This window comes from Dendrobates tinctorius, unplaced genomic scaffold (assembly GCF_039654945.1).
Source record: "Dendrobates tinctorius isolate UK_male_01 unplaced genomic scaffold, ASM3965494v1 ptg000086l, whole genome shotgun sequence".
Classification (NCBI taxonomy): Eukaryota; Metazoa; Chordata; class Amphibia; order Anura; family Dendrobatidae; genus Dendrobates; species Dendrobates tinctorius.
The window spans coordinates 43,336,659-43,408,747 of record NW_027361754.1 but is presented as its reverse complement, the minus strand read 5'-3'; the positions used below and the strand labels follow the sequence as shown (position 1 = coordinate 43,408,747).

The following is a 72,089-nucleotide window of genomic DNA, read 5'->3' as shown; positions in this document are numbered from 1 at the left end:
ACTGTGTCTCTATAGGATGGATAAGGAGGATAATCATTAGTGATGGGTGAACATGTTTGGATAAGGTGTTATCTGAGCATGCTCGAGTGCTAACCGAGTGTCTTTGGCGTGCTCAATTAATATGTTCCAGTCCCCGCGGCTGCACGTCTCGCGGCTGTTTGACAGACTCAACACATTCATGGATTGCCTGTTTGTTTGAGACATGTAGCTGCGGGGACTCAAACATAGTTTTTGAGTACACCGAAGCCACTCTGTTACCTTACCCGAACTTGTTCGCAGATCACTAATAGTCATCCTAATAAGGGTATGTGCACACGGTGCGGATTCTGCTGCAGTTCCGCAGCGTTTCTGCAGCTGCAGGTCCGCAGCAGATTTTGCTGCGTTGTACAGTACCTTTATTTCCTATGGAAATAAAAAAAAGCTGTGCACATGCTGTGTTTTTTTCCACGCGGTTTTGCTGCGGTTTACAAACCGCAGCATGTCAATTGTTTGGTGCAGAAACGCTGCAGTTGTACACCTCATCCATTATGAGGTGTAAAACCGCAGGCAAAACCGCAGATAAACCGCAGGACTTTTGTCCTGCGGATTTACCTGCGGTTTTCTCTACAAAATCCGCACACTCAAAAAAACTACGTGTGCACATAGCCTAACTTTTTCACAGATGAGATTTGGCTACATTGACAGTGTTCGGCTATTACATTTATTTCATAGAATCCTAGAATGTTAGAGTTGGAAGGGACCTTCAGGGTCATCGTGTCCAACCCCTGCTCAATGCAGGATTCACTAAACCATCTCGGACAGATGTCTGTCCAACCTCTATTTGAAGACTTCTATTGAAGGAGAACTCACCACCTCTCGTGGCAGCCTGTTCCACTCATTGATCACCCTCACTGTCTAAAAGTTTTTTCTAATATCTAACCTGTATCTTCACCCTTTCAGTTTCATTCCATTACTTCTTGTGTTTCCATGTACAAATGAGAATAAGGATGATCAATCTACACTGTGACAGCCCTCCAGATATTTGTAGACAGCTATTAAGCCTTCTTTTTTTTCAAGCTAAACATTCCCAGATCCTATAATCGTTCCTTGTAGGACATGCTTTGCAGTCCGCTCACCATCCTGGTCGCTCTTCTCTGAACTTGCTCCAATTTTTCAATATCTTTTTTTAAAATGTGGTGGCCAGAACTGGACACAGTATTCCAGATGAGGCCTGACCGAGGAGTATTTGGTGTACAGGAGTCTATGTACTATCCCAAGTATATGAGACTTAAAGGGCTATTCTTGAAAAATCAAGTAAGTGAATAACTTGCTGACTGCTGGGAGCCCCATTCTGAATGAATCAAAGTTGTGAATGCGCAACCTCCATTCCATTCATTTTCTATGGGACTGCCGCATACAGCTCTTCACCTCGCCCCCTTATCTATCGGAGTCCCACAAGGTTCAGTCCTAGGACCCCTGCTCTTCTCCATTTACACCTTTGGCCTGGGACAGCTCATAGAATCTCATGGCTTTCAGTATCATCTCTATGCTGATGACACACAGATCTACATCTCTGGACCAGATATCACCTCCCTACTAACCAGAATCCCTCAATGTCTGTCCACTATTTCATCCTTCTTCTCCGCTAGATTTCTGAAACTTAACATGGACAAAACAGAATTTATCATCTTTCCCCCATCTCATGTGACCCCCCCAACGAACCTATCCATTACAGTAAATGGCTGCCCACTCTCCCCAGTCCCACAAGCTCGCTGCCTCGGGGTAATCCTTGACGCTGATCTCTCATTCAAACCACATATCCAAGCCCTTTACACTTCCTGCCGACTTCAACTCAAAAATATTTCACAAATCCGTTCATTCCTCAACCAAAAATCTGCAAAAACCCTAGTCCATGCCCTCATCATCTCTCGCCTTGACTACTGCAACCTCCTGCTCAGTGGCCTCCCCTCGAACACTCTCGCACCCCTCCAATCTATTCTAAACTCTGCTGCCCGACTAATCCACCTGTCCCCCCGCTATTCCCCAGCTTCTCCCCTCTGTCAATCCCTTCACTGGCTCCCCATTGCCCAGAGACTCCAGTACAAAACCCTAACCATGACATACAAAGCAATCCACAACCTGTCTCCTCCATACATCTGTGACCTCGTCTCCCGGTACTTCTCTGCACGCAACCTCCGATCCTCACAAGATCTCCTTCTCTACTCCCCTCTTATCTCCTCTTCCCACAATCGCATACAAGATTTCTCTCGCGCATCACCCCTACTCTGGAACTCTCTACCACAACATATCAGACTCTCACCTACTATTGAAACCTTCAAAAAGAGCCTGAAGACCCACCTCTTACGACAAGCCTATAACCTGCAGTAACCACCGATCGACCAAACCGCTGCATGACCAGCTCTACCCTCGCCTACTGTATTCTCACCCATCCCTTGTAGATTGTGAGCCTTCACGGGCAGGGTCCTCTCTCCTCCTGTACCAGTTATGACTTGTATTGTTTAACATTATTGTACTTGTTTTTATTATGTATACCCCTCCTTACATGTAAAGCGCCATGGAATAAATGGCGCTATAACAATAAATAATAATAATACAGCTTTATCTAGCAATCCTCTAGATTAATAATTTGGGATTTATTGAAGTCACTTTTCTTATTTATCTTTTGGTTCTCACATGTGATTGGTGAATTTAGTCGCAAATGTTGTAGGTAGTTTGTCTAAAAAAGGCTTCAGGGTAATGGCTTTCTTGGGGATCTTTATCAAACAGATGCAGAATATGGTGCTAAAAAAAATCTATAGAACCATGTGCCTTTTTACAGAATTCACAGGGAAAAAGAAAAATCTTCAAACCGTGTTTCACGGATGTCTAAATTCGGTGTAAGGGTGCAGTCATACGGCAGTAGAAATCAGAGCGAGATTGGAATGCAATGATCGGGCTGGCTGATGACTTTCCCAACCCAAGCTTGACAGTTGCACAGAAATGCATGAAGCTGTCATGTTCAGGTCAGGAGAGCCGCCGGCCAGTCCAAGAATTGTGATCCAATTTATACGGCCGTCTGACTGTGCCCTAACCAAGGATCTGGCAGACCTGGTCCATCCATATAATGGGGCAAAAGTAAAATGTAAAAAGGTTAGATAACAAGTTTGAACACTGTGAGATAGAGAGCAGGAGGTCTCGAAGTCCCCTGCTTGAATGGAGCAGTAATGAGCATGTGCGACCACCTCTCCCATAGACAGTGATTGGAGCAGCGGTTGCACATGCTCTCTGATACTCCTTTCCCACAGGGGATTTTGGAAGCCCTGCTATGATTTGGGGGGGATCTAGGAGTCACGTTTAAATATTTATCACCTATTCTGTGGATATTATGCGATAAGCCTTTAAGGTAAACTGCAATTTTATCCAGATGATAAAAGCAGACTGGTGAATTTACAGTAAAATGTTCATTTACACTCATTGTATGATCACAATCCTTTTCCAGTCGTCCCATCTATTAGCTACATCTATCCAAAAAAATAAGGGTTTTCAGAAAGCAGCTAACCATTTGTCAAGCTATGATGGTCTGTGATAAGGAAGGGGGGCCTCAATCTGTCCCTGGAACTGGGATCCTAACTATCCCAGTCATGGAGGTACTCTTGAAGGTAGAGAGGCCCAAGTCGCGGACTCTACTATGCTTCTCTTATCCCCTGATCTGTTCCCTCCCCCATAACAGGAGGCATGGTACAGAAATATAGGGTAAGCAAGACACAAAGAATAGACAGGGATAACAGAAAGCAACAAACATACAAACACCAAAGGTAAAGAGGTACCGTATTTTTCGGACTATAAGACGCACTGGACCATAAGACGCACCCCTATTTTCAGAAGGAAAATAGGGAAAAAAATAATAATGTGTCAAATGGGGGTCCGTCTTACAGTCCGAATTCATCTTACCTGGGAAGGGATCCGACACACGTGGAGAAGTAGTCACAGGGGTCATTCAGTGGTCCAGGCTCGTGCGGTGGTGGCGGCTCTGTGCTGGGGCAGCTGCGCTGGGGCGGGTGGGCTGTGCTGGGGCAGCTGTGCTGGGGTAGGGGCAGCTGTGCTGGGGCAGCTGTGCTGGGGCAGGGGCAGCTGTGCTGGGGCAGGGGCAGCTGGAGCAGGGGCAGCTGTACTGGGGCAGGTGGGCTGGGGCAGGGGCAGCTGGGCAGGGGCAGCTGTGCTGGGGCAGGGGCATCTGTGCTGGGGCAGGTGTGCTGGGGCAGGGGCAGCTGTGCTGGGGCAGGGGCAGCTGGGGCAGGGGCAGCTGGGCTGGGGCAGGTGGGCTGGGGCAGGGGCAGCTGTGGCAGGGGCAGCTGTGCTGGGGCAGGTGGGCTCTGCGGTGGCGGCAGCGGGCGGCGCTCTGCGGTGCGGTGGTGGCAGCGGGCTGTGCTCCGGTGCAGGGGCGGCGGCTCCGCCGGCGTTTCTTCACAGCCCGGAGGCCTCCGCACACCCCTTGCTGGGCACCGCCACGTTGCGGTGGCCTACAGGAGCATGGACGCCGGCAAGATGGCCGTCGGTCCGGGGACGGCGCATGCGCAGCTTCAGATCTCGTCCCGAGATCTCGGGGGACGAGATCTCGTTGCCGAGATTTGAATCTCATCCCCCGTGATCTCGGCACGAGATCTGAAGCTGCGCATGCGCCGTCCCCGGACCGGCGGCCATCTTGCCGGCGTCCATGCTCCCGGAGGCCACTGCAACATGGCGGCGCCCAGCAAGGGGTGTGCGGGGGCCTCCGGGCTGCGAAGAAACGCCGGCGGAGCCGCCGCCCCTGCACCGGAGCACAGCCCACTGCCACCACCGCACCGCAGAGCCTCGCCCGCTGCCACCAGCGCACCAGGTACCGTGCATTGCGACCATAAGACGCACCCCCCACTTTCCCCAAAAAATTTTGGGGAAAAAAGTGCGTCTTATGGTCCGAAAAATACGGTATATAGGGAAGGATAGGAAAATATCAACCAAAATGTAATAGGGAGCAGGAGATATATACACACATACAACAGCAAACAGGTCACTACTACAATAACTCCACTCCAGCCACTTAGCTTTAGCACTCAGCACAGAAAAACAAATCTCCAGTAGCAACAGTGAACAATGATTCAGCACAGTGTCTCCAAGAAGCAAGGAAGCAGAGCTTTCACTGGCACAGCAAAGAGGGTCTGACCAGGTTTTATAGGGAGGAGTAATGACCAGATCAGAAGCAGATGAAAATGGAGCTGCAAGTTTCTGACCAACAGAGAAAGGGTCATTAACCTCTTCAGTACCAAAGGAAACCAAATCCATTTAATATGGGGCACAGGCTAAATGAAAGATCTGCGATTCACAATACGTAGTGATCTTCTACCCCCTGATCTCCCAGGAGGACACTTGATAACCCTTTAACCCCATTCCGACATTGGGCATAATAGTACGTCGATGTCGGACTCCCTCCCTTTGATGTGGGCTCCAGCTGTGAGCCCACATCTTTCCCGGGACATGTCAGCTGTTTTTTTTTTAATTTTGACCATTTTTCTTTGTCAGAAAAAAACACAAAATTTATTGCTTGGAAATTCAGAGACATGTTGTCAGAAGTTTATAGAATAAAAGAGCAATTTACATTTTGCTCAAAAATATACCCATAAAGAGAAAAATCAGGCAAACTGAACATTTGAAAGTGGTCTCTTAATTTTTGCCAGAACTGTAACTGTAGACAGATGAGCCAATGATCCAGCATATGACGCAAGGCTATACGTCATTTTTCTGAGGTGTTATTATGATTATTCAAAGAATACAGAACGCGAGATGATAGCCGCTGGAGGAAAAAATAAATAAAAAACCCCAGACATGACGCCTTTTTATTCAATTGCCCATTAAAATGAACTGATGGCACAATGTAGGGCATCTGCCATACTCCAAACATGGAGCCGGCTGTAAAATTTCAGGAAAACGAATTTTACAAGGGACATTGACGTAAGCGTATTGCGGAGGAAGCCACTGTTTAAAGCTATCAGCCGGAGATAAGGAAGACGTTATACAAGCTGAAATAATGGATCTCAAGTGCTTTGGCACAGACCGACACATAGCTCACTTTTATTGGCAAGCCTTTATTAGCGTCTTGGTGCCATCCCTGTATTGTAACTACAGTATGTACTATGTACTATCCTCCCAATGAGGACAAACGGGAAAGAAAGCAGAAAACTCGTGATCGGAAAACGCAAGTCACCTCCTTCCTTTTAATATGCAATTATCAATTAAAGGGCTTTTCTGTTTTGTTTTGTTTTTTTAAAGTTAATTATACTATTGATATGGCATACTCATTAATAAAAGGCCAACTATTGGCAGTGTTTAACGATGACTCTTATTAATTTGAATAGGAGGCGGATATGCAGTACCCAGCTGCGGCCCCTACCGTAAGACTGAGTAGCTCCACCACTGAGCATTTCCAACTGACCAGGAACAACTGTTCGGCAGAGGTGCCGGGTGTCTGTCCCCGACCGATCAGACATCGATGACCTATCTTAAGGTTAGGTCCATCAATGATAAAGTAGTGGACAACCTCTTTAAAGCCCAAGACCAATTGCTGTAAATTTATGGTGCTTGGTTGTTACTAGTTTGAACTCAATCAACTAAATGGGATGGATTAGATGTAAAAGGCCAGGACTTGGGGGAAGGGGAATGGCTGAAAGTGCAACACTGTGCATCCAAATTGTGCCAAGATGGTGCAAATTGTTGGTACCAAGTTAGCCAAACCAATAGGTGATGTAACTTTGAGGGGAGTTTATGGCATAAAGTTGTAAAATTTAAAATTTGTTGCATTTGTGTATTTTTTTTAATAAAACAAATGTTTCCCTTTTTAAAAAGTGGGAGGCAAAATTAGATGAATACATCCTATCTGCAGCACTGTAAACTTTACTCCAAGCTTTAATTTCTGATGCACAGAAAGCCCAAAATTTGCACCAGATTTATTAACAAATTCGGTGCATCTTACTCCAGTGGAGTTTTTGGTAGAGAGTGATGTATGAAATGCCAGTCTGGGTACATTTCCCCTTAAGCTCCCTGTGTAAGTAGCACCATTAGGAGAAATAAGCCAGATGTAAGGCTGCAAGTGACAAACCCCTGCTGGACAACTACACGTCTAATGGGAATATCAACGTCGAGCAGTTTTATTGGGTATAACTAATACAATGGAAACTTGAGATAGTCTTTACGAACCGAGGTTACATAAGTTCCTTGCATTTGGGATGATAGTGATCCTCCTTTTGTGGGCAGAATATGGGCTGCTGTAAGGGGTGGCCTGTCTTCTACTGACCATCCGTTGGGGAATTGCTGGGTCCCACTGCTACTCTGCAGTTACTGATGAGTTGTGGCATGTTATGGAGGCATTCTCCCAATTGCATCTAGGAAGAAGATGCATTGAGATGAGGCTGTAAGTAGGATAAGCGTGTCTGTCAATGACTCCCTTACTAACAGGAATTTTGTACATTACACACATAGAAATAGTCATCAGCTGAGGTGCTTTACTCATACAGGCCGGCAGTGTGCACACTCGTGTATATCACACATACTTCTCAGCTTATTCTAGAATTCATGGGTCATTACTGTAAAGATAAGCATAACCTGCAGCGTGCTCATCCGGTGAGCGCATCCAGTTAAAGAGAACCTGTCAGCACAATTTTGTAATGTTAATTAAACACATTTCTGTAATGGTGCTGTAATACTGATTACATTGATACCTTTGGTGAAGAAATCTCCTTTGTGGTTCTTCTTTAATTACCATTTAAAGTTTTCTGCTAATCAGACTTCGGTGCACAGGGGCCGGACAGTGCACCGCGTCTTCTCCCTGTGTGTTATTTCCCAGATCTTCCGCCTGCCTTAAATCTCAGCAGTAACCTGTCATTCAAAGACTGGAGGCAGCAGCGGGGCTGGGGAATCACAGACAGAGAGGAGACAGAGTGCACTGTCCGACCCCTGTGCACTGAAATATAATTAGCAGAAAACTTCAAATGTTGATCAAAGAAGAACAGAAAAGTGGATTTCTTTACTAAAGGCATCGATGTAATCAGTATTACAGCCATGTGTTTACATTACAAAATCGTATGTGATACGGTGTTGTGACACGTTGTGCCCGGCGCCCAATCAGCACTGGTGTCACTGTCCCCGCCTCCTGTCAAATTGAACAGGAAGAGGAAGTCAGAGATCAGCTGCAGACAAGACTTCCTCTTCTTGTTTGATTTGTCCAAAGGCGGAGACAGGGTCGCCGGCGTCACACTCACAACACCGCATCACAGCCCCAGGAAGAGTGAGTGCTGACATCGCGGATATGGCGCGGCACGGGAGGTGAGTATAGTTTAAGAAGAGGTTGTCCTAGTAGTGGACAACCCATCTAACCCTACCCACATTCAGGATAATGTGTACACCGGAGCTTTCATAGCTTTCCAAATGTAGCTAGATAATTCTTATACACGCCTTCTACTTTCATTCAAAGATGCACTGAATCTATAGTTCATGTTCAACTATAGTGGCCACCATTATTAGCCGCCGAGTCCTCCCTGAATCATGTAGATCTTGATACAGATTTGCTACTGTGGATTGACAAAAAACAAATAAATATATATATAATCTGTACTCACCTCCGGCGACCTTGGCATTTTGGGGCATGGCCTGTACCGATGGGCAGAGTTCACATGGAAAGTTAACAATGACGTTACATCAAATCTCCCTGTAAATTATTTTTAGAAGTAGATTTAATAAAGCCATTGTATAATGATGATATATTTGGAAGCTGCTGATTATACGGTTTCCTAATATATGGTGGTTGCATCTAAGGTTAATGTCGTGCTCTTCACTATTAATTGACCTTGACTATTTAGAAATCAAGAAAGGTATTTTTGGAATGAGATTCTCTAACCTGTTCCCAAAAGGTAATGTGCTGCTACGTGATTGTCTGCATGCAGAACCAGTTTATCCAACCCTACCATGTATAATGCTGGCACAGAGTGTCTTTGTCTTTCATAGCGTTCAAAATTACGCAACCGTGAAAAGTATGTATAGAAACAAGAAGAACAGCATTACGATATGACCGTAAACATGCCAATAGAGTTTTGGAAGCATTTTTTATGCGCAGATCTAAGATTTGATGAGGCTGGTGTACTTACTTTGAATAGTCCATATCACAGTAACTCCTTTGGAAAAACGTTCCCTGTCTACTATTGTTAAAATGAGCCTTGTAGAAGTCGTCATACTATAATCACTAGCCGATTTGACATTGGTTTTCAAAATAGGTACACCAGCCTCGTCAGGCAGAAGATTTATTTGATAACGCATAGTTTTGTTTTGTGAAAGCTCTTGCCAGATCCACTTTAATGTACCGTCAGGTTTATTTCATCAGACCATTATCTGATCTTTAGTTTTGCATGTTTTAAGTTTGTCTCTTCGCTAAAACTAGTTGACGATCTACGCATCAAGAGAAGAGGATTATTATGCCGCATGGAAGAAGAGCTCCATAGCGGTAGAAGAAATGGATTAATGTTGACAAAGAGAGTGACACAGAAGTTGAAGTCTTTATTTCTGGTGTACAAAATAACGCTAGACTCTCATACAGGCGAAAGACACCAATTCACATCCTCTTGGCTGAGAAGTACAGTGGGGACAATAAGTATTTAATACACTGCCGATTTTGCAAGTTTTCCCACCTGCAAAGAAAGGAGAGGTCTGTAATTTATATCATAGGTACACTTCAAATGTGAGACAGAAATAAAAAAAAAAAAAAATCACATTGTATAATATTTACGTAATTAATTTGCATTTTGTTGCATGAAATATTTGATACAATAGAAAAACAACTTAATATTTTGTAAACAGACCTTTGTTCACAATTACTGAGGTCAGACGTTTCCTGGAGTTCTTGACCAAATTTGCACACACTGCAGCAGGGATTTTGGCCCCCTCCTCCATAAAGATCTTTCAGGTTTCAGGGCTGTTGCTGAGCAACATTGCGTTTCAGCCAACATCAAAGATTTTCTATTAGGCCGGGGTCAGATTTGCGAGAAACTCAGACAAGTCTCGCACATCAATACCCTGCACTGCCTCCGGCACTCGGATCGGAGCGTTCAGCTGCATAGAAATACATGCAGCTGAACACTCTAATCCGAGTGCCGGGTATTGACGTGCGAGACTCGTCTGAATTTCTTGCAAGTCTGACCCCAGCCTTAGACTCAGGTCTGGAGACTGGCTAGGTCACTCCAGGACCTTGAAATACTTCTTAAGGAGCCACACCTTAGTCGCCCTGGCTGTGTGTTTTGGGTCATTGTCTTGCTGGAAGACCCAGCTACGACCCATCTTCAATGAGCTTACTGTGGGAAGAACATTGTTGGTTCAAATCTTGCGATACATGACCCCATCCATCCTCCCTTCAATGTTGCGCAATTGTCCTGTCCCCTTTGCAAAAAGCTCCCCCAAAGTATGACATTTTTCCCACCATGCTTGACGATTGGGATGATGTTCTTGGGGTTGTACTCATTCTTTGTCTTCCTCCAAACACAGCGAGTGGAGTTGATACCAAAAAGTTCTTTTTGTCTCATCTGACCACATGACCTTCTCCCATGCCTCCTTTGGATCATCCATAGGGTCAGTGCAAACTTCAAATAGGCCTGGACTTGTATTGACGTGAGCAGGGGGACGTTGCCTACCCTGCAGTCGCTGTGTGTGACACTTATCGGCGACCGGCCCCCCTGCCGGGTATCGCTGATCGTGCTCGAATGGCCTGGACATTTTTTTGATCGTTGGTCTTCCGCTAGCCAGCACGCATCGCTGCGTCCGGCAGGTGGGAGACCAGCGAGCTTGTAACCAAGGTAAACATCGGGTTTCTAAGCGCCGCGCGGCGCTTAGAAACCCGATGTGTACGTTAGATACCAGCGCGCTGGTGCAGGGAGCTGGTAACCAAGGTAAATAGCGGGTTTCTAAGCACCGCGCGGCGCTTAGAAACCCGATGTTTACCTTGGTTACCAGCTCCCTGCACCAGCACGCTGGTATCTAACGTACACTGCGGGTAACTAAGCGACGTGTGTCGCTTGTTACCCGCGTCGTCGCTGTCCTGATCGCTGCTGAGATCTGCCTGTTTGGCAGCTCGCCAGCGACCATGTAGCGACCACCAGCGATCCTGACAAGGTCATATCGTTGTCGGGATCGCTGGTGAGTCGCTATGTGTGATCTGCAAGAGACAGAATTCTTGCTGGTTGGCAGGTGAACAAATACTTACTTAATGCAGTAAAATGCAATTTAATTGTTTAAAAATCATACAAGGTGATTTTTATTTTTAGATTCTGTCTCTCACAGGTGAAGTGTACCTATGATAAAAGTTGCAGACCTCTCCTATCTTTGTATGTGGGGAAACTTGCAAAACCTGCAGTGTATCAAATACTTATTTTCCCCACTGTAGCTAGACATTAGAGTCTCTGACTATAGGTGGCATACTGCCAGCCACCCGGAGAATAAAGTTGTGTCTTACCTCACACCAACAACAATCAGCAGACAGACACCTTTTGTACCCTTCCAAAAAAAAAATGTGCTTCTTTCCCAGTCCAACATCTGGAATTGCTGGTTGTCTACAGTAAATAAAAACAGGTCACTCTACCAAACCTGCCAGTTATGCATGATACTGGTAAGTAACATCTACACATATCTCTAAAATGCATCGAGATACAACCACTGGACCACCAGGGCAAATACCTTCTCAATATTAGGCTGTTTCTCAACCTTTTTACCAATTCCTATATTCAACTTTTAGGGGTTTTTTTCCTCCTGTGTTCTAGGTTATACTTCTAACACGATCAGATAGTGTTAGTCAGCCACCAAAGCTGCTCATCACAACATATCCATTGGTAGAACATATGGACTTCTTCATGACTAGCTCATTTTGGAAATGGAGGTGGTTGTTAACATTCCCCTTGTCTAATAGGTGTGTCCCTATATGGGTCGCCCTCCCAGGGCCGTGGGATACTCAGTACCGGGCCGATGTCGGCGGGATGTGTCACAGCAGCGTGACCTGGTCCGTGGCCCTGGGCGCCCAATTAATAGGGGAAGTTGAATGGTGGAATGTGGTTAATGGAATAGTTCGTGATGCCACCTGTGGTGCTCGGCAAGTGAGATGTTGAGCCCACGCTGCATGCAGATCCACTGGGACTGGTGGAATGGTGCAGCAAAGATGTAAAAGCTCCCCACAGGTGGAGCTGTAGTCCCAGGGCAGTGTAGATGTGGTTGGCACGGGGATGTAGCAGTGCCGGAAGGGTAGGAAGCAGACAAAAACATAGCGGGGTGCAATTTCTGTACCTTTACTTGACAAATGCAGTCCAGGGTCCTGATTACAGATGGTACTGGAGCAGGCTAGCCTGGAAGCAGCTCAGGGATTCTCTCTCAGCAGATGGGCTGTGCAGTCTCCTTCTTAGCGCTTATTTGAGTGAAGTACTCCTAGTACTGACTTACACTGAAGTTCCTCCTAATTCTCTTCTACTAGCACTCCTCGTATGGCAGACAGCGGTAGCCGCTATTCCTCTCTTGGCTCACTCCGTGCTGTTGTGCCTCTGAGTCTTAGATGGGGGTAGGGCATTTACAGCCTCCTACTCCTCTGGTGTCTGTTGCAGGATCATTAGTATCCATACAACTGTGGAAACCAGGCTCCAGTTCATGCGCTCTCACTGTGAGGGAGCTCTCCTTCCTCAGCTCAACCTCCAGCTTCTCTCCACACGTCTGCACACTTCACCCTCCTCACACTAACTGACCACTCCTCCCTCTTGGCCCTCAGAGAGCACTCCTCCCTTCAATTCCGGTTCAGAGTCCCCCCTGTTGGCCTGGAGTGGAACTGTGTTGCATGTATAGGTTAACTGCGAGAGAGACCCTTCACTGCTTCCAAGCATGGCATTACCCTCCCTGGAGGAAGGCAAAGCCACTGTGGCGGCCATACTCCTGGGGGTGCCACATATACACTTCGATATCGGTACTCTGAAGGGAAAGAGTCAGACTGTGTACTGTAAGCACTTGCCCTGAACTGGTAACACCCAATCGTCAATTTATAAATTTCTAGGTGGAACAAGAGAGGAAGAGCGCCACAGCAGAAGAGCGCAACGTTTTTATAAAGAAAACAAGGATTTTATATGGCAGAAATATCAGAAAAGATGACAGGTTCTACGTTCAAGGCAGGGTCTTGTTCTTTGATGCAGGCTCAGTAGCTGAGCCATATCATTCTCGGCAGATGATGGGAGTTATTCAGCCATCATCTGCCTCTGACAGCTGTGGGTGGACCTGAGCTCCATACACGGTTGTTAACTTGTTAAATGCCATTGTCAGTTTCTGACAGCGACATTTACAGCATGCACTTTGGGGAAAAGCACCCGACGTCCTCCCTCTTGAATCGATAGCAGGGTTTCAATGGATTGCCATGCTAGTCAGAGGTCTGCTGAGGTTCCCTATATCTGTCACAACGGTGCTTCCCTGAAGACTGTGGTTGATATTCATATATACTGTAATACTGTGTCATCTAATATATAAAGCTCAAGTGTGTGTATGTGTGTATGTATGTATGTATGTATGTATGTATGTGTGTGTGTATGTCCGGGATTGGCATCAGCACCGTCGCAGCTACAGCCACAAAATTTGGCACAGTCACACGTCTGGACCCCGACAGCGTCCAAGGCTATGTTGTGAGGCGAAATTTTAAACCCACACGTTCCAATTCACCAAACAATTTTGCTCCTATCTACATAATGGGGAAAAAGTGTGTGTGTATCAAACCCCGCCCCTCATTATGATGTCATAATGGTTGCCATGGCGACGCTGATGTCATCATAGGTTGCAAGCCCTGCCGCTCATTATGATGTCATAATGGTTGACTATGGGATGAAGGATGTGTGATGGGTATATGGGCACGGGACTATGGGATGGAAGATATGTATGATGGGTATATGGGCACGGGACTATGGGACAGAGGATGTGTGATGGGTATATGGGCACTGGACTATGGGATGGAGGATATGTATGACGGGTATATGGGCACGGTACTATGGGATGGAGGATATGTATGATGGGTATATGGGCACGGGACTATGGGATGGAGGATGTGTGATGGGTATATGGGCACTCTACTATGGGATGGAGGATATGTATGATGGGTATATGGACACTCGACTATGGGATGGAGGATATGTATGATGGGTATATGGGCACGGGCCTATGGGATGGTGGATATGTATGATGGGTATATGGGCACGGGACAATGGGATGGTGGATATGTATGATGGGTATATGGGCACGGGACTATGGGATGGAGGAAATGTATGATGGGTATATGGGCACTGGACTATGGGATGGAGGATATGTATGATGGGTATATGGGCACTGGACTATGGGATGGAGGATATGTATGATGGGTATATGGGCACGGGACAATGGGATGGTGGATATGTATGATGGGTATATGGGCACTGGACTATGGGATGGAGGATATGTATGATGGGTATATGGGCACTGGACTATGGGATGGAGGATATGTATGATGGGTATATGGGCACGGGACAATGGGATGGAGGAAATATATGATGGGTATATGGGCACTGGACTATGGAATGGAGGATATGTATGATGGGTATATGGGCACGGGACTATGGGATGGAGGATATGTATGATGGGTATATTGTCAAGGGACTATGGGATGGTGGATATGTATGATGGGTATATGGGCACTGGACTATGGGATGGAGGATATGTATGATGGGTATATTGGCAAGGGACTATGGGATGGAGGATAATTATAATTTGTTATAACTAACCACAGTTAGTTACTATGCCCGGGCAGCGCCGGGCTCTTCAGCTAGTTGCTGTATAAATTACAAGCGAGCAGGTAATTCAATTGCAAGTTTTAGTACCCTAAGAGGATTAACAGTCATAAAAATAGTTTTAAAAATATGAAAATAAATATAAACTTGAATCACCCCACCATACCTCCATAAAAAAAAAATACACGTGGTATTTCCACCTCCATAAAAGTCAGATCTATCAAGATATAAATTAACCTGATCTGTAAAGGCTGTAACAAGAAAAATAAATAAAATATAATGCTGGCTTTACCACTTTTCAGCTGCCACAGCTCTGTAGGTGACTGCAATGAGAGGCAATTAAACAGTAAAATTTGCCACCAAATGGTATTAATAAATCAGATCGCTACTCACAAAATAAGGTGTTATGGGTCTCAGAAAATGGAGACACTGGCAGAATAATTTTCACTTTAATATATTTATATAAAGAATAAATAAAAATAGGGGGTTATGGCTTTGGAAGAAGGTAAGGACTGTACAAGTACACGTCTGCCTTTTGATTTCTGTTTAGACACAAGCCATCAGGCCACACTATGTAACAAAAAAAGGAAAAAAAATAGGCCATAACCTCAGGCTTTGTGGGAAGGGGCCCAGAGAGCACTTACATTATCAGTGGCCTCATCCAGGACACGCTGATAAGATAAGTACAAGATCTCAAATATCTGCGGCATCTGCTGTATAAGGCGATTTGATGTGAAACTTTCCAAAGTAACAGTTATCTGAATGTGTTTACAAGGGAATGTTTTATTAGTTGGTATAATAAGGAAATAAAAGGGGGGAAAAAAGACTAAAATTTAGCCAAGAGGCATAAAACCATTTGGAGGTCAATGCCCGATGTGTTAGTTCTGAGGGCGGTAAGAACTTTCTGGGTGTACGCTAGTTTCATGCCTGCGGATTAAAGAATTAAGGGGTAATTACTTTTACGTATGTGGATCCATCATCGCTGGTAGAGAGTTACATAGGCCCATTTAGGAGAGCCGATAAATCATGGGAACGAGCGTTAATTTGAATTCTCATTGGTGGATCATCCTGCAGCTGACTAAGGCGATAACCACTTGTTCGCTTGCCGATATGCTGCCGATAAAGATTTTATTGATGACCTAAACGATTCCAGCACCATGAGCTGTAGACAAATTCCCAAAAGATAACTAATGTGAACTGATGTGATATGCGGGCAAACGCTACTGTGGAAGTGACAAATATACATAGGATAGAAATGTAATACAGCATGATACAACATGGCGAGAAATCACATACGCAAGATGATATCATGAAGATATAGTAAGAAAAAACACCTAGAGGTATGGGAAGTCACAGTTCCAGTATAATATACCGTACTCTCTTGGAAAGAGGCAAAGGCACTGCATAGGAAAAAATGTAGAGGTTAATATACGCAATAAAAGCAATGAGTATAACCGCCCTGTAAGGAAAAGGGGGGGGGTTGGAAAACTGAAGAAATGAAAGAAAAAAATGGAAAACGAGATAAGAAAAAAATAAAAAAAAAAAATATAGAAAATTAAAAATTAAAAAAAAACAAAAACAAAACAAAAATTAAAGTGAAAAATAGAAATAAGAGATCAGAAAAATATCAGAAAAAGCCTGTGTGATTCTTGTATAAAAGAAACCATTGTGGTTCATGTAGAAACACAGCATGTTTAGTTCATTATTAATGAAATGTAATACAGTATGATACAACATGGCGAGAAATCACATACGCAAGATGATGTCATGAAGATATAGTAAGAAAAAATACCTAGAGGTATGGGAGGTTACAGTTCCAGTATAATATACCGTACTCTCTTGGAAAGAGGCAAAGGCACTGCATAGGAAAAAATGCAGAGGTTAATATACGCAATAAAAGCAATGAGTATAACCGCCCTGTAAGGAAAAAAGGGGGAGGGGGGTTGGATAAATGAAGAAATGAAAGAAAAAAAATGGAAAATAAGATAAGAAAAAAATAATAAAAAATAGAACATTAAAAATTAAAAAATAAAATGAAAAATAAAAATCAGAGGTCAGAAAAATGTCAGAAAAAAGAAACCTGTGTGATTCTTGTATAAAAGAAACCATTGTGGTTCATGTAGAAACACAGCATATTTAGTTCAGTTAGTATATGTAACAAAGGAAAAGATTGGCTTACCAAGGTAATAATATGACATATATGGAAAGTGGGCAAAGTCCCTATAAGAAAAAATAAGTGGTAAGTACATGTCACAATCATGTAACATATATGTAAGAGGTCGCGCTAAAATACAGCGGCATTACCTGGGGCACTTACTGCCCAGTCTTTTCGCTGCACGTTTCTCATAAGGTGAGCTCACAATTTTTTCTTTATACCCGGTGTTTTAGCACGACCTCTTACATATAAGTTACATGATTGTGACATATACTTACCTCCTATTTTTTCTTATAGGGACTTTGCCCACTTTCCATATATACAGTGGGGAAAAAAAGTATTTAGTCAGTCAGCAATAGTGCAAGTTCCACCACTTAAAAAGATGAAAGGCGTCTGTAATTTACATCATAAGTAGACCTCAACTATGGGAGACAAACTGAGAAAAAAAAATCCAGAAAATCACATTGTCTGTTTTTTTTTTCATTTTATTTGCATATTATGGTGGAAAATAAGTATTTGGTCAGAAACAAGCAATCAAGATTTCTGGCTCTCACAGACCTGTAACTTCTTCTTTAAGAGTCTCCTCTTTCCTCCACTCATTACCTGTAGTACTGGCACATGTTTAAACTTGTTATCAGTATAAAAAGACACCTGTGCACACCCTCAAACAGTCTGACTCCAAACTCCACTATGGTGAAGACCAAAGAGCTGTCAAAGGACACCAGAAACAAAATTGTAGCCCTGCACCAGGCTGGGAAGACTGAATCTGCAATAGCCAACCAGATTGGAGTGAAGAAATCAACTGTGGGAGCAATAATTAGAAAATGGTAGACATACAAGACCACTGATAATCTCCATCGATCTGGTGCTCCACGCAAAATCCCACCCCGTGGGGTCAGAATGATCACAAGAACGGTGAGCAAAAATCCCAGAACCACGCGGGGGGACCTAGTGAATGAACTGCAGAGAGCTGGGACCAATGTAACAAGGCCTACTATAAGTAACACACTACGCCACCATGGACTCAGATCCTGCAGTTCCAGGCGTGTCCCACTGCTTAAGCCTGTACATGTCCGGGCCGTCTGAAGTTTGCTAGAGAGCATTTGGATGATCCAGAGGAGTTTTGGGAGAATGTCCTATGGTCTGATGAAACCAAACTGGAACTGTTTGGTAGAAACACAACTTGTCGTGTTTGGAGGAAAAAGAATACTGAGTTGCATCCATCAAACACCATACCTACTGTAAAGCATGGTGGTGGAAACATCATGCTTTGGGGCTGTTTCTCTGCAAAGGGGCCAGGACGACTGATCCGGGTACATGAAAGAATGAATGGGGCCATGTATCGTGAGATTTTGAGTGCAAACCTCCTTCCATCAGCAAGGGCATTGAAGATGAAACGTGGCTGGGTCTTTCAACATGACAATGATCCAAAGCACACCGCCAGGGAAACGAAGGAGTGGCTTCGTAAGAAGCATTTCAAGGTCCTGGAGTGGCCTAGCCAGTCTCCAGATCTCAACCCTATAGAAAACCTTTGGAGGGAATTGAAAGTCCGTGTTGCCAAGCGAAAAGCCAAAAACATCACTGCTCTAGAGGAGATCTGCATGGAGGAATGGGCCAACATACCAACAACAGTGTGTGGCAACCTTGTGAAGACTTACAGAAAACGTTTGACCTCTGTCATTGCCAGCAAAGGATATATCACAAAGTATTGAGATGAAATTTTGTTTCTGACCAAATACTTATTTTCCACCATAATATGCAAATAAAATGAAAAAAAAAAAGACAATGTGATTTTCTGGATTTTTTTTTCTCAGTTTGTCTCCCATAGTTGAGGTCTACCTATGATGTAAATTACAGACGCCTCTCATCTTTTTAAGTGGTGGAACTTGCACTATTGCTGACTGACTAAATACTTTTTTTCCCCACTGTATCATATTATTACCTTGGTAAGCCAATCTTTTCCTTTGTTACATATACTAACTGAACTAAATATGCTGTGTTTCTACATGAACCACAATGGTTTCTTTTATACAAGAATCACACAGGTTTCTTTTTTCTGACATTTTTCTGACCTCTGATTTTTATTTTTCATTTTATTTTTTAATTTTTAATGTTCTATTTTTTATTATTTTTTTCTTATCTTATTTTCCATTTTTTTTCTTTCATTTCTTCATTTATCCAACCCCCCTCCCCCTTTTTTCCTTACAGGGCGGTTATACTCATTGCTTTTATTGCGTATATTAACCTCTGCATTTTTTCCTATGCAGTGCCTTTGCCTCTTTCCAAGAGAGTACGGTATATTATACTGGAACTGTAACCTCCCATACCTCTAGGTATTTTTTCTTACTATATCTTCATGACATCATCTTGTGTATGTGATTTCTCGCCATGTTGTATCATACTGTATTACATTTCATTAATAATATTGCATCACGTTTTATTATGCAAATGTACGATTTCTATTACATATAAACTAGCTAGATTAATGTAATTCTTATACATTTTTATATCTATCCTATGTATATTTGTCACTTCTGCAGTAGCGTTTGCCCGCATATCACATCAGTTCACATTATTTAGTTTTCTTTTGGGAATTTGTCTTTATGGTATGTTATAATTATGTTTCAATATTTTGTCTTTCTCCCAGTCTGATGAAGGTCTAAGTTACAGACCGAAACGTCACACGAGATATTGGGACTTTTTTGGTTCTTGAATAAATCCACTTTATGCATCAATTTTATGAGTGCCAGAACGTTTATTACATTATGATCTAAGGAGTGGTATCCTTTTCTGTGCACCATACATTGACGGCGTGACGTGTACCCTACTGACTTATGAGCTGTAGACAAGTATGATATTCGATTGTATCGACAACGGTTCTGTGCGTATAGAATTCTGGCCGACTGGCGTAGATGACTGTCGAATGGCTGATCGTTGGATGCCAATCAGGCTGACTGCACTTCCTGTGTGTAGATCATTGCTCTCAGCACCACGTGTTTACACAGGATGATGTGCTGCCGACTACCATGATTCTTAGGCTGGGATCACACATTCGAGAAACCCGGCCGAGTCTCGCATGTTAACACCCGGCACTGCCGCCGGTACTCGGGAGCGGAGCGTGCAGCTCCATGTATTGCTATGTGGCCACACGCTCTGATCAGAGTGCCGGGTATTAACATACGAGACTCGGCCGTGTTTCTCACATGTTATCCCGGCCTTAAACAATCTCTTTAGACAAATGAGCGCTCGCTCGTTCTTTGAATGCTCATTGGTCAGAAGCACACTTTTTGCCCAATTATCGGCCTGATCACCCAAGAAATTAAGATTTTGCTCATTTGTCTAAAGAAATTATGTTTAAAGGAAATGGAGAGGTTAAAAAGGGGAGAAACAGTGCCGAAACCGGCGGTGAGTAGAAGTGTTATTATTTCACTAGGTATTCTAACCAAACAGGAAAGAGCGGTAATTCCCGGGCGCTGCCACAGAGTGATGGAGTCAACCTGACTTCAAAATGCGTTGTATAAAATGAATAAGGATCCAGAGAACATAAACCCTTGTCTTCACTCTGTGGTAGCGCTGGGAATGACAACTTTTTCCTGTTTGGTTGAATACGTTTCTTCCCATCGGCGTGTGGTTCAGCGGCCGTAGCAGCTGCCCTTCTTTATTACAAGTACGGAGTTGTGCCAGGTCGCATGCCAGCCAGGTGGGCAGATACAATTGTTTGCTCATGTGTCTTATATTGAGGGTATCACACTTGAAGAGTTTTTTCTCTTATTTTTTGCATTATTTTACTAGAGGCAAACATACGGACTGAGAAGGTGTTGACCGAGTAGTGGACAACCCCCTTGCGCTCGCTCAGGAGTCATTGTAGTAGGCAGTACATTGTCCTGTGCAACTTTATCTTACGACATCACTGAAGAACAGGTTTTTGTTTAAAATAGAAATGCTGGATTTTTTCTTAGGATAGGCCATCAATAAGAGATTGGTGGGCGGTCTGACTCTCAACACTCGCTGTGCTCAACAATTCGAAGAAGCAATGGCATGTGTAAGGCCTAGAGCTGTGTCATCACTCTGTATACTCACCTTAGCAGCACTGTGTATTGCAGCACTATCCCATTTACTCTACTGCGGTAACACTCCAAGGACCTTCGGTAACACTGTAAGGACCTTCACAACCACCACCAAGAAGACAGAATGGAGGTAAACAGAGCAATGTAGCGGTTGCAGCGCTTTTTGTTGGGAAGATGGTTTCCAGCCTTCGACCCAAACTGATCCAACATGGATTGTCCGATGCTCAATATTGAGACCCTGAAATACGCCGGAAGCTCAGGCACTCATTTGTATGTCTCATCTATAGCTCCAATTTAGAAAAACATTTCTAGAACAATCAGATAAGAAATGTTACCAGATTTTAATCTTCAGTAAACAGAACAGCAAATAAACAATAATCTCAAACTTTCAGGTAATTGAGAAGTATATTCAGTATTTGCTTTATATATGATAACTGGATAATGGATTGTGGAGGGGAGGGAAGCATGAATGAGATGTTTTTTAAAAACAAAAAAGACAGAGACCACGTGCAGCAAGTCTTTCGACATCAATGTACAGTTTTCATTTTTTGTAACAGTTTTTAAGCGAGGATTCCACCTGAAAAAGACGTCATGTGCACTTACCCTTACAGTGAATATCCATTTTTTAACACAATGAGTTTTTTTTTTTTTAGTAGTGTTGAGCGAACTCTCTCAGGTAAGGCGTTATCCGAGCATGCTCGGGTGCTAACTGAGTGTCTTCAGTGTGCTCGAATTTTTGTCTGACACAGAGCTCGAAGACTCCTGTATAAAAATATCTATTCTGCCATCATTAGGGAAATCTCTTTGTAAATGGTGGACAAATTTACATACAAAAAAAAAAATTATGTGTGCAGGATTTTTTTTTTTTTTTCTTTACATGTGACTGTAGCCCAAAATATAATAAGAAATTAATAGGTACAAAAAGTTCTATTGAGACTGTAAAAACAACAATGTTCAAGGCTAGACATTCAAGCTAAGGTCGATTTATACATAACAATATGATTATGATTGATTGTAGCAATTACTGCGTAGCCTAAATATGTAAAGATCGATAATAAACAAAACTATCATTTATCATGGAGCAAAGTTCGTCGTGCGCACATAAAAGTGATCAATATTCAGGCAGCAACAAACAAACTGTATACCATCCACTATAGAAACCGATTAGATTTATGAAGAACTTTCGACTTGTATCTTCCCGTCGTCTAGTTGAGGTTCGGTCAATTGCTTACATTCAGGGAAGGTGTTAGGATTGGAAAAGCCTTCATAGTATAGGAGTAGGTGAAATATGGAATTCGTATGGCTTCCTACACCTGGTGGTTGTAGAGTTTTCCATACGCTAGGGCTGGAAGTAATTCTTCTCAATGCAAGGATCTTGTTGGACAATCCCTGCATGTGTTGCTGCTGCGGAACAGCCGCGAGACATGCAACCGCAGGGACTCGAACATATTTTTTGAGCACGCCGAAGACAATGGATTAGCACCCAAGCATGCTCAGATAACACCTTATCCGAACACATTCACTCATCACTGGTCTCTTCAAATCTCAGAACTTCACTGAATCAAAGTCCGGGTTTACAAAAATCCAGTTCCCGATACACATCAACCAGGTTATCCATCTCGTAAGAGACTCAACGGAATGGTTAGCGAAACCCAAGATGTGCTACAGTTAGGCTTAGAATTATTTTACCATGTAGAAGGTCATGTCCCAAGATACAGACACCCATCAATCATTCCAGCTTGTTCTGCCCTACATTGGCAACGTGCTCTACTATTAAACTCCCAGGGTGGCCACTGCAGTAACAGTATCACATACACTACTACTGACTCATGACGTGTAGAGTATTTTCTAGGGAGGATGAACCTTCTGTTCTTCCTCCGCTTTGTGTCCTGCACATGAAACAGTTAGAGGGTACAAAAGAAAGAAAAATAATGGAGTAATCTTTATATTCTTGTTTATTCATGTTAAATGCAACAGGTTCCTTTTAAAAACAAAGGGCAGTTTTTTTAATAGAGCAGAAAGTGCACATGAGTCCAGAGGGTGATCCTAAGCAATTAGGACCACCCACAGGACTTACAACCACAGAACAAAAAAAAAAGTTTTCAATAAAAGCACAGTAGGTGAGGAAAGTAATCAGACCCCTTTAAATTTTTCACTCTTTCATTGCAGCCATTTGGTAAATTCAAAAAAGTTCATTTTTTTGTCATTAATGTACATTCTGCACCCTATCTTCACTGAAAAAAACAGAAATGTAGAAATTTTTGCAAATTTATTAAAAAAAGAAAAACTGAAATATCACATGGTCATAAGTATTCAGACCCTTTGCTCAGACACTCATATTTAAGTCACATGCTGTCCATTTCCTTGTGATCCTCCTTGAGATGTTTCTTCTCCTTCATTGGAGTCCAGCTGTGTTTAATTAAACTGATAGGACATGATTCGTAAAGGCACACACCTGTCTATATAAGACCTCACAGCGCATGTCAGACCAAATGAGAATCATGAGGTCTGACAAGGAACTGGCCAAGGAACTCAGAGACAGAATTGTGGTAAGGCACACATCTGGCCAAGGTTACAAAAGAATTTCTACAGTACTCAAGGTTCCTAAGAGCACAGTGGCCTCCATAATCCTTAAATCGAAGAAGTTTGGGACCACCAGAAGTCTTCCTAGACCTGACCATCCAGTCAAACTGAGCAATCGAGGAACAAGAGCCTTGGTGATAGAGGTAGAGAAGAACCCCAAGATCACTGTGGCTGAGCTCCACAGATGCAGTAGGGAAATGGAAGAAAGTTCCACAAAGTCAACTATCACTGCAGCCCTCCACCAGTCGGGCCTTTATGGCAGAGTGGCCCAACGGAAGCCTCTCAGTGCAAGACATATGAAAGCAAGCATAGAGATTCCTGAAAAGCACATGAAGGACTCCCAGACTATGAGAAATAAGATTCTCTGGTCTGAGAAGACAAAGATAGACCTTTTTGGTGATAATTCTAAGCGGTATGTGTTGTGAAAACCAGGCACTGCTCATCACCTGCCCAATACAATCCCAACAGTGAAACATGGTGGTGGCAGCATCATGCTATGGGGGTGTTTTTCAGCTGCAGGGACAGGACGACTGGTTGCAATTGAAGGAAACATGAATGCGGCTACAGAGATATCCTGGATGAAAACCTCTTCCAGAGTGCTCTGGACCTCAGACTTGGTCAAAGGTTCACCTTCCAACAAGACAATGACCCTAAGCACACAGCTAAAATAACATAAGGAGTGGCTTCAGAACAACTCTGTGACCATTCTTGACTGGCCCAGCCAGAGCCCTGACCAGAACCCAATTGAGCATCTCTGTAGAGACCTGAAAATGGCTGTCCACCAACGTTCACCATCCAGCCTGACGGCACTGGAGAGGATCTGCAAGTAAGAATGGCAGAGGATCCCCAAATCCAGGTGTGAAAAACTTGTTGTATCGTTCCCATGAAGACTCATGGCTGTACTAGCTTGAAAGGATGCTTCTACTCAATACTGAGCAAAGGGTCTGAATACTTATGACCCTGTGATATTTCAGTTTTTCTTTTTTAATAAATTTCCAAAAATTTCTACATTTCTGTTTTTTTTTCAGTCAAGATGGGGTGCAGAGTGCACATTGAGACAAAAAATGAACTTTTTTGAATTTACCAAATGGCTGCAATGAATCAAAGAGTGAAAAATTTAAAGGGGTCTGAATACTTTCCTTACCCACTGTATATATATCAATATGTTAATCTCTGGCTTTGTAATTTTACTCACATACCAAACTGCATATTCAATGTCACAGGTTCCCTTAAAATGCCTAGAGGCAGTCTTAATTTTTAATTATAATGACTGGTAATGTTCCAATATCTGTGCCAATCCTCCTGCTGTAAAGCTATGGCCTGGCTCGGAGATTAGTAATTAAAGGCAAGAGGAAGCAGTCATACACCACGAGACGGGAAAAAAATAAAAATAAAAAAAGTAGTTCTGTTGTGATATATGTAGGCAGGAAGATCGCAGATTAGTAGGGGAAGACAGATATCGCCGATAGAAGACGTTGCAGGGCATGCAACCCAGATCAAAAGCAAAAACAACACACGCTAGAAACATGCCGTAACCTCAAAGATAAAATGTACAGAATACCCTGTACTACAAACCAGGTATGTTTGTTCTTATTAGTAGAAATCTTTTAAGCGAAAAACAGATCAATAAATCAATGGAACAACCAAGTAATGAACTTTATAATATATTTCTACACTTATGAGCCACTTCTTACCCTGCCCTGCCTCCTGAAATCATAATTCACTCGGAAAAAAAAAACACAGTTAAAATCAAGATCTGCTAGCTCACTTAAGGTTAACCATACATCTGCCGAAAAGCAGAAAGAAACATCATACTGGTGTCTTCTAGTGTTTTATATCACCTCTGTGCTGGATTCACAGCTACACAGCTCCATTTTACTGTATAAACACCAACATGCATCTGGCTAGATAGACAGACGAGAAGAACAGGAAACATCATAGCTGTTACTCTCCACCTACTAGTAATGAGTGAACGTGCTTGGATAAGGTGTTATCCCAGCATGCTCGGAAAACATTTTTGCGTCTCCGCGGCTGTTCGGCAGCTGCAACTCATGTAGGGATATCCTGTTTGTTAGGCAATCCCTGCATGTGTTGCACCTGTCGAACAGCTGAGAGACATGCAGCTGCGGGGACTCGAACATATTATTCGAGCACACCGAAGACACTCGGTTAGCGCCCGAGCACACTTGCTTATCACTACCTACTACCTCAGAGACAACTGAAAATTAGAGATGGAGCCTGTAGGAGGGTAAAAACTGGTGAAAAATGCAAGATACAAATAAAACAAATGGCTAGAAATAGTGTTATTCCTCATGTACTCAGGCGACAGGTTATTTGGAGAAGTCACCTGAAAGTGAAGGTATGCTTTAAAGCCTCAAAATTTACTTATCGAGGTAATGTTTTATAAGAGGGGGGTGCAGCTAAATGGTAATCAGCATCATCTGTGGACAAGCTATGGTGACCCAAGATGTGTATATGACTGTACTGATTTGCATACTGGGTATATATGGGTTAAGAATACAGAAATTATTTTTTTTATTACATTAATAAAATCATTGCCTTGATAAGTTATCACCGTCCCCAGACTTCTTATTCATCAGGCTCACACAAGGGGCTGTGACATCGGGCCATAAACGGATTATCAGAATTGGTTGGCGAGGACACTTCCGCCCAGGTATCAGCACCTGCTCACACAAAGGCTGCAATAGGAAGTGCAGAATAAGTATATCGGAGTCATGTGCCAAGAAGCTTTATGTTGTATAAAGATCAACATTTATATTGCAAAATTAATTTTCTTACTTGATTAGAAAAACCCAAGCCGAAGAAACTTTACAGGGTGCAGCTGCCAAACCTACAGTGAACACACTGTACTTACAAGAGTGTAGGCGTTTGGCTGAGCAGCAAAAAAAAAATATATATAAGAGCCTTGTCCCCGAGACAAATGCAAACGGCCATACTGAAAAAACACGCACACACACTGGCACGCATCTCTGTTGTAATTTATGATACTTGAAGAACAATCAATTTTGGAACAAATCAAGCCAGATATGTCCCTGGAAGCAAGGATCACTAAGCTATGACTTGCCTACTTTGGACACATCATACGGAGAGAGCAAGCACCGAAGGACGTCATGGTCAGAAGAATAGAAGGAGCAAGGTGAAGAGGAAGACCAGCAACCATCGGCTTGATGCTGAAGATCAAGCTGCAGTCCATTAATAATATTTACCGACCATGAAATATGACCATCTGAGCCCAGCCGTACAAGGACATTACCAGCTAGATAGTACACCACGTCTGCATTTTTCACCCACTCCTGGTTTTGGCTTACAAATACCAATGTAAAAATCTGAACGTGTGAACATGGCCTTCGGCAAACACTTACTTGGCTAATAGTTATATAAGATGTATGGGAGCCTTATTGCTGGATTCACAAGTCTGGACTTGGACTGCAAATCCCAGCCCAACCGTGGCTCGTCTCACTTGCACAAAGTTTCTCATAGACATAATGAGGCAGTTCATTCAGGTCACTTAAATTGACTCAAAATGTGCACATGGCCCTACAGGGATGAAATGTCCCTTTCTGCTAAGCTGTGGGGGTCCCAGCGATCAGACCCCACCCAATATAAACCTTTCATCACCTAGCCGTGTATAATATGAGGGACTTGTTCGTCCTTCCCTTTGAGCCGCATAGAGGTGAACAGGATGCGTTATCAGTTTTATTTTAGTGCTAACCATAGTGCACAGAAACCTCAAGTCTGATGACCACACCTATGGAAACCAGCACTAAACTTCAACTCCATATTTAGGAATGAGAAAGAAAAATAAATCAATAGTTATGAACTGGCAAAGGCAGGTAGGCGACAATAGTAGGAGACTCACGTCCACATAGATTGATTCGTTTTAACCTTTGCACTGACTCCAACTTATTGATGTCAAGTGTGACTATTGTGATAAAGCTGATGCACGGCCGATGACTTTGACTTAATGAGCGCAAAGTAAATCTGAAGGTAAAAGGTCTTCAACTGACGGGACTGTAGGACTAGGAGCGCCCTCTGTCGCTGCCCGGCACCGATCTCTATGGTCGGCACCGGCAGGAAGAAAAGCTGAGGATATGGAGTCTAGAGGGTCTAGCTCCAATGAGGTATCCTAAGAGTACTCCAAAGACGTGCACATTAAAAGGGTTAATTAATAGTGATGAGCGAACGTGACGGGATGAGGTGTTATCTGAGCATTCTCGTGAGCTGAGTGTCTGCGGCGTGCTCGAATAACATGTTCAAGTCCCCGTAGCTGCATGTCTCATGGCTGCTCAACAGCCACAACACATGCAGGGGTTGCCTAACAATCAGGGAATCCCTGCATGTGTTGTGGCTGTTGAACAGCCGCGAGACATCCAGCCACAGGGACTCGAACATATTTTTGATGGGAATACCCCTTTGACCCATACTATTTTATACCACCATAGATGATGCCATTAATCTTCTCAACTACCACAGACCACCAAGGATGACATTAACCCATACACTACTGTAGATCACCAGGGACATGTGAATTAGCCTGAAAGTCTATAGCTATGATAACCAAAGACACCATAAGGAGTACAAATTCCAAAGAATATAAAATATATATAATTTTATTAGACATAATTGTCACAAACATGAATACATACAAAAAGATCAGGTAATGAAGGCAAGGTCACAGATTAAATACCATGTAAAAAATGCCAAAGTGCATTATACCACCATGGGAATAGATTATAAAAGTACTGGCCAGTATATGTACTAAATCCCCCACTGTTGGAACCGGCCAAAATACAATTAAATATACATCATAAATAAATGCCCCAAGTGCTTACCCATAAGCGATATGACTCAAGACCAAAGCCCCACACCACCGACGCACGTTTCGCTGCTCTTTTTCAAGGTGCCGTACTATGTGTCACACCAGGCCGATTTTTATATCCCTCCATTTCACAATCTACGAATCACAGCGTATGTCAATGGTAACGCCCCCCCGGAAGTTACATCATCAGCATCATAATGACAAAATGCCAGACACAGCGCATACAATCAGTCATGCCCCCCCGGAAGTTACATCATCAGCATCATGGCAACATGATGCCAGTCACAACCATACAAAAAGTAAAGCCCCGTAAGTTACATCACAATCGTCATAGTAACATCCTTAGGCGATTACATATGCGTTCATCCACTGATCGTGAGCTTACTGATATGGAACATGAGGCTGTATGCATTTTGGAGGAACTTGAAAATGAATCTAATCCTGTTCCGGTAAGTGTTCCTTTACCCCCCATTACGACCAGATGTACTACATTTCCACCCTAGTCTATTTGTCCACAAGTGGAGATCTTTACCGGTCTAGTTACGGAGGACCTCAGATCAATCAATAATAGAGGTAAAAAAGACAATTTGTCGGTATCTGAGAGATTGGCCCTCGAGGATATTAAGAAATGGGATGATGTGGTAATAAAACCAGCTGACAAGGGGGGAAATGTGGTGATCTGGCCAGTGGATAAATACAAAAGGGAGGCTATGCGACAATTGCGTAATAAAGAAACATACTCCTTGCTCTCACATAGCCCTTTATCTACTTTTCAGAGCCAATTGTTTAACATTTTGGAGATGGCTTTTGAAAGAGGGATAATTTCTAAAAAAGCATTGAAGGGATTGTGTGTACAGGCCCCTGTTGTGCCCACTTTCTTTCTCCTCCCCAAGGTCCATAAGGATCCGGTTTCTCCTCCTGGCCGTCCAATTGTTTCTGGTGTGGGGGGGTTATGTGAACCTACTTGTAGGTTTATTGAGTATTATTTGCGTCCCCAGGTGGAGACGCTACCCTCACATATCAGAGACACCAATGATATTCTTCGCCGCCTGGATGGGCTGTTTGTAGATTCTGATATGGTCATTGTCAAAGCGGATGTGGAGGCACTCTACACGAGTATTAGACATGAAGACGGTATGAGGGCTTCCAGATTTTTCCTTGAAAATAGTAACCTGGACCCAGACATGCGTGAGTTGGTGTTGGAGTTGTTGCAATTCATCCTTACTCATAATTTTTTTACTTTTAATGATAAATTTTATTTACAGAGACAGGGGACCGCCATGGGGGCGGCTTGTGTGCCATCTTATGCTAATTTATTTTTAGGGTTTTGGGAGCGTGGTTTATTTTTGGATGGTGCACATGCCGCTCCCCAAATTATAGGATGGTTCAGATATATCGACAACATCCTTTTTATATGGCAGGGCCCCATTGTGGATTTACATACGTTCATGACGGGATTGAGTTGCCACGATTCCAATATCCGACTCACGTATGTTTTTGATAAGATTTCTTTTCTTGATGTTACAATAAGGGTGCAGGATAATGGTCTGATACATACTGACCTATATCGCAAGGAGACTTCCGTGAATGCCCTCTTACATGCGTCCTCCTCCCATCCGCGATCCACAATCAGTTCCATCCCGGTTGGTCAGTTTCTTAGGGCCAGGAGGATCTGTACTACTGATGACTTGTTTGAAAAACAATCCATGGACCTGGGGGGGGAGATTTAGAGAGAGGGGATACAGCAATCGGGCAATTAAGAAGGGCCATCGGAGGGCGAAGAGATCATCTAGGACTGGTCTTTTGATGAGAGGGGTGGAGTGTCCGAGGTCTGTTAAAACTGAAGTTGATTTACGGTTTATTTCAACCTTTAACCACAGATGGGATGTGATGAGAATGATCCTTAATCGTCATTGGTCGGTGCTTCAAACAGATCCCATATTGCGTCAATGTCTTCCAAAACACCCCTTGATGACGGCACGAAGAAGCCAAAATTTACGTGACACTTTGGTTAAGAGTCACTTCGTGAAGAACATTCCCAGGCTCTTTGGTGCAGGCGAACCGAGGGTGGGTTTTTACCCTTGTGGTGATTGTTTGGCCTGTAAAAATGTGAAACGTGCTGTGTCCTTTTCTTCTTCGAGTGGCCTCAATGTCTATAAGATCAGAGAATACATTATAGAACCACCTTTGTGGTGTATTATGCTACCTGTCCATGTGGACTAATATATATTGGTTTGACATCCAGAGAATTACGGGAGCATGTTAGGGACATTGAGGCTGCTCGAGCAGTGGAAGACATAAATTCTTTGATGGCTATTCCCAAGCATTTTCGCCTTAAGCATGATTGTAATTCTACTGGCTTCGTTGCCTGGGGAATTCATCGGATTCGTGCCGGCATCAGGGGTGGTGACCTCAAGTGTGTATTAGCTCAACGAGAATGTCGGTGGATTGCGGTTTTGGATACTGTAGCCCCGGCAGGTCTCAATGAGCAATTGAGTTTTAGCTCATTTCACTATGGGGGTTCTTTGATCTCTTTAGCATCCTGGTTTTCTTTTAATTGTTGTGTCCTTGTTTGTGTTTTGTCTCTTGTATTTTAACTGGTTGTTTTTTCTAGTCTTCTAGTTGTTATATGTGATGGATTGAATTTTGGAGAGATGAATCACATTGCAGGCCTTCCATGATCCTTTCGACTCTAGCGTGGATCCGTCTATTCCACATGATAATTATGTATTCATAATATAATTTTCACTTATTGTACATATATCTATATGATGTACCGTACATATATATTTCTTGCACTAATATAATAGTATAAAACAGTGCAAAAAATATATATTTATTCTTTTTGTGTTGATATCACCACATTTTTATTATATGACATATTGGTTTTTTTATTGTGTCATTTATGTATATAATTGTAATTGTTTTTTTCACTTCACTTTTTTTATATGTATTTTTGTGATACACAATTTATAATATGTCGTTATTGTATGTAATTTCGGATCAATGTCTTGGTACCCTTTGGTTGTTTCACAAGTGCGCATACTTCTGGCTGTCTCTTACATGGAGCATTGTGGGGGACGCTGGGTGATGACGTGTATGTGTCGGTGATATCTGTTGACTTGTCGACATACGACGTCGTTTGCCATGCCTCCTGTGATGTAATTTCCGGGGGGGTGTTACCAGAAATATGCGCTGTTTGTGGACAGCACTGCTATTGTGGTCCCTTTGTGACCGTTCTAATATCTGGTGCACAACATTACGTTGCTATGAAATCATTGATAGGTTCTTCTGGGTGTTACCGGTTATGTATGCTGGAGTTTGCATCATATTATATGATGCTGTTGATGTAATTTCTGGGGGGTGTGACCGGTTCTATGTGCGGTGACTGGCAGTATGTTACCATGCCGCTGATGACGTAACTTCCAGTGGGCGTGACTGGTTGTATGTGCTGCGATTGGCAGTATATTACCATGACGCTGATGATGTAATTTCCGGGGGCATTACCGGTTGTATGCACTGTGACTTGCCTTAGGTTACTATGACGCTGATGATGTAACTTCCGGGGGTGCAGTACTGGTTGTATGTGCTGTGTTTGGCAGTATGTTACCATGACGCTGATGATGTAACTTCCGGGTGGCGTTACTGGTTGTATGCGCTGTGACTTGCTTTAGGTTACTATGACGCTGATGATGTAATTTTCGGGGGGCGGTACAGGTTGTATGTGCTGTGGCTGGCATTATGTTGCCATGACGCTGATGATGCAACTTCCGGGGGGCGTTACTGGTGGTATGCGCTGTGACTGGCATTATGTTACTATGACGATTGTGATGTAACTTCTGGGGCTTTACTAGTTGTATGGTTGTGACTGGCATTATGTTACCATGACGCCGATGATGTAACTTCCGGGGGGCGTGACTGATTGTATGCGCTGTGTCTGGCATTCTGTCATTACGATGCTGATGATGTAACTTCCGGGGGGGCGTTACCATTGACATACACTGGGATTCGTAGATTGTGAAATGGAGGGATATAAAAATCGGCATGGTGTGACACACAGTACGGCACCTTGAAAAAGAGCAGCGAAACGTGCATCAGTGGCGTGGGGCTTTGGTCTTGATTCATATCGCTTATGGGTAAGCACTTGGGGCATTTATTTATGATGTATATTTAATTGTATTTTGGCCGGTTCCAACAGTGGGGGATTTAGTACATATACTGGCCAGTACTTTTATAATCTATTCCCATGGTGGTATAATGCACTTTGGCATTTTTTACATGGTATTTAACCTGTGAGCTTGCCTTCATTACCTGATCCTTTTGTATGTATTCATGTTTGTGACAATTATGTCTAATAAAATTATATATATTTTATATTATTTGGACTTTGTACTCCTTATGGTGTCTTTGGTTATCAAGTTCTAATGTGGCATGTCCTGTGGAAGGCCTCTATTACCTATCACTGATATGGGTCGAGTGGGTGTTCTATCATACATTGTACTTTGGATAGTTTGTTATTAAGTCTATAGCTATACATCTGGATGTTAACCTCCGAGGATGTGTTGTGTTTCTCATACAGAGAGCTCCTATAAAGTGCAGCGTTTGTGTCGCTGCATAAGTGGACAGAGGCGCCACCTAGAAGTCTGGGAACACTAATTGGAGAGGTAGTAGGGGCTGTAATAATGACACATGGCCTCACTGGATTATGTGTAGTCCTGAAGTGACGAGTAATTATTGAAATTGTTAATGTACCTAGTGTAAAACCATACAATATAGGGAGGCAGAGGGGGGTATGAGGGAGATGAAGCTGCAGCTTCTCACCTTACTACATGTAATACAGATCTACAGCAGCCGATGGAGAGACTGGGATTTTCTTTTGCAACAACAGTTATTTTTAATGTTGGCATTTAACCAACTTTCCAGTCAGCTACCACCAAAGGGGGTTTTTCTACTCTTCCTCCCCCTCTTTTACAAGCGTGGCTTCTCCACTACTAACGTTTCAAGAAAGCAAAACTTGTGCCCCATCGGTGTACCCTGGACTAGTAGGGAGACTTCACAAGCACAGATTGGCTGCAGGGTTAGGTGAGCGTTCCGGCGGAGCCTGGCAGAGAGGAGAATGGGTCAAGCATGGCATACTTCTAGGGGCACATGTGCCATCTTCTCAAGTATGAACTCCATCTTTAAAAAATAACAACCCCTTTAACATCAAAAGGGGACATGGAAGCATTGAGTTTTACTCAAAAATATAAAGGTGTGAACAAAGCTTTACCTGCACAACGAGCATCGCCATCTTTATAAATGTGCATACCCTGAACACTACAAGCCCTTCCCAATAAAAAATAAAAGTTTTCCTTCATTTATTAAAGCCATTGTAAACTATTAAAAAAATACAAAAAAAAGGAAATATCATTAAAAACACCAGACTGTGGTTGCTCTTATTACATAGAAATTCAGTGCAGAAAAAAAAAATACATATGGTATGTCTAAAAAAAAAAAAAAAAAAATAGAATATTGTTCAGGTTTTTTTGGACATAGGACGAGCAGTGACGGTTTCCCCGTGGCACAATTATATTGAAAATTTAAAAAAATATATATCAGTCACTGAGAGGTCATCAGTTCTTCGGCTTCTTCACAGCGGAGTCCGTTACTTCATTATCCACTTCTTCTGCTTGACAGTGGAGCAGTGAGGAGATTCTGGAAGATTGTCGGCTGTCGCCCCGACCGCACATCATACATGGCTGACTTGGGTATTGGCTGAAGAATCCAGGATCACTGGGGCCGACGAGGCCTTGTGTGTTCGCTCACGTCTGACATATCTTGGTTTTCGTCCTAAAAAGACCATAGGTTCTTTTCACATTAGGTTTCAATTTGCGTTTCTACTGTTTTGATGAAAACTTAAATTTTGTTTTTGTGAAAAATTGCAAAACTGAGCTGGATGCTTGTTGCAGGGTTACAAAGTGCCATTTCTCACTAGCGTTGAGCAAACATGCTGGGATAAAGTGTTATCTGAGCATGCTCGAGTCCTAACAGATTAGCTTTGGTGTGCTCGAATACTATGTTCAAGTCCCTGAGGCTGCATGTTTCATGGATCCGCAGGGGGTCACCTGTTTGTTAGGCAATCCCTATGTATGGCGGCTGTCAAACAGCCGTGAGACGTGCAGCCGCGGGGACGCGAACATTATTTGAGCACTCCGAAGTCAATCGGTTAGGACCCGAGCACGCTCAGATAACGCCTTATCCCAGCACAGTCACTTAATTCTATATCATCCTACAAAACACCCAGCCAAGTTTTGCAAATTACACACTTCTACATCCCAAACTGACAATTTCTGGGATGCACAATATAGTTTTGGATTTACCTGAAGGATGTGGTTCTGGAATCAACGCCTGAATGAAAAGAAGAGGAAAAAAAAAAAAAAAAAAAAAAAAAAAAAAAATTAAAACTGCAAATATTCTTAAATGTGAAACCATGCTATAACGACACACATATACATCACAGGTATATTTTTATTTTTTATTTATTTTTTTAAACAAAATTGCTCCAAAAATTTGTTAGAATAGGTGTTCTTCAGATGGTAAAAACTCTGCAAACTCTGGGCTTAAGAGCCCAAAGGGCAGTGCCAATTAGTCGCTGAAAGCTTGTATATAGAAATATTTGGAACGCCCACTGGACACTTATGAGTAGGGATGAGCGGACCCGTGAATGTTCGCATTCGTCCAAACTTTAGCCCAAAGTTTGGTTCGGGTACCAGAACTCTTTCAAAACTTGAACCCCATAGAAGTCAATGGGGGGCCCGAACGTTGGTGCTGTAAAAGGGTCTCTGTCTCTCTTGGGTTTGTTGATCTCTGCTCATAAGGCCTGTTTCACACTTCCGTTTTTGTGTCCGCCAAACGGATCCGTTTCCGTTTTTTTGACGGAAACGGATGCAAACGGATCCGTTTTTAAAAAAACGGATCCGTTTTTTGACGGATCCGTTTTTAAAAAAACGGATCCGTTTTTTGACGGATCCGCGGTAACCGCTATGGGACAAAAACGGATCCTGCAAAAAAATGGCGGATCCGTTTTTTTACGGAAACCAACGGATTTTGACGGATTTGAAAAAACGGAAGTGTGAAACAGGCCTAAGTAGTAGAGAATTAAATCAATAAGTTAGAAGTAATAGTAAACCATTTCCCAAAGAACTATATAAATATATATGTATTCACAAACTTCTTACCATTTCACTGGGCTGTAAGATAGATGCTGAAATAGAAAAAAAAAGTTAACTCCGTTTGTGAATATTGAATGTAACAATAAAAAAATAAATATATTATATTATACATATTTGATATATATTATATATACGCACACTCTAGACTTTTTATTCACAGGCTGGTCAGTTCTAAATCTGGCCATACACTTTGGTAAGGTGGTAATCGAATATGCATAGTGGGGTGGAAGAAACTAAAATTCAGACATTGGATTTCCAGTGAGTGCAGCATTTGTATGACCACCATTATAACTGGGTTACACCTAGACTTTTCCCCAGACACGACACGGTTGGGCGACGGTTTGGCGACAGCCGCCATGTGGCTCCATCCTGCCGATTTCCAATGGACTGGACATAAATAAAACAATCTTTGAAGACGTCCACAGACACAATACAGATCAAAAATGCATTTTCTTGTAATGTAATAGTTCTTAGGATCTACTGGATTTCTAAAACTACATCTTAATTCCAGCCTTCACCGATAAGGCTTTTGCAGACCGTCTTGAGAACAAGGAACGTGGCAGCCATACACAGTCTTTGCTCCAATTGTCATGTTATGCATCTTAAAGAAAAGATTGATATAAATGATTTATGTCATTTGTCACTGTCTTTTCCCAAAAGTTACAATGAGGGTGACAGATATCCCCCACAACACAGGAGATGAGGCCGCTACATCACAGCATATGCTGCAATAAGGTCATATTGTGACGCTTATTGTCTGCTCCACGAGTAAAAAAAAACAAAACACTGGGAGGAAGTCAAAACAGAAGGGAGGAACTAAGAGAGGCATAGATGTTGCAGCCTTTCAGGAAGTGGTCTCTCACATTAGTGCTGAATGCACAGCTACACTGCTCAGTACTGCCGTTACTATCCTCTTTGGTGCTGCAACTTCTTCTGAACATTTGCTACAAAACAAGCTACAGCATTCTAGGAAGTGGTTTCTCTCACATTAGTGATGAATTCACAGCTACACTGCTCAGTACTGCAATTACTATCCTCCCTGGTGCTGCTGCTTCTGAATATTTGCTACATGGATACAGGATCCAAGAAGTATTGTTTCTCCTTGCAGAGAGTGACAAGATAAGCATGCCAAGATGAGGAGACTTAAGGTACTGTCACACTTAGCGATGCACCAGCAATCCCGACCAGCGATATGACGCGGTCAGGATCGCTGGTGCATCGCTAAGTGGTCGCTAGTGAACTGCCACACAGGCAGATCTCACCAGCGACAGAGCAGCGGTCGGGGATCGTTACTTACCTGTCAGACGAGGCGATCCTGACGTTCTCCCGCCCGCGTCGGCGCCACAGGAAGCCCAGCAGGAAGCTGACGACGAGAAACGGTCCAGGACGTTCTCGCGCAATCAGCGATAACCAGCGGGGGAGCCGGTCGGAGGCAAGTATCACACATAGCGATATCGCTAGCAATATTGCTATAACGTCACAAAGACCAGTGACGTTATAGTGATATCAATTAGTGTGACAGGCCCTTTAAAACCGCAATGCTTCTCTGGGAAATATGCAAATTGTCTCTTCAGGGAGGAAGAGGACTAGAACTCTAGTGACACATAACGGAAGTAGCAATCCTAAAAGTCAATACAGACACCTTAACGAGCCTTGCCACATGACTTAGGATAAAAGCCAAACCAGAATACATCCCGTTTGTGGGAGACGCAGTAACTAGTCCTCACTCACAAGCTCAGAGACCACTGAAACGTAAAAACAGAGCCTGCCGAGGTAAAAATAGGTGAAAATGAAGGATACAAAAAACAGAAAAATAAAACTTCCAACTAGGTCTATGAAACTTTTGAACCAAGATTAAGTCATTTCGTATTTAAAGCTTCTATGCACAATCTATGGGTCTGCAAGGTATCAGACCTGAGAAACATGCCCCATGCACTCCAATTTTGCAGTTAAATAGTATCCCATCCCATTAAGCCCTCCTCTACTTACTCCCGACATACTGTAGAAGAAAGGGCAGATGGAAATGAGTAAACATGACGACACGAGTTTTTGTAGTCTCTAGCCGTAGATATGTATAGGTTTGCATAAAAAAAAAAAAAAAAATTTATTACAATGGATTAATAAATGGGGTTGCAGAGGAGCACTGTGCCCTTAATATAAGAAGTTACCCTACATACCAGGGATAAATACTACACTACAGAAGACATTTGCTGAGGAGAGTACATTAGGGGTAAAATGCAGGAACTGTTGGTGCCGCATACCTTTATAGTCTAGTACAGGTTTCCATTTACAGTATAGTGTATACAAAATCTACTAGAACATGTCTTTCACACCAGACACTTGTCACATACCTTTATTCCTTCTGTAGAAGACTTCTGGCAGCATGCGCGAGCGTTTGAGGTAGAAAAACGAGGCCACGGCGAGGACAAGGAAGAGACTGATGAAGAGCGTTCCCAGCAGGAGAGATGCCGCCACCCCTGGACTACCTGGACGGAACAACGAGACTAGATTTACCATAGTCACTTGTCGGTGAAGCTCCATATTTGAAAGCAAATTTGTGCTTTACCCAACAGTTAGTGGTCCCAGGCTTGTCCCCGAAACTTTTGAGCAAAGATTAAGTAATTTGATATATAAAGCTCCTTTGCAAATCTATGGGTCTGCAAAGTATCAGACCTGAGAAACATTCCCCATGTAGCCAGATTTTGCAGTCAAACACTATTCCATCCCATTTATCCCCACACTACTTACTGCCCGATAGACTGTAGTCCCCAATCTACAGCAAAATTTGTAGGGCAGTCAATAGTGTTTCAGAATTTTAGGCGTCACAGTTGACCCCAGTAGGGCAACTATACACAACTTTCCATTAGGAAAATTGCAAGGTCTAGAGATAAGTAAATGATTCATGCTGCCCTGGTCTCAGCACCTAGTAGGCTCACCAGAGGTACTACAGCATGATATTATAACATTTTGGGGCCTTGAAGGTACAAGTAGTGCCAAAGATGGAGAGCAAAGAGGTGAAGACCAGCAGACCGGTCTGGATACCTGACCAGAACAATACTGTACGTATTGAACTGCTCATGTCTAGCGAGGATACGGTAACATTTAAGCAACAAGATGGACTTATTAGAAAGTGAAGCTTCTTATGTAACTGATGGGGAGTCCCGGAGGAGTTCTTGATGGTCCCCCGTTTTTAGTATGTGACAATCCTAGCTCCAGGATCGGGCTGTTTTGGCTGCACAGTGAACATGTGGCAGCATTAGCTTGTCTTCACGCTCCTTCATAGCTCACCTGATTTGCATATCACAGTATAAGTGTATTGATCTTAGTTATGGTAAATCATTAGGTCTTACAAGTGATCCCAGTAGCACAATGTTCCCGGGATTTTTTGTTTTGCCTTCTTTCTTCCAGGTCACGTACAGATGTTGGAAACAGTCATGTCCAGAGATATGTTTTACAATATGGAAACTGATGTATATACTGTAGAAAGGAGGAGTGGTTTTGGAGGTGGGTGAATTGGGGTCAACCTCTGATATTGACAGCACTATCAATCAGGCGTCCATAGCCCAGATTCGAGGCTGTCTGCGCTAAAAATAACATTACGAAGGTACGTCATGGTCCTTTTTTGCATTCAGAAAGTGGGCAGTATATTAGATAAGCCATTCTCCAGAAGAAGCTCCTGATTAATGTATCCCTACCATGTGGCCTTGCATGCAATAAGTTGCAGTCTCCAAGAACACCCCAGACTCTTGTCCCTTTAGATGGCCCCAAATAATGATACTCCTCCCAACGTATTTACCCTACACGAGAAAAAGTTTCCAATGTAAACAAGGTGCAAATCATTATCTCTTTGCCAACTTTTTTTTAATGCACAAACCAACGGGTTTGACGGGAAATGCAAAGTGTAAGGAGTGATAAGCTACCTGTCGAATTCTACGCTGTTTCGGTGATTCCCATGAGGCCTTATATGAGGACTTTGCATGTATGGCATATGATAGCTGCGATTAATATCAGCTGAAATGATCTTTTGAAACTATTTGATGGGAGATAATCTCTGCAGAATCAGCTGGGAAGACTAAAGCGACTGAATTTACTGGAGGAGGACAAGGTGTTCGGAAGAATAGAAGAAACAAGGCAAAGAAGACGACCAGCAACCCGATGGCTTGATACTATCAAGATAATGGCGGAGAAGACTCTGGTGGACCTATCTAGGTTGTACAAGATCGATCTTCCTACACATCATTCATCCATGAAGTAGCCGTGGCCCAAGGTCCATTTGAAGACCATTAAATAAATGGGCATCTCTTTAATTTGACAAGGTCTCCTCCTACTTTTGACAACTTTTCTGAAAACCCCTTCCAAGTCATGAATGATCGCCCCCGACAAGCCAGTCATCTACTTCATCTGATAACAGAAATCAAACACTGCTAATCACTTGTCAGATAATTTGCCATCAGTTATTACAAAGTATCGTTTACATATACTTTTTACATAATGGTTGGATGAAATGGTCAGAATCAGATCGACTACATACAAGGCTATAGGCGCTCATTAATGGCCACGATCCCTTTTTTGCATCCCATACCCCCACACCTACATATTCAGTAACAAACATGAAAACAAATGGTGGACACTTACTCAGATGATGAGGAACAGATGGAGTTGTGCTAATATTCATGTGGATTTCCGATACTTGAGTGGTTACTGACACATGGTAAAAAAAAACAGAAATAATGCTGGAATGAAGTCAGGAATCGGACGGCATCAGAATATTTAAAATAATTACCGGTACTTTTTTTTTCCAATATTAAGGTGTAGATTTGAGACATTTGCTTTTAGCTTCATTTGTCATTATGATTATTTCATTTTGTTGCTTACGTAGCACTGTCCAAGTAACTGGATACATCCACACGATCAGTTTTTGGTCAGTATTTCACATTAGTATTTGGCTTACAAATACGGTTGTGAAATACTGACCAAATACTGATCGTGTGACTGTGACCTTAAAGTGAATCTGTCAGCACAGAATGACTGTCCAAACCAAGCACAGGCGTTCGATGGGAAACAAGTGGGAAGGTGCACTGAACTGTTGGGCCACGACAAGGGTGCACAGAGCACCTGTGCTTGGTTGGAGCAGTCATTTTGTGCCAACAGACTCCCTTTCACATCAGCTCCTCCATCTCCAGAATAAAAAAAAATTACGTTTATACAATTTATTGACATGCTGAGCTTGTTGTAAATTTACTTTCATATGGATTTAGGAAGGTTACTCGTACTAGGAGACCGTCAGTGTGGAAAAATAGAGGCGCCAGAAGTTTTAGCTGATGCACCCGACAGCGTTCAGCGTTGCTAACAATACCAAGCCACCGGATTATCTTTTTTTGGGTAATATTAGCAAATTGTGGAACACATTCTCCCACTTTATTTTATAAACCTAAGGACTCTTCTAGGTACTTGCGATATCTGATAGACAGTGGAGGTACCAACCCTATGTAGTACTGCTGCACGGGAGATGATCTGAGGTTCTTGGCAGTGGCTACTACACAGTTCAACTGCGTTCAGTGCTTACATCAGGCCACCAGCAGACTGGCGAGGGTACCACTTATCTGACCCCTACGTGATATTGCTGATCTATCTTAAGGATCAGTCCTTATTATCATATGCACAGAGAACTTCTGTAAGAGCATATGTATCTTCATCAAGTAGAGGGGGAAAAAAATTATGGAATCACTGTAAAAGGAGAAAAAAAATATCTAAATATATCTATATATAAAATCTAAACTAAATATCAATACCAAGGCTCAGTAAAGAAACACCACCAGACAGTATGCTAGAAGATGCCAATAGAGCACTTGAATCAATACATACCACCACCATAACTCAAACTAATAAACTGATCTATGCTACTGCCTCAGCAATCATGGAAATGCTTGGCTATACAACCAGCAGGAACAACAGTATGTGCCCCCCTTGGAAAAGAAGGCTGGAGACAAAGATCAAGGTGACATGAAGGGAAGTCAGACAACTAACAGAAATACAGAAGGGTGTACAGATCAAGAATAAGACCAAGCTGGACAAGTACAAAGGCCTGACCTCAACTGAAGCCCTAGAGACTGGTAAACAAAGGCTCAAAGCACTCACTGCAAGACTAGGGAGATACACTAGAGAAGCTAAGGCCAAAAAGATAAATGCCCTATTCTCCAAAGAACCATCCAAAGTGTACTCCCAACTACAGAACAGCAGCAGAAAGGCAACATCTCCACCAATAGCAGAGACTGAGCAATACTGGAGGGGAGAAGGAAAAACACACAACACCAGGGCATTGTGGCTGCAAAATCTGAGAATGAAACACAGCAACCACCTAAAGCAAGAACCAGTCACCATTACAGAAGCAGACATAAAACAGCAGGTCAAGAACATGAAGAGCTGGACAGCACCTGGCCGGCACATGATCCACCAGGGATGTGGAGTCGGAGTCGTGGAGTCGTAGTTAGTTTTGGTTGGAGTCGGAGTCGGTAGAAATGTACCGACTCCAGCTTTAAAAAAAATGTATTAATATTTCATAATTGAACTTTCATATGAATTTTATAAATGTTACTCAAATATATATGTTCTATCAAACTATGAACAACAGTGATAAGCAGTTCTGCTGGAGATAGAGACATTTCTTACTTCTTGTGTGTCACTGTTCTCCACTGCCCTTATCTAATCTTATACTTGGTTAACCTCATGCTGCCCCAACCCCCCTACTTACAATGTATGAAACTGAAAATGTGTTGCAAATTCTTAGTAGTAAAGCTCCTCCTCTAGACTAGATCATACTAGGTGTGCGTCTTCCAAGCATCTCACAGCTGCCTGCTACTCAGAAGAGGAAGACTGTAAGAAGTATTATCCTTTCAACAAACTTTGCATCAGTTAACTGTGAGTACATGAGGAATAATAACAGTATTACTGACCACTATATCAGTTGTACGACCTGGCAATAATTTTGTACAATTGTTTTTAGGAAAAACAATTGTTTTTTGGATTGTGAATGCAGAATTAAAAACCTGAGAATGTCAAAGAAGCATCACATTAAATCAGCTGTATTTGAACATTTCACCATCACTCAAGATAGAAAACATTATGTCTGTCAGTGTATGACAAATGATCCAGACGAAAACAAATGCTGTGAAGCCAAGATGAGTGCATATTCAGGCAAAGATAAAAATGCTCCTACCAGAGCTTCTAATCTAAAGAGACATTTACAGCGCTTTCATCCAGAAGTACTGAAAGCAGTGGATGAGAAAGACTGCATCCAAACCAATGAACCAGTGCCCAGCTCTTCCAGCCAAACAAAGGAGCAGAGAACTTTGCAGCCATCAGTTGCAAGATATTTTGTCAGTGACAAAGTTACTGTGACAATGACAGTAGATACATTTAAAAAACAGATCATAGAGCTTGTTGTAAAGGATAGTGTGTCTATTTCATTATTTTCATGACCAGCTTTTATGTGTCTGAATGGGGAAATGGCCCGCAAGCTTGGCGTTTCTCTGGAGAGAGAGAGTATTAGAAAATTAGTAATCGAAGAAGCTTTTAAACAAAAGGAAGAACTTAAAAAAACTCTCAAGGGACGCTTTCTGTTTCTTAAAATGGATGCCTGCACACGTCACAGAGTGAACTATTTTGCCATCAATGTCCGATTTGTTTGTGACAAAAATGAAATAGTTACCAAGACATTGGCAGTAAAAGACACCAAAGCTCATCACACCAGTGAGTTTCTCCAGGTCTTGGTGGAAAAGACTATGTCAAGACTATGAACTTAAAAAAGAGCAAGTTCTTTCTGTCGTAACTGACAATGCTTCAAATATGATAAGTACTATTAAGCTAATGAATGAGAGTAATGATGGTGACCAGCAGCTAGAAGAACATTCTGGGTCCACAGACACAGAAATGTTTGAAATAGAGGAACACAGTATTGTAACTGAGGAGCAAACTGAAGTTGCTTCAGATGAACAGCAACATGATAGTTTAGATGATCTTGTTGAAACTGTGTCAATATGTTCTTTCATTCATCACATGCGCTGTGTTGTGCATACGCTACAGCTGGCTATAAGAGACAGTCTGCAAGAAGGACATGCTGCTGCACTGATTGGCAAGGTGAGAAAATTGGCTACTATTGCTAGAACCCCTAAAGTTGACTCAATTTTGAAGAGACGTGCTGGAAAAGGGGCAATTATTGATCAAGCCACATGATGGGGCAGTACTTACTTAATGATTCAGCGCTTGGTTGAACTGAAAACCTTTCTTGTAGACATGGCTAACCCTCAACTGACGCTAAATGAAAGTCAGTGGAATCAGGTGAATGAGCTGGAAAAATTGCTAGAGCACCCATTTACAGTGACTAAAAAATTACAAGCAGAGGACTTAACTCCAGGTATTTTCTTAAAGGAATGGAAGAACCTGATGCTTCGCCTGTCCCAAAGAGGAGGGTTAATTGCAAGTGGCATTGCTACATCAATGAAACGGAGAGAGGAGCTACTATTACAAAATAACATTCTTTTGGCAGCTGTTTATGTAGACCCAATGCATCGGATTCTTCTAGATGATCAACAGCTAAGTAAAGGAAAAGAAGCTCTGTTTGAAATAGCAGTAAGGATGAAAGGGTTGCAGAACAGTCAGGAGGAACAAGAAGAATTTGGTCGTCCTGCCACATCTTCACCCTCATCATCAACTGATGAAGAATTTAATTTCGAAAAATATTTGGATCACAAGGACCGTGCAAAGCGTTCCCGCATAGAAGAAGAGTCATCCCCATCAAGGAACACAGCCAGTACATTTCAGCAGAATATTTCATGTGCACTAAAAGAAATTGAGAAATTTGACCGTTCATCAAAAATAACAGTGCAACAAGCGATTCCTCTGTATCCTGACATTGTCAGAGATGTTGCCCGAGTGGTTACTGCTTTGCCACCAACACGAGTGTAGAGAGGTTGTTCTCTGCTCTCAAAATAATTAGATCAGATTTGAGGGCATCCATGAAGGAGGATCTGACAGAGGCAATACTTTTTCTGAGGACAAATTTATAGATTTCTTCTTATTAACTGCATAAAAGTATTTATTGCATATTTACTTACAGTTTAGAAAAGTTTATAAAAGTTATTTGCTATATTCTAATTGTATTCTAATAAATGTAGTTTTTTCTCTAAGTGGTCTGATTACTTATATGATGGTGAGAAACTGAATAAGCACGATGTTTAATATTTTACAACAGTAAATTTGTTGTTATGAATTGGCCATTTATGAAGGAGTCGGAGCCGGAGTCGGAGCCTGATAAAATCCAGGAGTCGGAGTCGCAACTGTGGCTTACCGACTCCACAGCCCTGTGATCCACACCTACTGACTAAAGAAATTAACAGTGGTACATGAACGCATGGCAAAGCAGATGGACCAACTGCTTGAAGAAGGCCACCATCCAGCCTGGCTAACACAAGGTAGAACAGTGCTGATCTTGAAGGATCCTCATAAAGGAACAGTTCCATCCCACTACCACCCAATAACCTTCCTTACAATAACATGGAAACTCCTGTCAGTCATCACAGCCACAAAGCTACACAACCATATGAATCAATGCATGAATTCAGCTCAGAAAGGCATTGGGACCAACACCAGAGGCTCTAAGCACCAGCTCCTAGTAGATAGAGCAGTCGCTCAAGACTCAAGATCCAGACAGACCAATCTCAGCACAGCCTGTATTGACTACAGGAAAGGCTATGACTCAATGCCACACACATCGATCTGTGAATGCTTGGCTCTCTACAATGTCAACAGGAAATTAAGAACCTTCCTCAAACTCAATGGGGCAATGGAGAACAACACTGGAAGTCAACTCAAGACAACTAGCACAAGTGACCATCAAATGCGGCATACCAAGATGATTCATTGTCCCCATTGCTGTTCTGCATAGGCTTGAACCCCCTCAATCAGATAATTACAGAGTCTGGCTATGGATACAAGTTCAAGGGAGGAAGCACCATCAGCCACCTCCTCTACATGGATGACATCAAGCTGTATGCGAAAAACGAACAATAGATCAATTCACCGATCCACCTGACAAGGATCTACAGTGAAGACATCGGGATGTCCTTCGGACTGGAGAAGTGCGGCCGGTTGGTAATAAAGAGAGGCAAGGTAGTCAAGACTGATGGAGTGGAATTACCAGCAGGGCATATAGCAGATGTACAGACATACTACAAGTACCTCGGCATCCCACAGGGATACGGTAACCATGATGAGGAGGCAAGAAAAGCAGCAACATCCAAATATCAAAAGGGTAAGACAGGTCCTGAAGAGCCAGCTCAATGGGAAGAATAAAATCTGCACCATCAATACAGATGCCCTGCCAGTTATCAGATACCCTGCTGGCATAGTGTGCTGGCCAAAAGAAGAGATAGAAGCTTCAGATGTGAAGACACGAAAGCTCCTCACAATGCATGCAGGTCTCCACCCTAAGTCTAGCACCCAAAGATTGTATACTAACAGAGGTGGTCAAGGCTTGATAAGAATCCAAGCCACCATCACGGATGAAACAAGGAGTATCCATGAATACATCAGAAAAACGGCACCAAGAGATGAGATGCTGAGAGAAAGCCTAAGGTAGCAACAACAACAGATCTGGAAGGAAGAACAAGAACATGAAGTGCCATCCATGGCAAGACAAGCCGCTGCATGGGATGTACCATCGACAAATAATGGAGGTGGCAGACATGAAGAAATCCTACCAATGGCTGTAGAAAGCTAGATTCCGAGACAGCACAGAGGCACTAATCATAGCAGCACAAGAGCAAGCACTAAGTACCAGTTCCATAGAAGCAGGAATCTACCACACAAGACAAGACCCAAGGTGCAGACTATGAAAAGAAACCGTCCAACACATAGTGGCAGAATTCAAAATGTAAGCAAGAACAGCGTATACTAAATGCCACAGAAGTAGTGGGAATTGTATACAGGAACATCTGCAGAGCATATGGGCCAAGTCCCCCTAAGTCCAGGTGGGAAACCCCAGAAAAAGTGGTGGAGAATGAAATGGCTAAAATCCTGCAGGACTTCAAGATCCATACAGATAAGCAGGTGTTGGCTAACCAACCAGAGATTGTGATAGTAGACAAGGAGCAGAAGACAGCAATGATAATAGATGTGGCAGTGCCAAGTGACAGCAACATCAGAAAGGAGGAATATGAGAAGCTGGAAAAACACCAGGGCCTCAAAGAAGAACTGGAGAAGATGTGGAAGGTGAAGGCAACAGTGATTCCAGTGGTGATAGGAGAAATTGGAGCAGTGACCCCCTAAGTTGGAAGAATGGCTACAACAGATCCCATGAGCAACATCTGAGTTCTCTGTCCAGAAAAGTGCAATGCTGGGAACAACTAAGATCCCGCGCAGAACCCTCAAACTCCCAGGCCTCAGGTAGAGGACCTGAGAATGAGAAAGGACAACAAAGACCACCTTCATCAGGGGGTGGTGAGAATACCAAGAGTGTGCAAAGCAGTAATCAAAGCAAAAGGTGGCTACTTTGAAGAACCTAGAATATAAGACATATTTTCAGTTGTTTCACACTTTTTTGTTAATTATATAATTCCACATGTGTTAATTCATAGCATTGATGCCTTCAGAGTGAATCCACAATTTTCATAGTCATGAAAATATAGAAAACTCTTTGAATGAGAAGGTGTGTCCAAACTTTTGGGCTGTACTGAGTGTGTATAATATATATATATATTATACACACATACACACACATATACATACACACACACAGCTCCCCACAAAGCTAATCTGTCCATAACTTCAATGATGCAGATGATATAAAATACTGTTTTTTTTAAGTCAAGAAAAGAAAAAGAGATATATATATATATATATATATATATATATATATATATATTCTGGACTGTCACCTCATATCTAATGATTGACAAAAAAACAAAAATAGGAAAAAAACAAAACAAAAAAACCCCCCACCCTAATGGGTTAAAATATTTTGCAGGTTTCACTCAAATCAATGATTATTTGCCGTGTGGACTGCAGACTTCTACATCCACTATGAATGTGCTGCTGTGATTGGGACAGGCCCCGACCCCACAACAGCATTTCCCGCTACTCTGCGAGTCACGTTTTAGATCTTTCTTCTGATACTTTTTCTGCTCCATTAAAAGGCATGAAATCGCAGATGACTTCGGACATTTTTCTGAATATAGTAATGGCTGAAGTCCTTGAAAAAAAAACAAAAACCCACGAGTTGAGCGATGTTGATTTCTCACACGTGCAGGATTACAGCACATGGGTGAATCATGGGATAAATGCCAAGAATTCACATGAAGCGAGGTGGACTGGTTCCTCAGATATGCAAACATTTTCTAGAAACATTTACATTGTGACAATACCGATGTGCGAATGATCAGAAAATACAGGAATAGTGCCGACCCCACCTGTTACACCCGCATTGCTCCACCAATGAAAGCCGCACAGCATGTGGCGTACACCCGACTGCACGATGCAGAAACCTTATTACAAGCGCTTTCTGCACTTCATGTCTTTTTTTTAGTGATAGAAGGGCTCCTTAAAAATATGCGTTGCGCTGCTGCTGGGATCACCAGTGATCAATTTATCTGCAGTGCCTCCGCAGGGGAAATAAAGTAATACATCGCTTCCATTAAAAAAGAAAAAAAAAAAAATTGGATGTTTTGCACAGTTCACTCTCTGCATTGCAAAGAGTGAACATTTATCTCCATCACATTGAGAAGCAAGGTTTATGGGGAAAAATTATGAGCAGAAAAAAAAAAAAATTGACGAGAGTCAGATACCCAGGCCACATAAATCTCAGTGTTGCCCTGTGCAACCCTTAGCTCTTTATTGGTCCCATCACAGGAGTGCTACAAAAATCAAAAATTATCACCTTGGTGAGCACTAGGAGTAAGATCTGATGTTCCCACGTATGAATGAAGCAGTGGACGCCCGCACTCCATTTCTATAAGATTGCATGCGTGAAGACAGACTTAAAAGGGGTTGTCCAGGATTAAAAAGAAAAAAAAAAACAATACCCGCTTCCTTTCAGAAACTGATCCAGATGCAATGCATGGTCTGGGGTGGGGACCCCAGACCATGCATTGCATCTGGATCTGCAACTGCACTCCATTGAAGTGACCGATCATGAATTGTGAGTGGTCTTGCAGCTCAATACCAGAAGTGCAAGATTTTTGAAGACATGACAACTTCTGAGATCATAAAATACAGTAAAGAGGTAGAAAAAAAAAAAAAAAAAAAATGTACCCAGGACCAGCGCCATTTCTGCCCAATGGCTGTGCTGGGTATTGCAGCTGATTCCTATTCCAATACAATGAATAAGGTTAAACTGCAGCACACGGCCTATGCACATCTGTGGCTTGGCACCGCTTCATGCCCAGGTACATAACTCAGTCTCCTTTTATCCTTCAGATCACAAATTCCTATATTTTTAAAGCTGTGCCTTGCTATTATTATGCGACTGGTCGGAATAGTCAGGCAGTGATAAACCAGTGTGACCAGGTTTACACGCATGCTTTGTCAGGTGGACGAGAGGTGACTTGTCTGAGTGCAGGACGTGAGTGATGCAGCGGTGCTGAATGCCGCTGCTCCTGTCTGGCTGGACACTCCTGCAGCCACATGTTACACAATATAACAGCTGCACCAACCGTTTGGTACCCCAGACGACATGATGATGATGGACTGGGTCTACAGGTGGAGAGGAAAAAACCCAAAAACATATCACAAAGACACTCACAACCTCTGCACGCTGTCCAGTTCAGAGACGCTTCCCAGCCGCTTTCATTAGTACATTGTATACAGGAAACGCTGCCATTATTAGTCCAGACCCGATAACATCCTGGAAAAAAAAATTAACAAATTATAGACATATATCTCTATCTCCCATAAGGAAACACCAAAAACATCCCATCCATGTAAACTCTAGCCTTAATTCGAATTATTATTATTTTTTTTTAAATGCTGTGGTCAGATGTTTTATAAAGCCTATATGGAAATAGTGTAAAAAAAAAAAAAGTTTTATTATATGGCATTGCATCCATGGTTTGAAAAAACATGGCTACTTTCTCCCATAACCAGCGCCACGCCTGTTTTCAGGTTGACAGTGGTATTGCGGCTCAGACCCATTCTCATATATATATATATATGATTTATGTTGATTGGTAAGACATCGTGCTGTGTTTCTAGTTTTTTTTTTCCTGCATGCACCCACCCTACTGAGCAGAATCCCACCCCGTTCCTCAGTCAGCGAGCCCTGGAGATTACGTGCTCAGCAGGGATTTAGGGCGTGAACCGTATTTAGGACAAATGCTATTTGTGAGACACAACCGTCCGGTCACATGAAGAATAACTGGTCTCAGCCTTCACAGCGACACTATGTTCTGGAATCACGGCATAGGAGACACCATTATCATTTTATAACCAGATAATGGGGTCCCCCTGTTACTGTGTGTACACCAAGGGGGAAAGCCTTATAGGGGGCAACCAGAATTTAAAAAAAAAAAAATAAATAAAATATTGCTGCTTTCTTCCAAAACCAGTTCCCTCCCCCAATGCACCATTCATTCTTAAAGAGCCAAACTGCAATACCAGCTTCTACCTAAAAACAAGCAGTGGCGCTACAATCAGCATTAATGCTGTAATAGTGCAGAGCGTGTCTCCATGCGGCGCAGACTGTGCTGCTATCCTACGAAGCGCCACTGCCAAAATCAAATAGTCAATGTGAACATGAGGCAATATGAGGAATGATATCCAAGCATTAGCCATATTTACTGTAGCATTGCAATCTGCTGATCAGCTGCATGAACACTGCACATGGCAGCTTATGTAACAGCCCATCATTAACAGTAAAGCAATTACCAGGCAGCGCACAGTGGACGGCAGCCAACGTGCTCACAATTACCTGGCCTGCACCTCTGATTCACCGGGCAGGAGTCGTTTAGGACGAGCCGCTCACTGCAGCAGTCGGAGGAGACCTAATGCAAGTAAAGAAGAGTAAGGGTTAAAAGGGGAAAGAGGCCACACCAAGTCTGGTGTAGAAGACATTAGGAAAAGCAGCTGATGAAACTTACTGCGGTGAATCCTGGAGCTAATCAAAAGTCTCTCTAGTGGCCTAGTTTACGAAAATGAAAAAAAAAAAAAAAACGAAAAAGACAGACAAAAAGAAGCAAAAAGGAAAAGCAAAAACTAAAGTATACAATTTTTTTTATTATGTGTTTGCATGTGCATGAGATTATAAAACTATGGCTGCTCCCTTACAGAAAAAAGTTGCACATGTGTCTTGTGTTGCACCCCGACGTTGTTTCCACAAATGGACGGAGCTGCAATACCAGTCATGGCGCACAGACAAGAGCCACACGGCTTCTGAAAGAATACATGTTTTTCCAATAGCAAAGCAAACTGTCTTGGACTGGCCCGCAGGAGAATCCTCAGGTGGGCCGCTGTGCAAGAGTGGGCCACAACCCTCTTATATGGGCAGTACGTGAATCACTGCAGATAAAGGCAGCATCTTGTTCATCTAACAACCTAGCCAGGTCATTGTTATATACATTTGTGATTGAGGATAATGTCACATTTGCATGTAGATGAAAAGGGGGGTCCTGGAGGTAGTTACAGGTGGGCCCTCGGCTGCCCAGTCCAACACTGAATGCACACACATTCAGGCACAGTGGTCCGAAAGGGGGTGACATGCCATCAGCCACAACCACGAGCGGCATAAAAACACACTGTGGACTTTAGGAATTTTTGGGGGTGAATAAACTTTCTTTTCTTCACCTCATTTATCAGAGTGCCGCCGTACCCTTTGTGTGTGCATATAATATATAGCTCAAGGTTATATTGTAATGTGCAAGGGTTAATGAGTTTGCAGGGATAGGAGACGCGGTTGTGAATCAGTCACCGGCGTTTATGACAGCAGAGAGGAAAAACAAGACAACCAACAAAAAGGAAACGGTTTTGCAGGTTGTGGCCATAGATTATTCCCCTCTCCTTCGTCCTGACCGTTTCTTCTCTAGTTTCGCACTTCATTAATCTTAAGGCCCCCATATACATTAAGCTAACATAAGCTGAACCTGACAATATCGACAGGTTGGGTCAACTGACCAATCCGTATGGCGATGCCAGTCAACTGATCATTGGACCTGCCGATAGGACATGTTTGATTTCAGACTACTGATCGCATTGTTCTCCTGAAGATAAGCCGCCGGCCGACGAGTTAGTAGGTGCCATGTCAGAGAACACGATTGCTCGGCTGAATGAGTGCTCCTAAGTATAGGAGACATGGTTGTTAGCTGAACGAATGACTGAAGCAACGTTCAGCCGATACCCATCCAATGTGTACGCCCGGCTTTAGTCATTACGGGTAGCACGAAGACGGTACCTGCAGCCAACACATCCATATGCGTGGTCACAAGGTTTGCCGTGTCTTCCACCACGCTGTAAAGAGAATGCAGCAGACACCAGGACTCGGGCAGTTACATGAGGAGAGCCAGGCATCACCCAACAGCAGGAGCATCACCATACTGTCAGAATCCTTGAGGACGTAATGTCCTGTAGTGGGACCGGCACTCCCAGTGGCTTGATTGGCATTAACCAACGTGGAGGATGCCGGCACTGACGCCATTATTTGGCCCTCACATTTTTTATCAGTTTATCCGGCGATGCCAATTAGAGCCACAGAGATCCAGGTGTTCACTGAAGCCCTGATCCAGTTCTGAAGGAGATCTTCCCGGACACCATCCACCATCTCGTAAGGAGCATGCCCAGACATCATCAGGAGAGCATAAGGCCACGTGGGGGCCGTGCGCCCTTCTGAGCCAGATTATTAGCTGCCCAGAAGAAATAACTTTTCGGAGCTATTTGTTACCCAGATCTCAATTGTTTGATCATTTTGGTTTCTATTGATCATTAATACATCATTTTGTTCTCAAAAGAAAAAAAAAAATTAGGAATTTCAACCTGATATTTTCGTTCATGGAGGCCTGACGTGTGATTGAAACATCCCCTTAGTTTTCTGAGCCGTGCATGACATATGTGGCAAGAGGTTCAGCCTTTATTTGCTTTTCTCCAGGCTCCTCGTATTTTATTGCTGGACAATGTGGTTTGACACTCCGGTATTTGCACTTTTTCCTGTACAGGTTTATGTAACCTATACCCCGAAAGGACCATAACTAACCTTAAAAGTGAATCTCGTTAGATTATATAAGAGAAACCTATTATTAGTAACCTGCTACTAAATATGTATTATTACAGCTACTGCCGCTACACCTTAGGATGTCCTTAAGACAAGTGAATGGACATATTGTTCAGAGTCACAGAAGCCTGGAGGCTGCATCTCCACGTGGCAGAGAATTTCTGCGGCAGATTTGGCAGCGGAACCAGGTCACGTTTCACCTTACTGTACATCATAGCACAGTAAGGTGAAAATACACAACATAGCCGCGTGTTGCCATTTCCACCCAATGTGACTGTGGTTTAGATTGGCTGTACGCAACCTAGTTAGACCTTCCTGCTATAGGCCCCATCACTTAGGAGGAATCTTGGAGGTGGGGGGGCTGAGGGTCTTACCAATGACACCCGTCTTCCCTTGACTTTTCTACACAGTTATAAAACGGAGGTTCATAAAACATAGAAACTTCCGATGAGTTAGTGCTGCAGACAGTCGCCACACCCAAGTGGAGAAGGAATCCAGTACCGCTGCAGACTGTCGCCACATCCAGGTGGAGAACAAATCCCCTCCTGCTGCAGACAGTCGCCACATCCAGTTAGAGGATGAATCCCATTTTGCTGCACACAATATTAGTTGTCTAACCACTGGATAAGTGATGACTGTTAGACCGTAGAGGTTCCGCCACTAGGACTTCCACTGATCGCCAGAATAGGAGCCTTATATCCTCCATTCTTCAACCTGCAAGGACGTGGCTAGGAGGAGCTAAATGAGGCATCAGGTTGCCTGGGCGTCCTGCAGATCCATTCAAAGTCTATAGCACTTGTCTCGATACTTGAGTATAGTGCTTCAGACTCAGACTTAAAGGGGGTGGTCCACTACTAGGACAACCCCTTCTCAATCTGAATGTTTACCCCTGTTAATATAGGTGTCAGGTCACCCTGGATTCAGTATAATGTGTATGTGCGCGTGCAACTCGTGATCAGTATACATACCAAGGAGTTCATCGGTTCTTCCACAGAATCCATGATAAACCTGCCCAGGATGACTAGGCAGGCCACGGCCATTCTAGAACAAGAGAACTGGGGTCAAAATCATACAATATAGCAATCGTATACACAAGCCAGCATTACATGGCACCCTATATACCAACTACTCACCTTGGAATTAGAGCCAAGAGCTTTTCTACCTGTGCATTTTCACAACAGGTGATTTCTTTTTCTTCTCAGACAGGTTGTTACGTAACCAGGGACGTTATCTCTCAGTGTCTGGATGTGTTTCACATGCAAGGACCTGGCATTAAAGAGAAAAAAAATCAATGTGCTTTCTGTAGCAGTGGTAGTGATAATAAGGAGTGGAAATCCCGGTGGCACGCAGTCTCTGAGTGGCAAGGAGATGGGCCACCTGGGTAGTGACTGCACCGGAGGACATAAAGGGCACACATCGCTATCACGTAGAGACGCCCTCTCTCCGGCATACGCCGATACACTACAGACAATCTGCCTCTGTGCTTCAGATTACAAAATGTAAGGATTTGTTTTATTTTCTTTTTGCTTGTTTCTGGGAGGACTATCAACTACAAAACAGATTTCCTAATGCTAAAGTTTAGATAAAGCAGCAAAACTGGGGAAAGTTTGCTGGGGTTTAGGCTAGAGAGTGATCAGTAATTTATGCAGCAGAACGCCCAAAAATGCAGGTGCTCCTACTGCCCTCTAGAGGAGGATTTGTGTAGTGCGCAGATGAGTGCAGCTGAACGTGCCGGCGATTTCACCTATCCTTGTGCATTTCAGGCATGACCTTGTCCTGGGCTTCTCCAGCAGCTGATGTGGCTGAGCCAGTATGGCAGTGTACTCGTAGTGCCATATTAAGGTCTATGCACATCACATTGGAAGAATTTGCCCTGTACAGCACCAACGCTATAGCTTTTTTGTCCTTAAAGGCCATATACTGTCCGGCAAGGGTTGGACAAGGTTGCAACCAAAGCTTCGGATGAGAGCGAAGTGAACTATAAACTCCCTTTAGGCTTTTAGCAAGAGCTGAACTCTTCACATTTGTGTTTGATTGACCAACTATGGGGTCTACGTGGTAACATTTCTCCTTGTGGAGAGTGACAAGCCTGGCATGTCACAGTGAGGAGACTTATAAGCCATGCAGGCTCCTCTGGGAAATTAAATATGCAAATTGTCTAAAAGAGGAAGAGGACTAGAACTCTATAGCACCACCTATTGGAAGCAGTGATCCTAAAAGTCAATAACGACCATTTAACAAGCCTTGCAATAAGACTTTGGATAATAGCTAAATCAGAATCTAAATTTGCAGACATGGTGTTCCAGGGCATTGCCCCTCATCAGTACAAAGTGTGGTATCTGATTTGGCTAGGTGAGAGGCTCTGGACTGGGGTCTAAGGATAACATTTCTCATTTTGGAGAGTGACAAGCCAAGAGTATCAGAGTGAGGAGACTTATAGGCCATGCATGCTCCACTAGGAAAGTAAATAAGCAAATTGTCTTAAAGAGGACTACAACTCTATAGCGCCACCTATTGAAAGCAGTGATCCTACAAGTCAATATAGACTGGATTGCTGATTCCAAAAGGCGGTGCTAGAGTTCTAGCCCTCTTCCTCTCCAAAGAGACAAATTGCACAGACCAAATATTGACGGTGATATACAGAATCAGGAGACCTGCGTCCAATTAGGATATGTTGCATACTAGGTAAAAGAATCAAATACATTTTTCAGACGATAATTAGCACGGTGGTTCAGTGATTCAACCCTCAGTGGGTTGAAATCCCACCAAGGACAACATCTGAAAGGAGTTTGTATGTTCTCCCCATGTTTGCGTGGGTTTCCCCCAGGTTCTCCGGTTTCCTCCCACATTTCAAAGACATACTGATGGGGAAGATTGTGAGCCCCATTGGGAACAGCGATGATAATGTGTGCAAAACTGTAAAGCGCTGCGGAATATGTTAGCGCTATATAAAAACATTATTATTATTATTATATTAGAAGATTGAAGATGGGAATCTTGAGATGTTCACCTTTCATGAATCCTGAGCCTGGTTATGACAGCCCTGCTGGGACGGTAACTGTGGCTCACTGAAGCTCTGCCACCAGGATAAAGGAAAACAAAAATGGCGCTCAGGTATGTTATTCATTGGTGGGCCACAGAGATGGGATAACCATGAGCTAAACCAGCGGGTTCTCTCAACAACACTCATGCTGTATCAGGCTAGACATGTACATAACTAAGAGCGACCGTCACCCCCTGCCAAAATAACGCTGACCAATCTCACCAACAAATTCTATCAGTAGAGGTAACGCTACTCTTGTCCTCGGCATTGGTGTGGATCCCTAGGTATCACATCCCATGATCAGCAAGTGGTCACCTATCCCTTGATACGTAATAAAGGGTTAATCCCATGTTTAGAAGTTATCACTTATCCTATAGGTAGATAACTTGCCGATGGTGGAGGGGCCGACCGCTAGGACCCACATCAATCCCAAAAATGGCGCTATGGAGCAGCTATATCTGAATGGAGGGGTGGCCATATTCATTTTCTATGGGACTGCTGGAGACAGCCGAGTATGGCGACTAGACCCCACTGATCAGTAAGTTGTCACCTATCCTGTGGATAGATGATAACTTCTAAAGATAGCAAGGACTCTTTAAAAAGGTAAGGCTGGTGCGGTTTTAGGGAGCCATAATGAGAAAGCAGCACAGATTTTTCAGAATCTCCAAAAAAACATTTACCTGGTGGAAAGCTCTCGGAGAGGCGAGACGTGTGCCGGGAAGTCCTGTCACTGTGCACTTCCTTCCTGTAAGATGCGATAAAATCAGCCGGGTTTCTGTGGTGCCTAGAACAGACATCTACGTCTGTAAAATGGGTGGCTTCAGTTACAGGAGCTTTCTGGCATTGAGTAGCACCTCAGAGCAGAGTCGTGACCACACGTAAGTGTAGGTAGTAGGCACACACTGTCCGCAGCAATGAACAGGCAGGTGGCATCACTTCCGCACAGTCACAATGGGGAATCGGTTTCAAGAAGTGACATAGGAAATGCAGCCATATTGGTGGTCACCTTTGAATGCTCAAAATTTAAAAACGACGATTACCAATATGGCGGCACTTTCAGTTGTCACTTTCCCAAAATCTCTCTGCAGCTGCTCACATATCTAAGTATAAGTCCGTGACCCCGTTCTCAGGTAAAGCGGCTCGTCAGGTGTGCGTCTTCTCATGGGACCCGCGTATCTCAGAAGGAATAATTATATTCATCATGGTAATTGTGTTTACTTCTCCGGCTCGTTTAGTTTCAGAGGCAACAGACTTAAAGGACGAGCATCTCATAGACTAACATTTCTGCTAAAGCTTTATTTCTTTTGTAGACCGTAAAACTACATGGACAGGTCCCACATGATAGCATAAAGGAGTTCCTACAGGTCAGGGAACCAGCACTGCGATAGTGCGAGCTTGTACGGTGCCCGTATAGAGAAATAGTGTGACACGATGGATTGTACAAGCAGAATCTGCAACACGTCCCAATAGTGAGGAAAACCCACACGTCTCCTCCATGCAGGAGGCAGCCGATCCGCGGGTCTCGCCAGCAATGACGGAGCTTCTACTTTAGTAGAAGCTTATTATTAGAGAATATGGGCACGATGGAGGGGCTGTCATATCAAAAAGAAGTCAAAACTGGCAGCAGCTGGGGTCAACGCAAGTAGGAGAGCCTGAAAACGGAGAGCCAATGCTAAATTGGTAGATGTTAGGGCCTAAAAACAAATTACGATAGCATGCTAAGCCAGAGGGAACATTGAGGGTCTCCTCCGCACAGCAGCTATCTCTGCACAGTTCCCACCACCGCACAGCCTGGGTCTTTCACAAAGCAGGAGCCACTACCCCTGCAGTGCAGGAGTCCCTCACTGTGCATGCAGGAGTCCCTCATTGCGCATGCAGGGGGTCCCCACCGCACAGGAGTCCCTCACCGTGTATGGGGGGGGTTCCCCACTGCGCAGGAATCCCTCACTGCACATAGCCCCCCCCCCCACCGCGCAGGAGTCCCTCACTGCGCATATGGGGGGGGGTTCCCCACCGCGCAGGAGTCCCTCACTGCGCATATGGGGGGGGGTTCCCCACCGCGCAGGAGTCCCTCACTGCGCATATGGGGGGGGGTTCCCCACCGCGCAGGAGTCCCTCACTGCGCATATGGGGGGGGGTTCCCCACCGCGCAGGAGTCCCTCACTGCGCATATGGGGGGGGGTTCCCCACCGCGCAGGAGTCCCTCACTGCACATGCAGGGAGTCCCTCACCGCACATGGGGGTTCCCCACCACGCAGGAGTCCCTCACCGTGTATGGTGGTGTTCCCCACCGCGCAGGAGTCCCTCACCGTGCATGGGGCGGGGGGGGGTGTTCCCCACCACGCAGGAGTCCCTCACTGCACATGCAGGGGGTCCCTCACCGTGCATGGGGCGGGGGTGTTCCCCACCACGCAGGAGTCCCTCACTGCACATGCAGGGGGTCCCTCACCGTGCATGGGGGTTCCCCACCACGCAGGAGTCCCTCACCGTGTATGGTGGGGTTCCCCACTGCGCAGGAGTCCCTCACTGCACATGCAGGGGGTCCCTCACCGTGCATGGGGGTTCCCCACCACGCAGGAGTCCCTCACCGTGTATGGTGGGGTTCCCCACCGCGCAGGAGTCCCTCACTGTGCATGGGGCGGGGGGGGTGTTCCCCACCATGCAGGAGTCCCTCACTGCACATGCAGGGGGTCCCTCACCATGCATGGGGGTTCCCCACCACGCAGGAGTCCCTCACCGTGTATGGTGGGGTTCCCCACCGCGCAGGAGTCCCTCACCGTGCATGGGGCGGGGGGGGTGTTCCCCACCACGGAGTCCCTCACTGCACATGCAGGGGGTCCCTCACCGTGTATGGTGGGGTTCCCCACTGCGCAGGAGTCCCTCACCGTGTATGGTGGGGTTCCCCACTGCGCAGGAGTCCCTCACTGCACATGCAGGGGGTCCCTCACCGTGCATGGGGGTTCCCCACCACGCAGGAGTCCCTCACCGTGTATGGTGGGGTTCCCCACCGCGCAGGAGTCCCTCACCGTGCATGGGGCGGGGGAGGTGTTCCCCACCACGCAGGAGTCCCTCACTGCACATGCAGGGGGTCCCTCACCGTGTATGGTGGGGTTCCCCACTGCGCAGGAGTCCCTCACTGCACATGCAGGGGGTCCCTCACCGTGCATGGGGGTTCCCCACCACGCAGGAGTCCCTCACCGTGTATGGTGGGGTTCCCCACTGCGCAGGAGTCCCTCACTGCGCATGCAGGGGTCCTTCACTGTGCATGGGGGGTTCCCCACTGCACAGGAGTCCCTCGCAGTACACAGGGGGGCTCCCCACCACACAGGGCTTTCTCACAAAGCAGGAGTCCCTCACTGCGCAGGGGTTCCCCATAGTGCAGGGTCTGTCAAATCACAAGTGATTTTTTTTCTAATTTTTCGTTATCACGGCAGTGATGTTACTGTAGTAACTGCCCTGTCACTGAGAAAACCTACGCCAATTTTTCCTACATATGACACTTTATATGAACGTGCCTCTTGTCCACACTTTTTTTATTGATTGAGAACTTCCAGCCACTAATCACCCAGAGCCATACACTAGTAATGGAGAAATCAGACAGAAAAGCACCACATAAAACACTGGCTGACAGCGCCCGGCATCTTCTGTCGCTTACCTCCGCAATGAGAAGTCACTCCTCACACCTGAAAGCTCAGTTTCATCTTTACAGTCTTCCTCCTCCTGGGACTTGTAGTTCCGCCAGCATCTGACCTCATTAACCGCCAACGTCAAAGACAAGCTGGAAGAACTACGCCTCCCAGAAACCTGCAGGGCTCCTTCGCCTCACCTGTGCCTGTGTGCGCGCCAGGTAACAAAGCCGCTTTCATTCTCTTCTCCGCCTTTGTAGAGAGAATGGGAGAACGTGCCCGGGGGCTGATGGGAATTGTAGTTTTAAAGTGCATAGGGAAGGCTTTTGCAGCGGCAGGGTAGAACTCGAATTCCCGTGGTGCATTGTATTAAGAAGACAGAAAGAACTAGTCGGCGCGCACGATATTGTCGTTGCTAAGAAACCACGACGCTTTTTTTTCCTCCAAAAAACGTGCTTGTAACACACAGGAAATGCACTCAAATAAATACAAAAATAAATAAATAATGTATATGTGACATATATATATATTTATGTGTATATTTACACTTTCACTTTTTCCTCCCCTTTTCCAAGAGCCATAAGTTTTTTTTTTTAATCTTTCCTTCACCTTCAACACAGTCATTTCTTTAAGACTAGTTGTAGTTGTGTCACCTTTCTTTTTACCATATAATGTACTGAAAAAAAAGGAAAAAAAAAATCCAAGTGTGGTGAAATAGTAAAAACAACGCAATTCTGCCATTATTTTTTATATTCTTTCTTGCCACGTCCTTTGTGAGGTAGAAATTACACAAAAATGTGATTTTCTAGGTCGCTACGATTATGGCGATACCAAACTCGTGTGGAGTTGCTTTTATTATTATTTCTGTGGTAAATGTTACAATTCTGAACTTAAAAAAACCCTGTTTTTAGTCCCCCTTTTTACTATTTTTACCTCAAAGAAGCAGTGAGTTTTTTTGCTTGTTTCTGTGCAGCAATAGGTTTTATTGATGCCATTTTTGGGTACACACGACGTTTTGTTAAATTTTTATTGCAGTTTTGGCGGTAGAGGCAATGATGGGAAAATGGCAGTTCTCGTGATTTGATGTTTTTTTCTTCGTGTTGGGGAGCATGATGGTGTTGGGGTATTGGGTGGCTCAGTGGTTGGCACTGTTGCTTTGCAGTGCTAGGGTCCTGGGCGGCTCAGTGGTTGACCCTTTTGCTTTGCAGTGCTGGGGTCTTGGGTGGCTCAGTGGTTGACCCTTTTGCTTTGCAGTGGCTCAGTGGTTGGCACTGTTGCTTTGCAGTGCTGGGTTCCTGGGCGGCTCAGTGGTTGACCCTTTTGCTTTGCAGTGCTGGGGTCTTGGGTGGCTCAATGGTTGGCACTGTTGCTTTGCAGCGTTAAGGTCCTGGGTGGCTCAGTGGTTGACCCTGTTGCTTTGCAGTGCTGGGGTCTTGGGTGGCTTAGTGGTTGACCCTTTTGCTTTGCAGTGCTGGGGTCTTGGGTGGCTCAGTGGTTGGCACTGTTGCTTTGCAGTGCTGGGGTCTTGGGTGGCTCAGTGGTTGGCACTGTTGCTTTGCAGTGCTGGGTTCCTGGGCGGCTCAGTGGTTGACCCTTTTGCTTTGCAGTGCTGGGGTCTTGGGTGGCTCAGTAGTTGACCCTTTTGCTTTGCAGTGGCTCAGTGGTTGGCACTGTTGCTTTGCAGTGCTGGGTTCCTGGGCGGCTCAGTGGTTGACCCTTTTGCTTTGCAGTGCTGGGGTCTTGGGTGGCTCAATGGTTGGCACTGTTGCTTTGCAGCGTTAAGGTCCTGGGTGGCTCAGTGGTTGACCCTGTTGCTTTGCAGTGCTGGGGTCTTGGGTGGCTCAGTGGTTGACCCTTTTGCTTTGCAGTGCTGGGGTCTTGGGTGGCTCAGTGGTTGGCACTGTTGCTTTGCAGTGCTGGGGTCTTGGGTGGCTCAGTGGTTGGCACTGTTGCTTTGCAGTGCTGGGTTCCTGGGCGGCTCAGTGGTTGACCCTTTTGCTTTGCAGTGCTGGGGTCTTGGGTGGCTCAGTGGTTGACCCTTTTGCTTTGCAGTGCTGGGGTCTTGGGTGGCTCAGTGGCTGGCACTGTTGCTTTGCAGTGCTGGGGTCCTGGGCGGCTCAGTGGTTGACCCTTTTGCTTTGCAGTGCTGGGGTCTTGGGTGGCTCAATGGTTGGCACTGTTGCTTTGCAGTGTTAAGGTCCTGGGTGGCTCAGTGGTTGACCCCGTTGCTTTGCAGTGCTGGGGTCTTGGGTGGCTCAGTGGTTGGCACTGTTGCTTTGCAGCGCTGGGGTCCTGTGTGGCTCAGTGGTTTGCACTTTTGCTTTGCAGCGCTGGGGTACTGGGTGGCTCAGTGGGTAGCACTATCACCTTGCAGAGCTGGGGTCCTGGATGACTCAGTAGGTAGCACTATTTTCTTGCAGTGCTGGACTTCTGGGTGGCTCAGTAGATAGCTCTATCATCTTGGAGCGCTGGATCCTGGGTTCAAATCTGACCAAGGATAACCATCTGCAAGGAGTTTGTATGTTCTCCCCGTATTTGCGTGGGTTTCCTCCGGTTTCCTCCCACATTCCAAAGACATACTGGAATCTAGATTGCTGATCCCAATGGGGACAGAGATGATGTCTATAAAGTGCTGTGGAATATGATGGCACTATATAAATAAACCCAAACCAGAAGAGACTAATCAGCTGATCCAAGGAAAGGATCCCTTGTCTTACACATGTTTATTATACCTGTCTATAATTCCCCTTTTCACATGTAAAGCGCCATGGAATAAATGGCGCTATATAAATGCATAATAATAATAATAATAATAAAAAGGAACTCCCAAATGCACAGATCCAGTCTTGTAGTATGTCAAAAGTCATCTAATGCGAAAAGGGAAACAAATCCAGAAAAATTATCCTTAAAATCTATGTTTATTAAATGTCACTTAAAATCCATGACAAAGGGCGTACTGCACCCCAGAAACGCATTAACGTATTATCCTCATGATGGATCCTCCTGTTTTTCAGATTAATGTCTAATAAAAAAAAATGATTTTATGGATGAAAGTGCAGGAAAATTCTTTTTTCTTCTCAGGTTCTAAAATCCATCCATCACCGCTAGGAACCGCAGGCGCGTTTCACACTACGTCCTTACACAATGAATCGGAGTCGTCTGAAACGCGTCTGTGGCTTTTAACAGTGATGGATGGATTTGAATTGACATTCAATAAACACAGATTAGGATGCTTTTGCTTGATTTTTTTTACCTTTTCGTACATAAATAAGTATAATAATAAATTTACATTGATGGGTTAATTAGTTGGATATTTTATTTGGTAGCACAAAATATTTTTTTCTTTATTCCTCGGGCTTGTACTTGACATATATATCTCTATTATGTATCCCAACCATGAAGAAACACCACCACAATAACTATATTATGTCATCGCAACCGGAGAATTTTCTAAAGAATAAAGCCTCTAGTGTGACCCCACCCAGGTCTTGGGGCGATGATACGGATAAATATTCACACAGGCAGTTCCTCTCATTGTGTTACGTGTGGAATGTGAAATATGAAGGCGGAGGGTCAGAGCGAGCGGCCCTGGGATCGATCACCATTGTGGGCTGGCAGAAGCTTCACATGTCCGCAGACCAGAAGGAATCGTCTTGGCATTTGTTCCAAGTGGATGTAGCATCAGTTTACCTATGGGGCCATTCACATGTCCGTGATTTTTCACCGACCGATCATGGAAATGTCTGATTTTGATCCAAGGGTCTGATCAAAATTGGCAATGACAGTCTACGGGTCCATTAAAAAAATTGGATCTCACTCTGATAACATCTGAGTGCGGTCTGATTTTCAGACTGTCAGAAAGGAGAAGGTCGAGAAACTTTTTTTTTTTCTCCAGGTACGAGAAAAACTGATGACACTTGGACCCAGCTCTGATCAAAATCATGGGTCAATTTTCCTTGTACGTGGAAAAAATGGATGTGTCAGTGAGGCCTTAATCTTAGGGCTGATTCAGACGTCCGTTTCTCGTTTACGGGTTCTATCCGTGTCGAGCTGTCAGAAATTGAGGAGACATGTCGATATTGATGAGTATCGGCTCAAAATTGAGATTAAAGCCTATGGGTCCATGAAAAACAATTGGAAAAAGTTTCTCCACCCTCTCCTACCTATCAGTCTGGGAAAAACGGACAGAAATCGGATGGCATCTTTCATTGTCGAGTTTGAACCGATTCAAAATCGGACATGTCTCCAAAATTTTGCACAGATCAATCGGTTCACAAAAAATCATGGACATGCGGACAGCCCCATAGGTGCAAGTGCTATCCATGTCTTTCACGGATGGCACTCGCATGCGAAAAAACGACTTGTAAGGGCATATTCAGACATTGGTGATTTTTCTCATACGATAAAAAAAAAAATTGGGGTTTCATCAGAGGTTTTGATCAGAGTGTCATCATAGTTTGGACAGTGTGTTTGTTTTTAGCATTAGGCTATATTCTAACGGTGAGTTTTTGATGTTGCAGATTTTCTGCACCCATTAAAGGGAATCTGTCACCCTTTTTTTCAGCTTGCAGCTGCCGGGATAGACATCGGGGGCTTATCTACAGCATTCTGTAATGCTGTAGATAAGCCTCCGATGTAACCTGAAAGATAAGAAAAACAAGTTATATTATACTCACCGGGGTGGGCGTTGCGGTCCGGTCCAACACCTCCCTTCTTCATGCGATGACGTCCTCTTCTCCTGTCCTGAAATGGCTCCGGCGCAGGCGCATTGCTCTGCCCTGTTGAGGGCAGAGCAGAATTCTGCAGTGCGCAGGCGCCGGACCTCTCCCGACGCCTGCACACTGCAGGACTCTGCTCTGCCCTCAACAGGGCAGAGCAGTGCGCTTGCGCTGCAGCCACTACAGGACGGGAGAAGAGGACGTCATCACATGAAGAAGGGAGGCGTCGGACCGGACCGCAACGCCCACCGGACCGGACCGCCCACCCCGGTGAGTATAATATAACGTGTTTTTCTTATCTTTCAGGTTACTTCGGAGGCTTATCTACAGCATTACAGAATGCTGTAGATAAGCCCCCGATGTCTATGCCGGCAGCTGCAAGCCGAAAAAAAGGGTGACACATTCCCTTTAAGTAAAATAGGTCACTTGCAATTTTTTCCAAAATACGCAGCATAAAAAAAAAATTTGCAAAAACTCATCATGGGAAGTCAGCCTTTGGCTGGGATCACACATGCAAGAAACTCGCACGAGTCTCACATGTCAATACCCGGCACTGCCGCCGGCACTCGGGAGCGGAGCATGCTGCTGCATAGAAATACATTCTGCTAAACGCTCCAATCCGAGTGCCGGCGGCAGTGCCGGGTATTGACAAGTGAGACTCGCCCGAGTTTCTTGCAAGTGTGACCCCGGCCTTACAGTTTCTCCAGTTTCATCTGTTTTTCCCAAATGGAAAAAAAAAGAGGAGATTTCTGAAGTCTCTCCTATGGGTAGGTTCACACAAGTGTATGAAAAATTGTTCAGGGTTTCATCCTGAAAAATGGGATGATTTTTTTCTCACTTGTCATAGTATGTAAACCATTTTTTTACAGCAGCTATTAACCATTTACAGCACAAGTTACTGTTTCCTATAGTACAGAATTGCATTTTACCTGTAAAATCGGACGCTATACTGTGGCTCTGTACTGCATCCGATTTTTTTTTTGGTGCCCCCATAGACTTGAATGGCGAGTCTCATCCGAATTTAAGGAGAAACTAGTGCGTGCTGTGACTTTTTTCACATAAAGTGGAAAAAAAACTATCATCTGCCCTAATGCAATAATACTGGTCCAAGTGCGGTCCGTTTTTTCCCCCCGAAAATACGTTTGTGTGAATGAGCCTGATCAATCGGTGAAAATCTGATTTTCTTACTAACAATTTTGATCCTAGAATCGAATGAATATTGGACATGTCTCCGCGCTTTTGTGCGGACAACTAGGAAAAAAATCGGACGTGTGAACTACTCCATAGACTATCATAGGAGCGAGTGCCATCCGTAAAAAAATGGATGAAACCACTGATGTGTGAATGAGCCCTTACTGCGGTTTTCACTATTAGAACAAGATTTTATGTCTGATGCCCGATTTTTGCAGCGCAGACAAAGTAACTTCTAGATTTTTATTTGACATTTTGCCTTATCAATGCCAGTCTGCAGAGCGACAGTCTTCGGAAAAAGGTCACTTTTTTTTTTTACATCATGCTCACAGCAATCATTTCGATCGTTCGGTCCGCTTTTGATTGGCGCTTTCAATCTATTGCTAGGTCTCAGCTCAAATGGAAATGGAAAGTTACAGCTTCTCGCCATGTGCCGTATGGTCGTCTCCGTAGACTATTATGATAAAATTCCATTATTATATCCTTATCCCAATTTACTGTTTTACTCCCTTGTGTCCTATCGCGGATTGTACGAACAAATACGGGAGGGGTCAATGAGTAACGGCGTCAGACTCCGAAAACAGACACTCCTATTCAGAGCAGCTAAGGCAAACCACGCTCTTAATTTCAGCTTTGGCCACGTGCCGTGCTCCAGTCCAGCCAATACACAATGCCAACGTCTTGTAGCAAATCACTAGAATGTAAGTCATTATTCTTAATAGTCTGTGAACCCACTGCACAAGTCCCCAAATTATACCGACTGTAATTTGTAGCAGTGATTTTACCTTCTGAGCAGCTTACTGTAAAGTTATTAAAAGTTTTCAATATTTTTAGGGACTTATTTTTTTTTTTACCTAAATGCATGTATTGTAGGCTTAAAAAACTTTTTTCTGAAAGGGTTAAAATACAAAATTGAGTTTTTACAGAATATTTGCCTCTATGCACATTGTTGGAAGCAGAATGAGCTAACTGAGAATCCATCAGTGAGTTTGTAACTCTTTTATCTGTCTTGGTGGCCATACTTCGAAAGGTGTTTTCCCACAATAATTATTAGTCAAGTGGATGGTCATACCCGACAAAAAATGCTTTCTCGACAATAAGGCCAGGATCACACATGTGAGAAACTTGGATGAGTCTCGCATCTTAATACCCGGCACTGCTGCCAGAACTCGGGAGCAGGGCGTGCGGCTGCATGTCTTTCCGCTCCTGAGTGCCGACAGCAGTGCTGGGTTTTAAGATGCGAGACTCATCCGAGTTTCTCGCATGTGTGAGCCCGACCTAATTATGAGTCAATAGTCGGTTCGATACTAAAAAGTGTTATCCCCACAATAATGATCATTTTTTAAAAAGGTATTTTCCCCATAATAATATCAGTCTTGTGGGCCGTCTTACACAAAAAGGTGTTTTCCCCATAATAATGTCAGTCATGTGGGCGGTCTTACACAAAAAGGTATTTTCCCCATAATAATATCAGTCATGTGGGCGGTCTTACACAAAATGGTATTTTCCCCATAATAATATCAGTCATGTGGGCGGTCTTACACAAAAAGGTGTTTTCCCCATAATAATATCAGTCATGTGGGCGGTCTTACACAAAAAGGTGTTTTCCCCACAATAACTATCAATCAGGTGGGTGGCCCTACACTCCTACCCAAAAAGGTGTGTTCCAACAATAACTATGAGTCCAGTGGGCGTTCCTACACAAAAAGGTGTTGTCCCTCAATAACTATGAGTCCAGTGGACAATCCTTCTGCCAAAAGCTGTTTTCTCCACAATAACTGAGTCCAGTGGGCGGTCCTACACTAAAAGGTGTTTTCCACACAATAACTATAACTCCAGTGCGTGATCTTACACAAAAGGGGTTGTTCCACAATAACTATGAGTCCCGTGTACAATCCCTCCCCAAAAGGCTGTTTTTTTCACAATAACTGAGTCCAGTGGGTGGTTCCACACAAAAAGGTATTTTCTACACAATAACTATGAGTCCAGTGGGCGGTCCTACTTTTTAAGTGCTAGCTCTGTATGCACAGTCATAAAGGGGAGGCTGTCACTTAATACAAATGTCTGCTCTATGGGTAGTTCTAGAAAGATCTGAGATTTACACTAGTGATAAGCAAACGTGGGCGGATGAGGTGTTTTCAGAGCATGCTTGGGTGCTCGAAAAATATGTTCGAGTCCTTGCAGCTGTATGTCTCACGGCTGCATGACAGCCACAACACGTTTGTTAGACAATCCCTGCATGTGTTGTGGCTGTTGAACAGCCCTGAGACTTACAGCTGTGGCCACTCGAGCATATTATTCAAGCACGATGAAGTTACTCGGCTAGCACATGAGCATGCTTAGATAACACCTTATCCGAGCACATTCCCTCATCTCTAATTTACATGAATAAACTAAACGTTATCAATCAACTCTGCTTGTTCTGCCCTATAACATTCGATTAGTATGACGCAGCGGCTAAGCTCGTTGTTGGTGTAAATGTCGGGATGTCTTATGTAAATGTGGGCACGTAGTCGTGAAGATGAGTCAGTCTGTGCTAATAGCAGGGAAAGGTGAAAACATACAGAGACGGAGGAAATGATTTGTATCTTGTGATGAAACATCTCCGATAAGAAGGTGAGCTATGCTGGACTTTAGTAACTACTATTGTCAGGTAATACCGGAGTACACAACATAGAGACGTCAGCTCTCTCATACAGAATATAATGTACTGCAATAAAACTTTATTATGAAGGGGATGGTGGATTGTGCAGGAATACATTGTAAAATCTACTGGTGTAACATTCTGTACTGTGCTAATACTTGATATAAGATAAGGATGCGGTGGTATTTTTCATTTGCAGTGTTAGCCATTTTTTATGTTTCTTTAAAGCAAAAATGGTGAGTACAAACTTGGTGTAGTCTTAAGATGGCCATACACTTGTAGATAGCTGTCAAGCGAAAGCACACAGCGATGACAGCAATCCCTCCTGACATTTGGCCATGCATTCATGCGTAAGCCCCTGACAGTCACTCAGTGTGACAGCTACTCTGTATATTTAGCTACAAACATAGGTCCGAATTTTTACGGGCTCTGCAACCTTCCCCTATGGCCACCGCCTTTTATTGAGCTCCACATGGGATTTCAAACTCCGGTAACATCATCACCCAAGGATTTTAAGGCCAACTTTGACACACGTCTGTGTCTGAGTATTATGTAAGACTTGTGTTTGTTACCTTCTACATTGAAGGCTGTCCCACCACTTTACTTATCTTGTCAAATTCCTGTTTGCTTCTACAATCTACATTTGCTTCATGGCTTGGACTTGCAATTAAACCCTTGCAGCAAAACTCTTCACTAGGGACCGTTCACATTATCAACCATTTGATTGCTGAAAGCATTCTGGACTTCTCTTTCAGACTGGTTCACGTTACAAATGCTGCTGCTACTAATGAACGTGGCAACTATACATTATTTCCTGTGCTTGTCTGCACCCTTGGCTGTGTGTCTTTTGGTGTATCCAGCTCTGAATGTCTGCCCATGGGTCGCCCTCCCAGGGCCGTGGGGTACTCGGTACCGGGCCCGATGAGTTTCAATGAGCTTCAATGGGAGATGTCATGGCAGCTTGGACCCGGCCCGTGGCCCTGGGCACCCATTGTAAAAGGGGGAATGTTCAGTGTGCTTATGATGATTAGAATGAATGAGTCGTGAGTCGTGACGCCACCTGTGGTGTTCAGCAATGAAGGTGTTAAGCCGACGCTGCAGACAGATCCTCTGGGACAGATGGTGTGGTGCAGCAATGATGTTATAGCCCTCCACAGGCAGGGCTGTAGTCCCAGGGCAGAGTAGGTGAAGTGACACTTAGATGGTGTAGTGTCAGGCGCAGGGGATGTAGCAGTGCCGGGCAGGTTGACACAGGAACAAGTGGAGGACACCAGGGCATGTAGTTCCAAAGCTTTACTCACAGTCTGTTGTGGCACAAGAGCCCGCATCCGTGCCGTTTCCTCCGGGTCAGGAGCTCAGCCAACTTCCAGGCAAGATGAAGTACTCCTTTCCAACACTCCGCCAACTTATGTGCCTTTTCTGAACGTCTCCCTCTTAGCGCCTTTAGTGAAGTACTCACAGTACTGAGTTACACTGGAGTTCCTCTTGTGAGATGTTCCTATGAACTCTACTTGTACGGCAGACAGCTGTAGCCTGCTTCGGGGACTCCTTACTACCTAGTCCCAGTTCACTATAGATGCTGTTGTGCCCCCAAGTCAGGTGTGGGAATAAAGTGGTGACAACTTCTAATCCTCCGGTGTCTGATGCAGAAACATTAGTATCCATACAACCTCGGGGACCGGACACCGGCCTTGCGCTTAGAACTTGGGAAGGGCTCTCCTCTAACCCTAATCCTTAGTTCTCTTCTTCTCCTCACGTTCCGTACTAATCCTTTCCTTCTTATGGAGAGTCAGACTTTCTATCAAAGTTCCTTTCCAGTGCCAGCGGACCCAGGTCACTGAGGTTGGCTGCAGCACTTCCTTTATCCATACCACTCAGGGGATCTTCTCTCCTCCTCTGACTCTGTCAGACCGCCTAAATCCTAAACCCTTCTCGCTCTTTTAGTACAGACTAAACTCCACCCACCTCCCAGCACGTTTCGTGTTCCAAGCAGGGAGCCACCAATGGGTGCTATGCTATACTCCAAGCAGGGAGCCACCGAAGGTGCATAGCTACACTACTTTGTGGTGTGGGGTGCAGGTATTGGAGCGTGGTCAGGTGTCTCCACCTTACCTGAATGGTGCGGTACCACACCTCAGGAGGAGGTGCAGTACCTCTGTGGCGACTGAACCCTCAGGGGCGCCACATACTCTGTCCTGGTCCACACTGCTCAACGTGTTATCCTTCAAGTCCAGCCCACTGTGCTATTACTCTCGGTCCATGTGTTCACCCTAAACCAGGGCTTAGTGAGTCCACCTCACCAGGTCATCCCTAATACCTCTGTTCTATCTTCTGTAGAACTTTTCTGGTAACTTATCATTATTTTTAGATTTGTAATTTTCCCATGCCTCCTAATTCTTCAGGCTAGCCAAGTATGTCAACTGGACACAGAAGATTTAGAACAGAGGGTGGGTGTTTTAGGATAAATTATTCTTCAGTGAAAAAGTTATGACACTGGGAAGAAGGTGAGAAAAAACAAAAACGGAAAATGGCCCCGGGGTAAACAGGTTAAAATCCTTATAATAGCAGCTCGAACGCCCCCTGCAGGATTCATTCTTCAGATGTTCATGATGGGTTTTGGATTTCAGTAAAAATTTGCAAGGCATCAAATTCAACATTTCCATTAGTGACCACCCTAGTGACCCCATAACAACATTAGACCCAGGAGGGTGCTTAATAATTCAAATTTAAGTAAAGTAGATGATTCCAAGAAAACGTACTTCTTACTGACAGTCCAGTTTGTAAAATCTATTTTATTAAACATTTTTAGGTAATTCTTAATTAGTATAAGGAGTCCTGTGCTCAGAATCCTCATCTCTTGGTAAGCAGTTACAAAGAGTGTCTCTCTCTCAGACAGTCCAATGATGGGAATGGACATGTGTGTGTGTCCCTGTATACGGGGCTTTAGCCTAAAATGTATGGACTTTTAGTGGTGTATATATATAGTATGTGTGTGTGAAGACGTGTATGTATGTGCTCTATATGCAAACATGTATGTGCTCTGTGTATACATATGTGTGTGTGCTATGTGTGTGCATTTATATGTGTGTATAACATGCAATGTGTTTGTTACATGCAGTGTGTATGTAGCATCCTCCTTTATAAACACCGACAGCGCAGACGAGAGTTCGTAGATGTAAACATGTCAGCAATCATCCAATTAACAAGCAAAATGCTGCTTATTCATCTGGTGATCGGATTGTTTATGCCGGAACAAAAATCATTGTTCTCAGCAGCACAGCAGCAGCTGTGCTACTGAAAACATACTGTAATACCGTATTTGGACACATTGATCTTCTAGTGATTGTTCTGTGCCCATCATTTTTTGTCAGCTGGTCTAAAAAGGCCGGGAAACAAGCAAACAAGTTCAATATTGTCGCACTCATTTAACTGTCTGAACTCAGCGCATGTAAATGCAACCGAAATGTTTGCGTGTGATGTGTAATATGTGAGCATTTAGGGCCCCACTTTAATCTTTTGCCCAGGAGCCCACTTTTCTGCACCCCGGGTATTCTGCTTACAATGCACTAACAATGCGCTCACTTGCCATCTTGTCACTTTTGATCAGAGCCGGCGAACGAGCGCACTGTCACTGAGCATATGTCGGAATTTTCAACCAATGCAACCTTGTTTCAGGGAGGAGACAAAGGCTGCCGTAGTGACCGCAGCCTCTGCCTCCTGGTGATGATTCATTTGACTGTCTCAGCATACGCTGGGATTCTCAAACTGTTCGACAGCCGCAACACATGCAGGGATTACCTGTTTGTTAGGCAATCCTTGGATGTGTTGAACAGCTGTGAGACGTGCAGCCGCCGTGACTGAAACATATTTTCGAGCACGCCGAAGACATTTGGCTAGCACCCGAGCATGTGTGGCGCCCCTGAGGCTTCAGTCGCCACAGAGGT

General features: G+C 43.9%; 1 protein-coding gene across 6 annotated transcripts; it reads right to left on the bottom strand.

The window, feature by feature from the left end:
* Nucleotides 1–33,797: 33,797 nt before the first annotated feature.
* Nucleotides 33,798–59,841, bottom strand: CUNH1orf159 (chromosome unknown C1orf159 homolog). 6 transcript variants are annotated; one of them, XM_073585326.1, is made up of 11 exons: nucleotides 59,622–59,841; nucleotides 56,647–56,750; nucleotides 54,057–54,189; nucleotides 53,892–53,964; nucleotides 50,635–50,707; nucleotides 49,474–49,572; nucleotides 40,311–40,376; nucleotides 38,027–38,161; nucleotides 35,682–35,707; nucleotides 34,824–34,851; nucleotides 33,798–34,293 (listed from the first exon to the last, which is right to left on the bottom strand). In XM_073585326.1, exons 4-11 carry the CDS (start codon nucleotides 53,961–53,963, stop codon nucleotides 34,193–34,195), a joined length of 600 nt encoding a protein of 199 aa, XP_073441427.1. In that variant the 5' UTR covers nucleotide 53,964; nucleotides 54,057–54,189; nucleotides 56,647–56,750; nucleotides 59,622–59,841; the 3' UTR covers nucleotides 33,798–34,192. The 6 variants fall into 6 exon arrangements, with proteins under 6 accessions (XP_073441427.1, XP_073441426.1, XP_073441422.1 ...); XM_073585325.1 differs by having other exon boundaries at nucleotides 49,471–49,572; nucleotides 53,892–53,978; nucleotides 59,622–59,839; XM_073585321.1 differs by having other exon boundaries at nucleotides 49,471–49,572; nucleotides 56,647–56,763; nucleotides 59,622–59,836.
* Nucleotides 59,842–72,089: the final 12,248 nt, after the last annotated feature.

What these genes read in the sequence shown, in the direction of transcription:
- CUNH1orf159 (XM_073585325.1), bottom strand. Translation starts at nt 53,963, where the DNA reads ATGGCCGTGGCCTGCCTAGTCATCCTGGGCAGGTTTATCATGGATTCT. An exon ending in CTTCTACAGAAGGAATAAAG is followed by an intron (nt 35,708 to 38,026) that starts GTATGTGACAAG and finishes TTTCTATTTCAG; the next exon opens with CATCTATCTTACAGCCCAGT. An exon ending in TCTTACAGCCCAGTGAAATG is followed by an intron (nt 34,852 to 35,681) that starts GTAAGAAGTTTG and finishes CTTTTCATTCAG; the next exon opens with GCGTTGATTCCAGAACCACA.